Source organism: Haliotis rufescens, unplaced genomic scaffold, assembly GCF_023055435.1.
Source record: "Haliotis rufescens isolate VD_foot unplaced genomic scaffold, xgHalRufe1.0.p SCAF_15, whole genome shotgun sequence".
NCBI lineage: Eukaryota > Metazoa > Mollusca > Gastropoda > Lepetellida > Haliotidae > Haliotis > Haliotis rufescens.
In genome coordinates this window covers 8,144,530-8,213,445 of record NW_025963835.1, presented here as the reverse complement: position 1 = coordinate 8,213,445, position 68,916 = coordinate 8,144,530, and the positions used below count along the sequence as shown (strand labels likewise).

Sequence of the window (68,916 nt, the reverse complement as noted above, 5' to 3'; positions counted from 1 at the left end):
TTTGGACTATTTTTGAAAATATCGATAATTCTAAATGATTATTGCAAGTTATAATTTATGCATTTGAAGAAAATCAAGAATTGACACCACATATTATGAAAGATAAAATACTGAACACCCCAGCTGCTATGCATTGTAAATGAGAAAGAATAGAAAGGTGATGACGTCTGAATTATGACCAATGCTTGGGTGGTGATGGGATTTGAGAGGTTGGACAAGGCTGATTCTAAACCTATAATTACTGTCGGGGCCAATGTCAACCCAATGCTGTGCCGATAATTATTGTCGACGTTGGGCCGATATCAATCCGATGCTTAGCCGATAATAGTTGCCAATGTCGGGCCGATAGTTTTTTCCGACATATAGCTGATGTGGATCCGATGAGCAAAACTTTATCGGCCAGACGATGTTTGCCGCGCTGAGCCGATGCAGGGCCGATGGTAATGTGGGGGTAATGTGAACACAAATTTGCCAATTTATTTTATGGTCTCTGACCTGAACGATACAGCCGATTACAACTTCGACCAAGATGGCGAGTGTCTACCTTTTCAGTTAATATGGGTCCGGTTTTCAGTAATATCACTATTCTGCTTGTGCTGCAGGTGTCACTCTCTACAACACAGTGACCACAACATCAATGTGTACAAACTAGGGCTGTACTGAACTTCTGGCAAAGTCAGCAGACACGACAGGGGCCAATGCTTACCTCATATATCACATTCGTCACCACTCGCCCCTTTCCGTAAAACCCTTGTCACACTAGAGGCGGAATGCCGTCGGAATGAAAATTCTTTGTTTATTCCTGGATATTCGAAGTGCATTCTAAAACTTCTGAGTGCATTCCAAATATTCGGGCCCATTCTCAGCTCATGCTCAAAACTTTCGAGGTGCATTCGAAGTGGAGAAATATCGAACGGCATTCGAAGTGTTATCCAACTTCTCACTGACTGCATTCTAAATATTCTTACGGCATTCCAGCAGCATTCGAAACATTCCGATCGCATACGAGGGAAAATCGAAACGCCAAGCATCTTCAAATCCTGCTCGAATGTCCCGAATGCACATCGAATGATTGGACGTTCGAACCATATTCAGCGGCCATTCCGGGAGCGTTCTGAGTGCATTCAAGGTGAATTCCAAACAGACTTCGGCCGGTATTCGGATAGCAATCGAACCGCACTCGTCTGGCATTCAAAGTGTATTCTAAATATTCTAACTGCGTTCTAACAGCTTTCTTAATATTCCTACTGTGTTCCAACTACATTCGAGCTGCATTCGAGAGCTGATACAAACTGAATGTGCAAGAATCATTCGAGGCGGGTTCGAAGCGCATTCTAAGTATTCGAACGGTATTCTTACAAAGCTTGGTCAATTTGAAATTCCCTCCTGAATGTGGCAGAAATTTTGAAAATTCTTCATTCCGTCTGGTTCTGCTTGATTCCTGCTGATTCCGAATAAGTGTGACGGGGGTATAACCTGCAAGAAGACTAGTCCCGCTGTCGATAAATGTGATGTGCGAAAATACGACAAACCAATCAAAATGTGCGTATGGCTTCAGGTTTTTCGGTCAAAGAATCCCTCAGGAATAATTTTTGACTTTACGTATGCCTTGCATCTAAAAATATACCCAAGATACAGTTATATGTGTTCAATCATACTGTATAATACCGCGTGTCCCGATGGGCTTTAAACTGCATCCGACATTATATAATATATGGGGAAATATACGTGAATCATTACACAACGAGTTGACTATTCATTTAGCTATGCCCCTTAAGGCTTAGGCGGAACCCTGTCGCAAAAATGACCACGAGAGGGACACGAGTCGCTATTCAGTTTGTCCCACAATAACACGAGTTGGTCACGAATGCTCAATATCAATGCCATTCGGCCAGCAAAGGAACCGCAATTATCACATTACTCATGTGAACTCTGACCTCCTACTGGCTTGTAGGCTTGCATGCTACACGGTCAAGTGATAGTGTGTTTTTTACCACGGCCTCTCTTCCATCTCTAGTAATCAGCCGAGTCAAAGCCTGACCACCTGCATGGTCACAGTTTCTTGTGACAGTAATGTTAAGTACCGATCAAGGACTAGCTGCTTTTACATGCAATACTCGTTACTTCCAAAATGTACAGTAGAATGGTATATTGCCGTTATCACATTATTTTTCATGCATCTAGGGACATATACTGAGTCAAATTAAAAACTTCACATTTTAAAAAGTAATCCCATATATGATATACAACGGACAAATGTATCAGAGAAGGTAATTTTTAATCATCAATGTCCAAAGAAGGATTTTAATTAACGGTGGTAACCATAATTTGTTCCAAGCACCTACGGTATTCGGTAATAACATCAACAGTTCAAATCATAAGTCCCAAGCACGAGAATCTGATGGCACACAAGCTCAGTAGCGTGTATGGCCACCATGTGCGTTGACAACTGCCACACAATGCCTCCGCATGGACCTTGTGATGCTTGTGAACACATGATTGGGAAGACGACGCCATTGTTGCTGCAAAATAGTGCCAAGATCTTGCAAATTCTGTGGTTGGTTCTGGAGAGTGCGCAGACTTCTGCCAAGAGCATCCCAGACGTGTCCGATGGGATTGAGGTCGGGAGACCTTGACGGCCAGTCCATGACGTTGACTCCCGCATTCTGAAGGAAATTCCTTGTCAAAATTGCTGTGTGGGGTCTGGCATTGTCGTGTTGGAAGATCAAACCGGGTCCATGTGCATAAAAGGCAGAAGTTCTGGTGCCAGTACCTGCTCGCGGTAAGCTGCAGCGTTGAGGTTGCCACGTATGACAAGAAGCCTGGAACGTGCATTGCCACAGAAAGCACCCAACACCATGACACTTCCGCCTCGAAATCTGTCAACTTCCTGTACACAACACTGGGCGTAACGTTCATGACGGCGCCTCCACGCCCTCGCCCTACCATCAGCATATCGAAGATTCAATCGGGACTCATCACTGAAGACGACTTGATTCCAATTCCTCTGAGTCCATCGTAAGTGTCGCTGTGCCCACAATTGACGTTGATGTCTGTGTAATTGAGTCAATATCGGCCCGCAGTATGGCCGTCGTGCTTGAAGGTGAGCAGTTCTCAGACGGTTTCGAACAGTTTGCGCACTCAGTCTACCCCTAAACAGTTCATTTCAGGTTGATGTAGCCGTCAAAAATCGGTAACGGAGGTGACGTAAGACAATCTGACGATCCTCTGCATGTGACGTCACACGTGGTCGACCTGGCCGAAGGCGATCAGCGGTGGTACCCGTTTGCTGTAGACGCGTCTGTAAATCATAAACAGTCCGTCGACTACAACCCATCGTCCTTGCGACTTCAGCTACGGACGTTCCCGTCTGCAACATGCCGATGGCACGTTCACGTTGCACATTTGAAAGGCGTGGCATGACAAATGGCCGTAAAGACTTTTGTTTTCTTGTGCTTTTCTTTTTTTGTTAATGACTGCTAACAAGTATGGCTGAAAACACGTGCGGTATTATGGCCACGTGACCAGTTGCACGTGAAAAACCACTTTTACCACTATAGTGCTGTGCACATGATTTTGATCGATTCACCTGCACAAAAACGGGTGTTATCTGAAGACAATACGTGGCCATTACTGTTTAAATACACAATAAGGGCCCACAATGATAACTGGTCAAATTGTTAAAATTTTAGGATTGTGAAGTTTTTAATTTGGTTCAGTATATATCTGTTGTATAGCCGGAGCACCAAAATTTAGAATTACTTTAGAAATGATTCATGCATGACTCAATAACACCAGGAACCGTCGACGAACATGGCCTATCATACATTTAATTTGTTTGGTAGCCATGACCAAATAGCTAAACTGAAATTGCAGTACAAACTAAAATACCTGAAAGTCGTATAATATATGAAATAACACTATTTCAGGGACAATGAAGTCAAATGATGCAATAACATAAAGGTACATGCCTTTGTTTCTCTCAAAAGGAGACTTTGGAGAAATAGAGACGATTGGGTTACTTCTGATATTACACAGACAAGTCTTAAATGTTAATTTTATGCAGAATTCTATTCAAATGTATGGTCATTAAACGATTACTGTTTTATATAATACTGTGAATGTCTAACTTTCCAAACGGTTCGACTAAATAACACCTGTTTGTTTAGGATTCTCCATCGAGTAATCGCATTATCACGATGACGTTGCAGCTGCAACAGTTATCCTGTCAGTCACTGGACAGTGCCCAGAAGACTGCGTCGCTACAATACGGACCACTACGAGACGTAACTCTGACACTGGTAGAACTGAAACTAGCAAAGAGTAATGTTTACAGGAGAAACATATTCCAGTTTTTTTCTGAAAACGCGGACGATGAGAACGAACGCCACGTTGTTGCGTTCAAGAAATCGAAACGTTTGTGGCAAGGCGGCATCATTTACCATGTCAAGGCGATCTATGGCCATGTCAAGGTGGCGTCTGTATCCAAGTCATGGCGGCTTCTGTAGCCGTGTCAATACGTCATCTGTAGCCATGTCAAGGTGGCATCTGTAGCCATGTCAATGCGGCATCTGTAGCCATGTCAATGCGGCTTCTGTAGCCATGTCAATACGTCATCTGTAGCCATGTCAAGGCGCTATCTGTAGCCATGTTGGCTACGTCAACATCGCGCTATCTGTAGCCATGTCAAGGTGGCATCTGTAGCCATGTCAATGCGGCATCTGTAGCCATGTCAATGCGGCTTCTGTAGCCATGTCAATACGTCATCTGTAGCCATGTCAAGGCGCTATCTGTAGCCATGTCAAGGTGGCATCTGTAGCCATGTCAATACGTCATCTGTAGCCATGTCAAGGCGCTATCTGTAGCCATGTCAAGGTGGCATCTGTAGCCATGTCAATGCGGCATCTGTAGCCATGTCAAGGCGGCATCTGTAGCCATGTCAAGGCGCTATCTGTAGCCATGTCAATGCGGCATCTGTAGCCATGTCAATGCGGCGTCTGTAGCCATGTCAATGCGGCATCTGTAGCCATGTCAATGCGCTATCTGTAGCCATGTTGGCTACGTCATCTGTAGCCATGTCAATGCGGCATCTGTAGCCATGTCAATGCGGCATCTGTAGCCATGTCAATGCGGCATCTGTAGCCATGTCAATACGTCATCTGTAACCATGTCAAGGAGCTATCTGTAGCCATGTCAAGGCGGCATCTGTAGCCATGTCCAAGCGGCATCTGTGGCCATGTTAAGGCAGCATATGTAGCCAAGTTAAGATAGCTCTGGTGATTTCGGAATCAACAAACAGCGTTACCTCGATCAGTCTCACCTACACTGTTGTACTACCGTTTAGATCCGGGGTAGAATAGGTCTTCAGCAACCCATACTTGCCGTAAATGGCGACTCTGCTTGTCGTAAGAGGCAACTAACGGGATCAGGTGGTCAGACTCGCTGACTTGGTTGATGCGTGGATCGATGCTCATGATGTCAATCACTGGATTGTCTGGTCCAGACTTGATTATTTACAAACCGCCGTCATATTGCTGTAATATTGCGGAGTGCATTATTAAACAACAAACAAACAAACATGCTAGTTACAAAAGTTATTGCGAATGAGAATTCTTATTCCAACTTATATTTAGTTACATTTACTGTATGAAGTGCATGTGTATCTGTCATAGATGCCATCCAGCTATTGTTATGCGCACAACTTTCAGCAAATTAGATCTCTGGTTAGTCTCTTTGTGGGTGGTGTGCTCACAATATCCTTTAGTGCCATGGGATGAATAGTACTGGTACCTTCAGTTGGCTGGTTACATTCAGAAATCACTACAGAACATTTGGTACCACTGACCACGGGGCGGTGTAGACAATTAGAGCAACTTTCCACGCACAACCAACTTGCTCTAACAGAAAAATGTAAATATACAGCCTCTTGTTCCACCTGTTCCCAGGCTAAATGATCTGCTACCCGACATGTGATACTTGTGTGTTTTATTGTATATATTCTTCTTGTTATACTACTGTGAACAGACTGTGTCACTTCTGTATAACTATTACGTTGTTGACCTAGGAATAACTATTGTGACAAACACAGTATGTATCTTGTGTGAACACCCACTCGGGTAATGTATAAGAGTGTTGGGTATATTGCAATCAATCATACGTAAATTGTTGTATGTTGTATAATAATGATACTGCTGTCTATATAATTCAATATTTACCAACACTGAGAAAACAGCTTAGTGATTTCTGGTACATTAATCAGCGCCTAGAAGGTATGTAAACAGTGATTTTACTATTCCGCCTGGTAGATTGCACGCAGCAGCAGTGGAGAGAAGGGGTATCCTATTTCAGTTTCAGGCCAAGACCTTTTAGCATTGCTCACTTCCGCCTTGGCCAGTGTCTTGTTCGCCATGTTGTGACAAAAGGAGATGGTTATGAGTCAGCGTTAGCTTTATATTGGCTCTGTAATGTTGTTAATGTTATTTTTTCATGACTGACACATATGAACTCAATGTTCATTATGTACTCAATGAACAAGGGAGGTTAGTGCTGCCAGTGTGAAACAATATTTCTTCATTGTAATAACCTGTCAAACATGTTTAAAGATTATTAAATCCTAAATATGTTTGAGGTATGGGGATGTAGCTTTTAGGCTATGAGGCGATAGGCAACTACGGACTGCCCAAAGCAATTTGCTACCACTGCTGCCTAGGATGGAGCGTTATTTCAGTCGTAATTAGCCCTGATAATAAAGCCATTTAGTAGTTAGTACTAATTACAATTACTCTTTGTAATTGCAATTACTCTACTGCAGTTAGTAAATTATGAGATCAGTAAATATCACTTATCCCTGACTGAGTGAACTTTACTATTTTTGTTATTGGACCCATGTTAACCCTTCTACATAATATTCATGTACATGTACATCTATAATTGATTGTAAACATTCTATTGTTGACTGCTGACATAAAATGACTGTGGCTAACTGACAACTCACTGTTTATTCACTCAGGTCTTGTGTTGTGTGGGTTGGTCATGTACAGTGGTACATTGATAGCAAGTTGATCCCCCGATCACTTTTTATTAGAAGAATTTGTCTAAATGATGTTTAGAAAGTAATTTATGTTTGTTTACAACAAAAATGTAGATTTCCTAGATGCAATGCATGACATGGAAACATGTCCAAATAGCAGACATCTTTAATAGGGGTGTTAATAGAAAACCCAAACAACATGAGCCATGCATACAATCAATGCCAATTATTTAATGCTCAAACAAGAAATCATGTTCTTTTAATGTTACATGATATCGGATATGATCACCTTCTTAAATGATACATGCAGAATTATAGTTTCCACAAAATACATTACTGTTGGGCATTTTCCTTCCACGGGCATGTTAATGTGTGAACCCTTTTGGGGCATCCATTTGAGTATGTGTGAATGATACTGAATGATGTAAGCACGGTTTCTTCAATATGACACTTCTAACTAACACAAACACACACACAGACCACAATTTGAGATGTTCCTAATTGTCAATGGTGACATGGGTTCGGTGTGTGTATGGTATAGTCTGCGTCCTGATATTGTACAATCACTCTATACGGATGAATGGCACAATATATACAACATGTTATTGGTTTAATGGTTATTGTTACACAAATGTACAATGAACATGAAACTCTTCACCTGTAGATCACTGGCGCGAGTACGATTGGGCATATTTACTAAAGGCCCCTCGCTGATTGATGTGCCAGACAGTAATTATTTATGAGAGTTCCAGTTAAATAAGAAACAGACTATACTATATACTATATGGTATCCAGTGCAAATAGGTCCCCAGTCTTCCAGGCTTGTTGACACCCCTGACTCAAGAGGATAGGGTGGTCAGGTGTCATGGCTAATTGTGTGTCCTTGTGACACCATGACATGGATCTTTATGCTTTCAGTCACTGGTTTCTGACTCAAATAGTTATACGTTGTCAGGAATCTTGCTAACTGCAGCATTAAACAAGTATTTGTCACAAAGTGACGAAATGTCCCCCGCCTGTATATACACCATAGTACCAAATATGAAGACAATCCAGCGATTAGTTCTTGAGATATTGCGGCAACACCGTTTTCCAACTCCAAAAGCAGATTTGCCTGCTGTGACCTTGAGAATGGGGTCAAGGTCACCAAAACCGACTGGTGTCTGCGGAGTCTGTATATACACCATAGTTCCAAATATGAAGACAATCCAGTGTTTAGTTCTTGAGATATTGGGGCAACACCGTTTTCAAACTCCAAAAGCAGATTTGCCTGCTGTGGCCTTGAAAATGGGGTCAAGGTCACCAAAACCGACTGGTGTCTGCAGAGTCGGTATATACACCATAGTTCCAAATATGAAGACAATCCACTGTTTAGTTCTTGAGATATCGCGGCAACAAACAGGTGGGACGTACGGACGTACGGACGGTCGTGAATACTTTATCCCCCGCTTCGCGCTTTCGCGCGGCGGGGGACAATAAAGAGTCAAGTATTGATGCAGGTCTTTAATGGTTACAATTTATGTCAATCCCTCCATTACCAATACGATGCTAAAAAACCGTGGATAACTGTCAGGGTGCATCGGGGTTTCCAACCAAAGATCACAGGATCCTGTCACATCTGTTGTGGTGCCGAAGATACTCAAGCTATTTTACGTAACAGCTCATTTCACTAAAAGATATTATATAACTCTTAGTCTTCAAATAGTTTATGTACAACAATATGAGTCAAATATTTATACAAAAAAAAAATCAATTAGAATTTTCAAACAGAACATATATCAATCTGTACAAGTGGTGTGTGAAGATGGGTAGTCTGACTCAGACTCGTGAAGCAGATATGTCTGTACATCATCATGCAAAGTATTGAAGTATTGCAAACATCTCAAGATAATGTTCAGACAGCCTCAGTTGCTGAACAGGCAATATTGTGAGAAGTGAATTGGACAGGAAACCCGTTGATGTGTACATGGAACCCCTTTATAAGCAGAATGAAAAAACAATGGTAATCCAAACACAAAGATAATTTTCTCATAAGAAATACTTCTCAATAATAAATGCTTATGGTTGCATATAACAATGCCCATTAATCTATTTCAGTTTGTCCTTAATATTTTTTTTACTTTAGTCCATGTATCAGTTCAACATTGATTTCCTCTTCAATAGTACCACATTAAAGTATGCAGCTCCCAACTGTTGATTTGTTTACATAATATGTCCTGACAATACAAGAAGGAGGTGGTTCAGCTGGAGGAAGGAGGGATGATGGATGCACCAGACAGGTCCATACGGCGAATCTCGGCTGTAATCTGGTTCAGATCTTGAAGGAACACTTGGATCTGGGGAGATATGGTGACACATATAAAGGCAGGGAAAAAGAACAATCATCAGAAACAGGTGATCATGATCGCAGTGATCATGATGCTGAACTGTTCGGCATCTTGGTGTGTGGGTCATCTGTCTGCCATCACTGCTCGGGGATCTGGACAGTACATAATGATACAAATCAGGGTCGGTTGAATGTCTTGCTGGACAAGTTTTATCTCTGTGTTCACAACATCAATATTGCTAGAACCTGTGTTTCCACACTAGCAAACACGTTGCACTGAGAGGCTAAAGCCAAGAGTTGTGTGACTCTTGTTATGTGCAGGATATCAAGTCAGTATCGCGTGTACCTGGTACACAAAACTATTAATGAATGTCTGTTGATATTTTGCCAGTAAGGAAACACAGATTACTGAAAATTTGAAACACTGTCAAGTCCCCACAACACATTCATCCAGGTGAAGCACCAAATCATAAGGATAGATATTATAACATGCAGTCAAAAGGGTTACATGTACTTTCTAAGTGCTTTAATCATCATTTTCTCCTGGAAAAAAATGAAATGTTGAAAGACTTGAGAATGTTTGAAATTTCAAGCTCTGCTATATCATTGATGAAGGGCTTGTTCGCCATGTGAGTGGCAGCGGCTAGGGCTTGTCATCGGCTGCATTCAGGTCAAGCAGCTAACTAGATGATGGGGCAAAGATGGAGGTGTTGGTTGTGTCCCCTTTCTTCAGCTCCAGCACAATGTCAGTGAGGTCCTCCAGGAACATCTGGATCTGCAACACATGACACACAGCATCACTCAAACTGCCAGCTGAATGTGTACTATCCATGGATCTCTAGTTTTCATATATTTATCAAGCTAGCATGTGCTGCCTTTGGTGCCCATACATTTAAGACTTCTTTAGACCCAAAATATACATAGGCAGTGATCACACAAATTCAAATTGTATACTGAAGTTTTATCTAGACAGAACAAATTATGCAAATCACACCCATCTTAATGCCGACAGTCAGCATCTATCAGTTGAATGAAGTCACCCAAGGACAAGTGATACAGCACCAATACACAGAACCAGCACAGTGGCTGATGTACAAACTTGAACCTACCTGACGTGAGCATGGACTGGACAGGTTGTCCCCGCCACATTCAGCCAATCTGTGTCTCCCTCCCATCCTAGCTGGGACAACCACTTGCCCCCAAACAGAGTTTAGTACTATGATGCGTATGTGAGGGTTACTGGGCCCTACATGATGCTACACTGGTTTGTCAATGATGTTACTATAATCTACTTGATGTTACAGTGATCTACTTTGTGTCACAGTGATCTACAGTGTGTTGCAGCGATCTACTTCATGTAACAGCAATCTTCTTCATGTAACACGATCTACTTCATGCTACAGAGATCTGCTTCATGCTACAGAGATCTACTTCATGCTACACGAATCTACTTCATGTTACAGCAATTTACTTTGTTACGGCGATGTACTTCATAACGCAGTAATCCACTTTATGTTACAATGACACACTTTGTGTAACAGCAATCTACTTCATGTTACAGTGACATACTTTGTGTTACAGCAATCTACTTCATGTTACAGTGACATACTTTGTGTTACAGCAATCTACTTCATGTTACAGTGACATACTTTGTGTTACAGCAATCTACTTCATGTTACATTGACACACTTTGTGTTACATCAATCTACTTCATGTTACAGTGACATACTTTGTGTTACAGCAATCTACTTCATGTTACAGTCACATACTTTGTGTTACAGCAATCTACTTCATGTTACATTGACATACTTTGTGTTACATCAATCTACTTCATGTTACAGTGACATACTTTGTGTTACAGCAATCTACTTCATGTTACAATGACATACTTCGTGTTACAGCAAATTACTTTGTGTTAAGGCAACGTACTTTGTGACACAGTGATCGACTTCAGGTTACAGTGATCTATTTCATTTTGCAGTGATATACTTCATGTTACAGTTGGTCTGTTATATAACAGCAATCTACGTCTTTAGTCAGCTAGCATGCGACTACATATCATGTTAGGAGTTACCATATACATTCTGTGTGTTGCAGCGATCTACTTCATGTAACAGTGATCTACTTCATGCTACAGAGATCTACTTCATGCTACACGAATCTACTTCATGTTACAGTGACATACTTCGTGTTACAGCAATTTACGGTGATGTACTTCATAACGCAGTGATCCACTTTATGTTACAGTGACATACTTCGTGTTACAGCAAATTACTTTGTGTTAAAGCAACATACTTCGTGACACAATGATCGACTTCAGGTTACAGTTGGTCTGTTATATAACAGCAATCTACTTCTCTAGTTAGCTAGCATGTGACTACATATCATGTTAGGAGTTACCATATACATTTTGTAACACGTCAAGTGTATGACCATAATTCCTGCAGTCAACTTCAAACACAGGGTAACAAAGACTAAACACTTTACTGACACACAACCTAATATGCTGATGTCAGCATGACATGACACACAGGCCAACAACAGGGTGACAGACCTGTGAAGATCTGGGGTAGAATAGGTCTTCAGCAACCCATACTTGCCTTAAATGGCAACTCTGCTTGTCGTAAGAGGCAACTAACGGAATCAGGTGATCAGGCTCGCTGACTTGATTGATACATGTCATCGATCCAAATTGCGTGGATCTATGCTCATGACGTCAATCACTGGATTGTCTGGTCCAGACTCGATTATTTACACACCGCCGTCATATAGCTGGAATGTTGCTGAGTGCAGCGTTAAACAACAAACAAGCAACAGGGTGACAAAGACTAAACACTTTACTGACATACAGCAGAATATGCTGATATTGGCATGACATGACATGACACACAGGCCAACCACAGGGTGACAAAGACTAAACACTTTACTGACACACAGCAGAATATGCTGATATTGGCATGACATGACATGACACACAGGCTAACCACAGGGTGACAGACAACATTTTACCGACACACAGCAGAATATGCTGATGTCAGTATGATATAAGGAGTCACAAATAAGATGACCAGTGGTCACAAGATCAACATAACAGTTGCCATGACTCTCTTGCAGGTCATATGCATGTTGACAATACACAGGTAAAGCTGACCACATGTGGATTGTCCCCAGTGACTCTGTGGCAGTACCCTTGTCCACAGTACCCTTGGTATGTCTTAAAGATCTGGTGGAGACAGTGTGTCACCTGGCTGTGTGTGATCATGCCCCTTGGATGTTGGTTAGAAACCCCACTTTGTCTGACATATTTCTCACTGGTGTGAAACAATAATCAATCAACCAAATGGTCACCCACTAAATTTAAAGAAGCAAGTCTATAGTAAATCTGCAATGCCAACAGTGCCCAGAAAATAAAAAAAAACCTCACTCACATCTTGAATGTTAGATTGGCATTTGAATTTCAAAATGACTGAGCAAGTGTTTCCAATGATATTGCGGTACTATTCTGTGAACAAGTTAGTTCGGTGACTGTTATTTGCTATGAGAGTGCTGTTAGTAGAGTGGACAAAGAGACTGCAGTGTGAGTGATAGGTCTGTGATGGGGGAGGATCTGTGTAAGGGCAAGTGGCTAGGTTCTGCTGGTTTTCTTGGCAAGAGAATTGTGGCCTTATCATTCCTAGCAGAGTAACCTTATATATTAGCACAGTCCACATTAGGATTTTGAACAAGAATTATTCCAGGGCTATGATACATATTTTGATCTTTTGCCAAGAAAACACTGCAGATGGTTACATGTGAAGAAGTTGTGTAGTGATGTTTGAAAACTGAAAATAAACTGAAAGGAAGGTTAGAGAAAAACATAAGTGATTAGTGATCTGAAATAAACTCAAAGTCAGTGAAATAATTAATCAATAACTGAAATAGAAAACAAATGTGAGGGATTAGAGAAATATATAATATCATTATATAAACAATAACAGTTATTTCAAACAGTTGTAGGTTTAATCATACGGAACGACAATGTTTATTTCTATACCTTTCATAAAACATATTAGTTTTTAATCATTAAATTGTTAAAGGCTGAAATATGGTGAAACCTGTTGATTTACCTTGATTTAGAACATGTTCATAAACATGATGTTGATTTCAAAATGAATATTCATGACCCTGAATGATGACTAGCACATGACACCACTCAGAATAGCTAGATTGTATATGATACAACTGACTAGCAGAGTCTACAACCCAGTGTTCAGTAGCACAGACAGCAAGCAAACATTTAATGTTTTGTTCAAATAGTTCCTTAAAGTGATGTCAGCAAGTGTCTGAGATTGATATTTATTGCTCACATTTACATGCTAGTTACAAAAGTTATTGCGAATGAGAATTCTTATTCCAACTTATATTTAGTTACATTTACTGTATGAAGTGCATGTGTATCTGTCATAGATGCCATCCAGCTATTGTTATGTGCACAACTTTCAGCAAATTAGATCTCTGGTTAGTCTCTTTGTGGGTGGTGTGCTCACAATAACCTTTAGTGCCATGGGATGAATAGTACCGGTACCTTCAGTTGGCTGGTTACATTCAGAAATCACTACAGAACATTCGGTACCACTGACCACGGGGCGGTGTAGACAATTAGAGCAACTTTCCACGCACAACCAACTTGCTCTAACAGAAAAATGTAAATATACAGCCACTTTCTTTAACTGGCTGGAAATCTCTTAACCTGTTCTCAGGCTAAATGTCTCTCTGCTACCCTACAGTTTTCATGGAAAAAGACAAAGTTACAAGGCCTGATGGTTAACAGAAAGTCGTGATCAATGAAAGTGAGAGCAGAGACAAGATATGTAGAGAGAGCTTTCCATGGGACTGGCCAGCAATAGTGTGAGACACCAGGTGTCTGTGTGTGCCATACCTGTGATAACTGCTCCGCAGTGTCCTCAACCTGGGCAGACTGTTTCTGGTGTCTCTTCACCAGCTGGTACAGGTTGTGTGTTGCCCTGGCAACAGAGATAGTGTCATAGCAATGAATATATGATACATGAATTCCACCAAATAATCATGACAATACTGTACAATGAAGACAGAGTTTGACTTTGATTTCAACTTGTGTTATATTTCAATGAGTCATCACTTGCTTGATAAAGGTACAAGCATCTCTACTAAAACTTTGCATTGGCCTATAAATGAAGAGGGTGAAATCCATAGGTCAATTTGTCTTCACTGATACTTCAGCTTCCAAAATGCCACTTAAGATACAATATTAGTAAAAATCTAAATATTTTTTACATTTGTATACTTATCCTGCATTACAACGTTAAAGTCCCACCCGTCACTGACTTGCATCCCCACTTTGGCTTCAGTCACCTCAAAACCTCAGGCGACAGGCAGTGATGTGAAGAGGTGACCTGTGACGTCATCAAGGTCACAGGACCGCGGCGGTAGTCACCAAAAGTGGGACTACGAACAACAGTTATATTTCTTTACCCAGGACCATCGCTGTTAAGCTGTCCCATCTTTTGTTGTAAGGTAAGTAGTGAATGCTTAAAGGAGTAATGCAGGACAAGTAAAAAATCTGTACATTTCACTGTTTTTATCTTGTTTATGAATATTAGTATATATTAGTATTATAAAGTAGTACAGTTATAGTGAGTAAGCATAAACATGGATATTATTACTATTGTTATGGGGCAGTTTAGATTGTTGTCAGGTTATTGGTAGTACTTGTGAGTGTTCGGAAATGGCTTAAACACTTGTAAAATGTTGAGTGCTGCGGTGGACAGATTTAGTAGAAAGAGTGATTTTGAGTTGCCTCCCTTGGTTGTTGTCTGTACCTGTATACGAGCGAGGGCAGTTCAAGGCCTTTCATGACCCTACTTGCATCTTATCTACTTGTCAAGTGCAGATTGGATACCTTATATAAAACACTGAATTCCTGCCAGCTTTCAACACTACCAGATTCAAGAACAGAGACAGGCCTGTTACAAGACATTTGGCAGTGACTTAAATCTGGACATTCTTTAGTGCACTAACATACAATTGGGCTTGTTACTTATTGTTGCTTCCAACTATTTGACCCATTGCCTTTTGTGATTGTAAACCTAAAACTATATGTTTTAATATAATTTGTTCAATACTCATTGGTATTGTGTAGTGGCAAGCTGGGTGGGTGGGTGGGAAAGCGATTAGATACAGCGAAACACGTGTGTACTTGAAGAGAGATGCTGCGCGAATGATGGACTATAGGATGTAACAAAGGAGGGATGACGCTTGCGCGGGGTTATTGCACCGGGCACGGTGCAGGGTGCTGACCCGGGGGTGATTCAGTTACAAGGGGTGATTAGGTTACGGGCGTAATTAGCCAATGGTTTGGATACGCGCGAAAAAGTCATTTAGTAGTTAGTACTAAATCTAAATATTGTGTGGTCATTTACTGGTTTTATAATTATGTTCTGTAGGACCCATTGCACTTCAACTTGGATATCACCTTGTAACACTATTCATAAAGCTCTGAATTCAGATCCTTAAGTTGTAAAAGGAAAGATGATGAACAAGACTTATGGTGAAAAATCCCTCCACCCTCAAACAGAATATGAAGTGAACACAGATTCTATCTACACTTACATTTTAATTCTGCCAAGTAGTAGTGTCTTGGTTGCAGCAGTGTTCTTGATGTGTGTCCACTTTGACTCCCATTTGACCGCAGCGCTCTGTGCTTTGTCCAGCCGTGTCTGAAGTCCAGACAGCTGGTTGTTGTAGCCCAGGATCTCGTTGTCCTTCTCCTGCAACAGTCAGTGACAATGTTAATGGCCACACTCAATCTCTGCCGGTACCGCTGGTACCGCCCAGACACCTGTCAGCTGCCTGCAAGCTGGATTCAGATACTATGTGATGACTGCTAAGCACATTTCTCTGACCAGGTGAGTCAAGTGGGAAAATGGATGATTAACCTTCAGGCTCACTTGTTAACATAAACATACATGCTGTTGTTTGAATTGACCTGTGGGGATCGGGGTAGAATAGGTCTTCAGCAACCCATGCTTTCTGTAAAAGGTGACTATGCTTGTCGTATGAGGCGATTAACGGGTTCGTGTGGTCAGGCTCACTGACTTGGTTGATGCATTTTATCGTATCTCAATTGTGTGGATCCATGATCATGATGTCAATCACTGGATTGTCTGTTCCAGACTCAATTATTTACAGACCGCCATCATATAGCTGAAACATTGCTGAGTATGGCATTAAACAACAAACAAACAAATCTTGTTTGAATTTATCATAACTAACTAGGGATTAGATTTTCACTATCAGGGTATGGATTAGATTTTTCACAATCAGGGCTTGAAAGATGAGCTATGCCTAACTTGCTGACCTGACTGACCAACTACATTTATATGTATAAATAAACTTAACAATTGACTCACACAATTATCTGTTTGGAAGTAATCACAATTTATCTGACCAATTTTTGTTTGTTGGAATGTTTCCTCTTACCTTGTTATCTGAGAGTTGTGCAAAATTGTGGTGATTAAATGTCACTTTATTAAGAAAATTTAATAATGGAGTTACACCTGAAAGACAACTTGGCCTAGTGACTGACAGAACAACCTACCTCCATGTACTTGAGCAGTGTCTGACAGAACAACCTACCTCCATGTACTTGAGCAGTGTCTGACAGAACAACCTACCTCCATGTACTTGAGCAGTGTCTGACAGAACAACCTACCTCCATGTACTTGAGCAGTGTCTGACAGAACAACCTACCTCCATGTACTTGAGCAGTGTCTGACAGAACAACCTTCCTCCATGTACTTGAGCAGTGTCTGACAGAACAACCTACCTCCATGTACTTGAGCAGTGTCTGACAGAACAACCTACCTCCATGTACTTGAGCAGTGTCTGACAGAACAACCTACCTCCATGTACTTGAGCAGTGTCTGCCTCTGCTTCTCTATCACCTCCTGGTTCTTCTGTTCCCGTTCCAGCAAGTCCTGCACACAAACATGCATTGCTGTATCTGCATGATGATGTATATTTTCTTCAGCAGGTTAAGTAACAATAACAGGAGTTCACATTGGCTTTCAAGTAATCTCAATGACACAAAGTTATGATTATTCACAAATATAAATCATAAAGTGGTGAAAGTGTTCAGTTACCTCATGTGTGGCAGTGAGTGTGTCATGACGGGCAATGATGTCACGCATCTCATGGAACTCCTCTCCTGCTTCCAGCACCTTCTCCATGAACTTGTGGTAGATGGTGTACCTCTCTAGCTTCCGTTGTAGCTTGTTTTTGTCCTTGGCCACCACTGATGTGTCTTCCTTTAACCTGCACAAACACTTACATTGTACTGCAGTTATAAGTTCTGTAGGAGCTTTATTATAGTGAGTGAGTATATATTCAATAAATCAGAATATTTATTATCGGTATATCAGTACTTATCCTGATACAACCTATTGCAAATTCCCTCGCTTTTGATCCCATAACATTGACCAAAAACCTGTGTCTCCGCTAGAGGGCGCTTCTCCACCAGGTTACTGATCTGAGTTACCGCCCTTTGAACCCTCTCTTTCTTCTCATCTGAATACTGCTAAAATCGTTCAGACTGGGTAATGCAGGGTTGGTTTTCGATTTGTTGTATCAGGAAAAGCATGCTAGTATAATAACTATTCTCATTTACATTGATTTTTTCTTACTACCATGAAGATCCGGGGTAGAATAGGTCTTCAGCAACCCATGCTTGCCGTAAAAGGTGACTATGCTTGTCATAAGAGGCGACTAACGGGATTGTGTGGTCAAGCTTGCTGACTTGGTTGACTCGATTATTTACAGACCGCCGTCATATGGACGGAATATTGCCGAGTGCAGCGTTAAACAACAAACAAACAAACAAAACCTATTGCAAACTTATCCCATAGTTGGCGTTGTCGTCTGTAGTTTGTGATGCTGATTTGTTGGTAATCTGGACTAGATTATGTCATGGACTAGAGTCTGGCTCCTTGAGTGCCTCATCTTTACAAATCCTGTTTCACCTGTCACATCCTTCCTCTAACATTAAAGTGTTGCAAATCACAACATGAGGCCAACAATCCTTCAGAATATTTGTTATGATACCATATGCTAAAGACAAAAGATCTGATAACCTTCAACTTCAAGGTTATTTCAAGTTGTGTGCAGGCTACACGGCCAACTGCTTAGCTAATATGAGTTGTCCCAGGAATGCAGCCAGTCTGAACCAGTGGTTCTCTTGATGCACATACTGAATTTTTAGCAATGAAGTCCCACATCAGACTTAGATGAACAGTCACATGAGGTCTTTGGTCAACCTGCACCTGCTTAATGTTGAACGCATACACATCACCAGCGTGCAGCGTGCAGCTGTGACCAAGGTAGTAAGTTCAGGGCTCAAAACATTTCTTAAACCCAACTTGTCCTGCAGGGTAAGTAGATATTATTTTGTACTCGTCATGCAATATTTTCACTTCATGATGGAGAGAGCTGAAAGTCATTTTATAAACAGTGTCAATAGTGGCATAAATCTGTTTTAATTTGAATATTTCTTTTCTCATTTTTTTAAATAAACTGAATTTCTGTTTCTTGCAATGAATGAAACCCAATCAGCAAACTCTGTTATTTTAGGAGAATAGTTTGTAATTCATAATGTTTTGAACTACAAACATGGTTACTCTTTTCATGTTGATGCCATGATCTGAGTTGCTAGACAAGCTTCAGCTTCTTGTGTCTTATGGTTCAGTTTACTGCCATGAACAAATCGGCCTACCTTTTGAATACAGTACCACAAACTTTTCAAACACGTGACAATACCCTATGACGTAATTTGTAGTATTTTGTTGCCAGTCACACTGGCGAAACAATGCCCTGTGACGTCAGGGGTCATCGAGTGTGCATAAGCTCCTCCCAGTGATCTACCATCTCTACACGAAATGTCATTGAATACGCCAAGCGCTGTGGAGAGTTTTGAATATTTGTTAACTGAATATAGCCTGCGGCGGCGCATTTTATAGCAAGCGCTAGTTTACAAAAGCACTTTTATTTTTTATATATTTTTTATTTCGTTTTTCTCGTAGTTCAAGTGGCGAAAAGGGTTATAAAGGGAACTAATAAACAGTAAACTATGGTTATAACGAACACGCTTATAACGAACTAACGGATATAACGAACTAACTTTTTAGTCCCGACTATATGCTGTAGTTATGCTGTATATATGCTTATAACGAATTACGGTTATAACGAACTAAAATTAGTAGTCCCTTTGAGTTCATTATAACCGTAGTTTACTGTACATACATTATTTTTTCGGTGCATTAATTTTCATTATTATGCACAAGAATGTAGTTTATTAGGGATATTATATTGGCGCTGAACACATTCAAATATCGCTAGTGTTAGGGTAGGTTACCCTGAACTCTATCCTTAGCCCTTGGATCCCCTTTACGATCAATCGCCCCTTTTTGATCATTAGGGTTAGGTACCCGTTTAGTGGCTATTAGATTACCCGAATTCTGTCCTTAGCCCTTGGATCCCCTTTACGATCAATCATCCCTTCACGATCATTAGGGTTTGGTAAATCTACCCGTTTAGTTTCTATTATAGATTCTATAGCGGCTCCTAATATTCTTCACACAAAAACATCGAGTAAAAAGAATGAAATGGTTTTGTGTCAAATACTTTGGCTACTGGAAACTGTCCTGGAACATTCACACAAGCCACTTTCACCGGCTACATTTTTTCAGTATTGATTCAAAAGCGAACTCACCGTTGTGTCGTCACTAGCCATGCACATGCCTCCCTCATTCCTTACTATTATCCACATCATCCTTACAGTGTTCCCTACCACACTTTTCTGTCACAAAATCAACCCGACGAATTATTAAATAACACATCATTCATGCGTACTCGCGAGTTCGACGTCTGACGTCTGACGCCTGGAGCCGTTTTCAGTTCGCGCCATATCGGATCAATCCTCGCCACTCGTTATCTTGTAGATTACGGAATGGGATGAGTGTGCCAAATGGCATCGGGATCATTCGTAAGTGTCGATAGACTAAAGTCACAAGACACAATGCCTACCCGTAACCTTCGTAAGGGTCCGTCACCTATTCGACCCTTTTCGTTCAGTTCCATAACGTCGTAGGCATGACTAGATAAATTTGCACTTTGTTTCACAGTGTGGACATAGCTCAGTTGGTTAGCTGTTGGGCTAACAATCCGAAAGGTCGCAAGTTCGCGTCCGATGGATTCTCATAAAGACTGGTTGCTTGTCTTTGAGACATGTGACCTACGGCAGAGATCGTCCTCACGAGAAGTTGTGGTACTGTATTCTAAAGGTGCTCCAACAAATCAAATAGGAGTCCACTGAGCTTCAACATAGCCTGAAGTTTCAAGTTTGAGCATAATCAGAGACCATATATCGGTATATGATCTCTGGTTGAATATTCTTGAGTTGAGAGCTATGTCTAATAAAAGTTACAAATCACACATTATATGGTCAAACATTCCTGGGAAACTGATTGAAAGACTACATTTATAATTGTGTTACAAATACTTCTCACTTCTTTGTCCCATGAGCATATAACTTGTAAGTACTGTGATCCTGTTGTGAAAATGCCTTCAAAAGTCACATCCCATGATACTGTCACCAGAATCAAGAAGTGAGTCTCACCGCTCTATCTCTTTATCTTTCTGTTTCTTCATGTCCCTTTCATCATTCGCCTTCTTTACAGCTCGAGCTCGTTTGGAATCATTTTCCTGTTTGGACATGAGCATCAAGTTGAGGTTATATTACACCAACACTGTTAGTGTAGACAAATTGAACTAGGTAAACAAGAAAACATCTAAAACATGCACTTCATTGTCACACTCCAATCTGGTTAGTAACATAACTGGTTGGCACTGCATGTAGCACACCTGGATATGTAGTCCACAGTTTATTATGTCAACAAAGACAGACACTTAAAAAGTTGCTGTCAGCACTTAATATTTTCTGCATAAAGTCTGACGACTAAAAACTAAGCATATTAAATGATGACATCATAAGGAGAAACATACATGCCAAAGTTCTTGGACCCATTCCACAAAGCAATCGTTGCGCTAAGGTGATCGTAACTCCAATACTTTCATATAGGATTATGACAGTCTTAGTGCTATGATCGCTTTGTGGAATGGGGCCCAACTCTCTAAGTCTGGCTATTTCTGGGGAGAATTCACAGAGTCAAATAATCATTTTGAGAGAATTTACGGCATGCTCATTGTAAAGTCAAAACTAAAAATATCACCTTCAAAACGGAACATAACTGTTGAACCCCACTACTAACTACACATGTACTGTTGTGACCATATTGAAAATCAGATTTGAGCCATTTGAACAAATTGGGTTTTCATCATGGGAACAAGCATGTGAAGTTGATTGGTCAAGTAGTTTCTGAGGAGAAGTGACAGACACTGGAACAAACACTGGAACCTCACTTGACTCCTCACTCCCTCACACCTATACAGGTCTATCATGATGCACACATATCAACAGGCTGCACCAATAAGCTTGTGAATAGTTGTCAATAGAAATGAAATTAATATTGGTTCTCAGATAATGGCTTCTGGAAAAATAGTGAGGTCGGAAGGTTTTTCTTTTATGTTTAGGTGTTTCCAAACTAGTATGTGAACAAATAAACAGTTGTGTACAATCAACCTGGGACAGGGCCTTCCAACATAAATGTAGTCCTTGATGAGTAAATTTCAGATTTAATAGTCTCTTTTTGTCCAATTTGAAGGAGCGAGAGGTGGTCAGCTTGGTAACTCTTCAAAAAGGAAGACAAAGCTTTTGTACTCTTGTAAATAACAGAAATCAACTGCTTTGAATCTTCATGTTATCCAATGTATACTATCAATATATCATGTATAAAGCACAAAAACTATATTCCACGTTTACCAACCAGTTAACCTGCTGTATGTGGGTCATTTGCTAGCTGATGCATGTGTTCATGGTCACCTTGGCCTCATTGTTGTAATATCATGAAAAGTAGTATTAGTTTTCTTAACACAATTTTATAATATCTCTACAGAGCAATGATTATAAAATTTGTGATCATTAAAACATCTTAAAATAACACAAATACATATACTGCTTTGAACCATTGAAACTGTACCCTTAATTTGAAAAGAATACATGCAGTAGTCTTTTTCAAGTAAAAGGTTGCTCAAATGTAAGAAAAGTAAAATACTTCTAAGTGAATAAAATGAAGCTGTATTTCTTCAGAAAATTCAGATACTGAAATCAAACTTCGGTCTGCAAAAAGTGTGCACCAAGTTTGAAAAGAATCTATGTAGAAGTTTTCAAGTTATAGGTCGCACAAAGGCCAACTGACAGACAGAATTCCTTTGTACATGTATAACAATAATAATAAAAAAAATTAATAAAAAGGTACTGTGCAATATTTGATTACTGTACTTTCTTGAGTATATTGCAAAGACATTGCCGTGAGCATGCATCTCGTTATAAAAGCATCCATTGTGAATCTGGACTTACATTTGTAATATATTATATTAATTCATTCAGGATTTCATTAAAAATATTGTTTACATTAATTTCAGCGAAACGGTGTTTGAAATGATCGGCAGATTACACACTCATCATTATTTACAGCAACCATGATCAGAATGCTACTGACCTCCTTGAAACGAACCTTTGTCATTAGATACAATCTCTTCCTATCATTAAATTAAAAGATCTTTTCAGTCATTATATTAATAGGCATTGATTTAACCATTTGTTAACTGAATCACCCGAAAAAGTGTGCACACATGCAGCTTTTTGCTATACCTGGCTTATATTATGAGACAATTACATATGTTAATTTAATCTCTCTGTTTATAAAACAATGCCTAGAATACAGTTAATAAATGCAATTGAAAGTGTAAATCATGATACCTCATCGTTTCTAGCGATGTTTTATTTTCACATTTTCATTGAGTAAGTTTGAGATCTGCACAACAAGCAACGAAACTCCTACTACTGACATGATTGAACACCAGATGCACAGTCTAGCAGGGCACATGTAAAGGAGTAGTATAGGTAATGGGGGTTCTGGACCACTTCCACTGGAGCCAGATTCATATACCTATATCACCACTACAGGAGGAATTTTTTATGCCAAAATGATTATGCGATTTAACGATAGTCATAAGATTCAGCTAAATTGACTCCAGCTCACCAATACCTGGGGCCAATCATTGCTTTAGATGAGTCTAAATGGTAATAAAAATATTCTTCATTATTTTTATCGATAAAGCGATATTCAACATTTTTATTAAGTTCTTCGTTCATTTTACTAGGAGACCAGACTTTATAACTACAATCTTTTTGTAAATTGATAAGAAACAATTGATAACCGTATTTGGTTGGTTTGACATCACTGATATAATAAAAACCTTGTGGTAATTCTCTCCATTTAATAGCTTTCTCCATTATTATATATATTTATGTAAGCATTTGTCTAAATGTGATCAAACGATAGTAAGCAATCTATTTTTAATCTCCGACCAGTTCTTTGGTTTTGGCACGGAATAATTGACGCGCTTGTTGCCTCCCCTGTTCTATGAACTTTTTTTTCTCGTCTTCGCTAATACCACTGGTCTTACGAGATTTTGATCGAATCTCCTGCTTCATTTCGTTGTATTTGGTGAGTTCCGACAGCACTAGATGAAACTCATCCTCGGATATCTTACAATCAGCCATTGCTGTCGAAATATGATCCTCAATGCTGTTCAACTTTGCTTCGGCGAGTATCCGAATACTATCGTGTTTTAATGCTTTCTTTTGTAACCTACGAGAAATGAATTTTATCGCTATTCCTGCCAGTCCCGAGACTCCAGCGGTTATTTCCATGCCGAGCACGATAGGCGCAGCAATTATAGTTGATAGTAAACTGATACCCGCTACACCGAGTCCCATGCCAGATACTACAAGAGCGGTGTCAACTCCGTCCAGAGCATTCACGGCTCTGCGATACTTTTTATACAATCCAAGTCTCAACTCCCTATCCTTCTCTATTCGATGTTTTATGTCGCTTATTTGATGTAATCAAAATCCATCAACAGTTTCCATCTTTTCAAATGCTTCATTGAGCGCCGGATATAAACTCATAGTGTATATTACGATCATATAATAGTCTTTAATTGGTCTTGCTTAAATGTTTTGAGACTATACATCAACCTTATCAAATGTATATTATACGGCAAGAATATCTTAGAAAGAGAAATGCTGTCACTTTTAATAATTTGGACCCCCTCGAGGGCTGCAATGGGCGATGCTCCGATATGAATAATACTGCAACGTTGACGCTCGTGTTTCTTGAGCCATTTAATCGATAGACCTGGTAATATTTCGAAGGCATCTACCGGTGCATCTCCGAACAAGACTTCAATAATAAGCGTGGAAAGATTAGGTATTGCACTCAAGTTATCTTTAATATCTTCGAATTCAGTAATCAAATTTAAAGTAACATTTTTTAAGGCCGGACGACTATATAACATATGACCTGGGTTTTCTGGCAGGGGAGTGACCAACACACTTTTTCGTTTTGACGGGATATAAGCCGCGAGTACGATGCCACTATTTATTATCTTAGTTAAATTATGTCCCTTACCCATCATCACATAAGGTGGGGTAATGACGATATTCAGTAGCCACTCGATGTTTGCTTCGACCATAGTCCATTTATTATCGTCGTTGCGAGTAATATTGTACGAAGTGTTTTTAAGGAGTCTACTAACATCGACATCGGTTAAATCTCCTAGATTACCCGTGAATGTGACTTCTTTCCGCTTGTATACATTATCGTGTAAGTGTAAAGCGTATAACTTACCATTGTAACCGGGTTTATCAAATCCTTCTGTGTCTCCGAGATCGGAAAGCGCAATTGTATTACATTGTCTTAGTGTTCCAGGGCCTGATGCATCAACCATTATTTTTAATATGGAGTGTTACACTTAAGTATCCTATATGTACAGGTTGGTGTTTTACATCTAATACAGAAATTTTGAGGTCTGAAATCATACCACGCTTTAATTTTTTATATTGTAATGATGAGAAAGATTCCGTTCTACCGCTATTATATTTTTCATTTTTCACTGGAACACTTCTGAGCAGAGTTGAAGGACTTTCTTGTTGAATATTATCCGTCGTGCTTATTTGATCAAGATGGATACACAACTCTTTATAGGGAACTAAATCGGGTAATTTAACCTCCTGATCTGGTAACTTGTTAATTGTGCCAACTAAGCGTGTAAATTCAAGTGTAGGTGATGGGTCCAATAAAATTATATTTGGATCTCCAGTGTCGAATTTCACTGTCCCAACCGCCTCATTTTGTGTGAGACTAATTCCATTAGGCTTAAAAATTTCATCATTGAGTGAGCTTACGCTGTAATACCCATCAGGTATAGTAATGGATTTGACAGTGCCATATGAGGATAATAACATTATCTCATTATTTCTTTTCACAGTATTTATATTGGTCCACCTCAGGTAATACGTTACATCGCATAGAGCGACTTCGAGTTGTCCATCCGAGTTATCGATAGTACGAAGCAGTTGAATAGACTGGCCATTTGTTATTCCCGGGAGTGTAACATACATATCAAATATACAATTATACTATATCATAACTTAAATATGGAATCAACCATTATATAATATGGAGTGTTACACTTAAGTATCCTATATGTACAGGTTGATGTTTTACATCTAATACAGAAATTTTGAGGTCTGAAATAATACCCCACTTTAATTTTTTATATTGTAATGTTGAGAAAGATTCCGTTCTACCGCTATTATATTTTTCATTTTTCACTGGAACAGATCTGAGTAGAGTTGAAGGACTTTCTAGTTGAATATTATCCGTCGTGCTGATTTGATCAAGATGGATGCACAACTCTTTATAGGGAACTAAATCAGGTAATTTAGATCCCTCATTTGATGAATCGATTATTATTATATCATCGATTGCAAATCCAATTGTAATTGTAAAGTAGTTCCCGTAAGGAACTACACCATTTTCTCCAGGGTATAATTTCAGTCTCCCAGTCGCCTCATTTTGTGTGAGACTAGCTCCCATAGGCTTACAAAATTCATCATTGAGTGAGCATACGCTGTAATACCCATCAGGTATAGTAATAATTCTATCTTTGTCATGTATTATTAATATCTTATTATTATCTTTCGCAGCACTTATATTTGTCCACAGTGGGTAATACGTTACATCGCATAGAGCTACTTCGAGTTGTCCATCCAAGTTATCGATAGTATGAAGCAGTTCAATAGACTGACCATTTGTTATTCCAGGGAGTGTAACATACATATTAAATATACAATGATACTATATCATAACTTAAATATGAAATCGACTCACATTACTAATCAATCGATTATAGTAACTGCCTCCGGTGCTGAGTTTACCGTTAAATTCCACGATATCTTTGAAAAATACAGTTTCACGGCAACTAACGATAAAATGGTGGACGATTGGTTTAACCGTCCGATGCAATTTTGGCAGAATCAGTTAAACTTTGCCGTATGGTGTGCCACAACGGGATGTGGTGTATCTGTTAATGCCCCAGGATTTAAACTATATAAGTCTGTTATATTATTTCACGTGTACTATCAGATTAGACGTATACTTAAAGAAATTAGTGCTCCATTACCGCTGGATCAAGCATGGAATCACGCAAATAATCATTATAATAAGAGGGCCTTCGAACGTATTTGTAATGAATTTAATGTTTCTACGAGTAAAGATTGGCGCATTAAAGGACCTAGCCATGGTCTAGGTATTCCGTACAATGGACAAAGAACTATTAAAGATAAAAGCGATTATTTAATTAAAGAGGGTGTGATCCCTTCAGGCTTTGCTCTCTCGAGTAAACAGTTTAGACCAGATCGTATGAACTTTGAGAGTGGCATTCCTTATCTTATAACAAAGTTTGTGCATCCAAACGATACAACAGATGCTTGGAATGAATTTCTTAATGATAAAACGGAAAATAATTTTACTAATCCAGGATTTGAAAGAGTTAATGAATCGATAAGAACTAATGTATGGGCAATTCTCGGTGCACAATCGCAAACACGAACGGGAATTATCGGTACTGGGACGGCGTTTGATGCACAAAAACAGTTTGTCTCAAACATGGAGGACGCCATTAATTCACCAGTTGACATACCATCATCTATAAAGCGTTTTCAAGATGCATTACAGTACGCTCAATCCAAAGTGGACTACGTTTATGCGCCGGGACTATACATGTCTCCGAGTAATATGGAACTTAAGATCGGTCAAGTGATAGGCTATAATAATAAAATTGTTATCGCTACCGATCAACAAAAACCAGGTATAAATTCAGATATTAATGTTGAATTAATAACGCAAACGATCACGGGCGAAAAGGGAATAGTCAAGCCGCAGTTATCTACTAAAACATCTTTTAATGCACAACCGTCTACTAACGCACAAGTGCCACCGCATATTGAGGCTAAAAATCAACAACATATCGATGAAAAAACAGCGCTTGTAGTGGGTGGAGTCTCGGTTGGTTTACTCATGATTTGGTTAGCGAACTGATTTGGTTAAATAGTTCTTAGCGAATACGTACAACAGCCCTGCAATTGCTACGATCACCCCCCACAAGTTTTGACTAAGCCAAGTGGTGGTCTTAGCTAATAAATTCAATAGCCAGGAAACTATACTCCCTATTATACCGGGAAGTGCGGCTGCGGCTTTCTCAGCGAGCTTTCCCAGTGCTTTTAAATGCTTTTTTATCCACTCTTTTATCCCGTTTTTATCGTTAGGCGGTGTACCACCACCTGTACTGCCACCTGTTAACGAGAGAGTCAAAGTCGATATAATAAAACCCAATGCGGTTAAAATACTGGCAATTGTTATTCCCTGTTCTCTGAACAATGTTTTAATTTTATCGGCCAGTGTAGTGTCATCGTTGAGGACTTGATCGATAGTTTCTCGAATACGACTGATTTGCGAACGAAGTGCCTTTCTATTACTGGAAGCTGCTTTGAGGCGGGCCTATCTTTCGTCTTCTAAGTTACGCAATCTTTCCGCTACGCGGCGTCTACTGAACTCATCGTCCGCCTGTTCAAGTTTTGTTTTCTCTTGAGCTATATGCTTGTCGATTTCGGATATCTTGGCTATATTATTGATGAGTTCTCCCCGCATTGTTCGCATTGCCTTGTCAAGACCTCGTAATTCCCTAATACTAAACTCCGAGGATGGAACCTGTAACGTGGAATTATCGTAATAGGTATCTAAGATTTCTCCGAGTCCGTCCGAGGCCACCATCGAGGCTGCTTCCAAATCATCTGTATTACCGAGTTCAGTACGCACGGTCCTAAGAACCTTAGTAGTCTTCGCGGAAAGTCGTCGGTAGTCGACAAAACCTAATTCATCACGAACAGTGCCGATGCCGTGTTTAGCAGCTATCGTAGACAAGGCTAGGGGCTTACGAGTACGAGCATGCATAAGATCAATATCCGGAGCGCCACGCAGTCGCAATATTCCTTTACTATCTATCGTAAACTTTGAATAGTCACGACCTATTGGGGTATCATCTTTTAAGGCATCGTAATAATCATTGACGGTTGATTGTAAAATTTCATCGTTAAGATTCGTGCCACCAAAGTTGGTTTCATCAGTATCTTCGATTGGATTCTGGTTATCAAAGTCATCAAAGGTACTTAGATCAAAGTCATTATGTTCAAAATTAGCCATTTTTATATTAAACATAGGGTACATAATTTCAATATAAACAATGTCTTCGCAATACGGACGCAAGTTAAACCCACAACGTAGACTTCGTGATCCATTAGGGGTCAAAGCAATTCGTCAGTCTGTAACTATAACAAATAACCCTAGTACCATAGATCAGAATCAAACGCTTCTGGTTCGCTTTCCTAATCTCGGCGCACACGATGTGTTAGTTCCGGGAACTGTCCGACTAGCATTTACGATTAGTTTGACTTCTGCCGACGTTAACAGGGAGCCCGTTCAGAACATAGGTCGTGCTATCGTTAAGAAAATCGCGATTAAAATTAGCGGTAATGAGGTTTTGAGTATCGACGATAGCGATGTATACTATTGCTACATGGATCTCTGGAGAACGGATAAAGAGCGGGAAAACTTACAGTACCAAGGTATTTGTAATAAGAACACATTGAGACTGCGCGTGGGTGCTGAAAATGGTGTTGATACCAACGAAAAAGATAAGGCCGTTGCCGACGCATTAGGTAACAGATTCTATATTCCCCTAGACTTTGAATTACTAGATTCCCACATGCCCTTTTATCAAGCATCCCTAGGCGATAGGTTAGAATACGAACTCACTTTTAATGACTACGGCAGAGTAATCAGAGCTGCTGAAGATGCTAGCTATTCCATTTACAATATCTCGCTGGAGTACGATATGATAACGGATCCCGAATTAGCCAGACAAATTTGTAACCAGTATACCGGAAGTTTAGCCATTTTGTACGATCGCGTGCTTCGACACCGAAAGATCACGAGGGACAAAAAAGATACGATGTGGAATATAAATCTAAACGTTCCCACGAGGTCATTGAAGGGTATTTTAATGTTGTTCGAGGACCCCTCCGATGCGTTTAAAAGAAATACCGAGAAGTTTTACAATCCCAAGATTACAAAAGTAGAATTGACTATCGAGGGCGTTCCTAATCAACTATATAGCCAAGGAATGCTAGCGTATCACCAGTGGGATGAGATTAAAAAACTTCCTTCTATAAAACGTTCTCCGGAAGTTAACGCGGTCGTGAAAGATCTGTCTCTCGGGAGTGTATCGATGGGTGAATACCTCACCACGAAGTACGCGCTATGGCTCGACATGCGAACAACGGACGATAACCAATTACACAGCAGTGGAAGGAGAATAGAAAATGCTAGCGAGGGTGCCACCATACAGATAACGAAGCTTCAGGAATCAGCTGGTAAATTAAACATATATTTGTACGTGATTATGGATGCGCAACTTAATATACAGAATGGGAGATTCGTGCAAGCAATCTATTAATAATCTTTTACCTAAAGATCCGCACTGCGCTATCATATGCGGGCAAACGGGCTGCGGAAAAACAGCTTTTATTCTAGATATTTTAGAAAGTCATTATCGGGACGTTTTCGATCATATTATTATTCTGTGCCCGACTATAAGCGTTAATAAAACATACTTATCGAGATATTGGGTAATGAATGACAACGGGGTACACAGAGTCGATCCGGGCGATCGTTTACAAGACTGTCTCCGAGTATGTCACGAAAAATACAAAGGAGAATCGACCCTTTACGTAATAGACGATTGCAGCGCTAGTAAAGAACTCACAAAAAAGAAAGATATGCTTTCCTATTTAGCATTCTCCAGACGGCATACTCAACATAGCGTTTGGGTACTTACTCAAAAATACAACTCTGTCCTGAAAGATCTCAGAGAGCAGACCAAATGGGTAGCGCTGTTTCATTGCAAAGATCGAGATTCATTCGAGGAATGTTTACGCGAAAATGACGTCATTTATACCAAGGGCGAACGAGACAAAGTCAGAAAAGTGTTAGCGGCAACGAAGCACTGTAAACTCGTATTAAAAACCGATCAACCAGCTGCTTATGCAATTGCTTAGCAAATTATAGAAAAAAATGTAGCAAATTGTAGATAAATGTGGCAAAATTATAGCAAAATGTAGCAAAATGTAGCAAATATAGCAAAATCATAGCAAATTGTAGCAAATTGAACATTAGCGGTTAATATTACATAAAATGTGGTTCGAAATCCTCATTCTTTCGCAACAGTTCATTATTACGGGATGTATTGGATATGCCATATTATATTATGTTAGACTTAAATATCTCCTTAGGTATTACATTATGGAATGCGACGAACTCATCGAACAAATGCTCAAAGAATCTGAGCCTGATCTACAGACACATCAACATGTAGATCAACATAGAGAAAGACTCTCGGCTTTGGTAGCCGGTGGAAAATGTTCCCAATATTTGGGGGAAAATTATACCATCGAAAAAATTGATAACATGACCGACGAAAAGATTAAAAAACTGTACGCGCGTTACGAGTCTAGACTGGGAGCTACCATGACTAAAACGATAGGGTCTTCTATATTACAACTATACACAGTCGTAGCTAGTACGTTTCTCCCCATCCCGGCAGAACATGTATTTATGCGAATCTCTCGAGAAAGACCCATTCATCGAACACGCTATAAGCTCAGTGAGCTGTGAGTTTTATCATAGAACTATTCGGAATGTTCTTAGCTCCATTCACCACAGCTTTAATAACGGCTAGGTATTGTCAATTTAAACATACATGCCCACTTAATAATAATGGAGACTCAACAGGTGACACCACAACAGATTGTGAACACACAACAACAAGTGAACGAGGAACAACAGATTGCGGAACCACCACCAGTGAATGAGGATGCACCACATGTGAATGAGAAAATACTAAAAGCTAGAGTTACTAAGAACCCCCAAAAAATAGCTGCAGGAAGAAAGGGTGGGCTGGCGCGCAAAGCGAAATTAATAAATAATTCAAATATTAATCCGATTAAAACATGGGCACTAGTAGGAGTTGCTGGTATAGCGGCTGTATGGTTCTTTTATAAGACCGGAGAAGAGAAAACATCACCCCCGCCGCAACAACAAGTTCAATTAGAGGTTAGTCCTCATATAATGCTATAAGAAGCATGACTACTCCAGTTACAGACGGTAAAATGTTGGTAAACGCGACATATCATTCAGCAGTGGTCACCGGCTTGGCCATTGGCTATGCTCGTATGGCTAAAATGATTACTAAAGCCACACCACCCAAGCTAGATTTTAATGGATTTGATATTGGTATGGCCATTCTTGATATTGGATTAGCAATGGCAACGAAGGATTTGCTCATCAAACAAGGACTTATCCCGGAAGACATAATGAAGTAATTAAACATTTGAATATTTATATTCATATAAAGATTTGAATATGGCAACAATTGCGATGATGGTCGGTGGAGCTGTTGTTAATGCTCTAGCTTTTTCGGGGAGTAATTATTTATTTTCCAGTATGAGGGAATCAAACGCTAAAGAAGTTGAAGAGGAGCGTAAACGACATAACAATGCTTTAGAACAACTCCAAGCAGCTCAGTCACAATATATGCGGCAGAGAATGAATAGATTAGACTTTATTCATGAACAACTGATTAAGGAAGGACATTCAATTCAAACGTTTAAGGATGTCGAATCTGCCATGCACGAATACTTCCTCGTTTTTGGGAAAAAACTAGACCCAATACCGAGACCAACAATGAGTCAGTTTTATACACCGTCAGAGGAACAAAAGAACCGAGAGGTCACATTTGTTATTATTGGGTTATCTGCTCTATTGATTTTCAGCTATACCATGAATACGCAGTGACAGCTGTGGCTATGCATAAACCATGATCTATAAATAGCCTAATCAATATCTCGCCTAGTGTAGATGTGATTTGCATTTAGACAAATGATATGATAGATGTATATACCATGAATAACTGCAAGTTTACACTCATGGGTAAGACTACTCTATGTCTAGGCGCGGACACATAAACTATAAGTGTTCTGAATGCGGGATAGGGGTCAAAGGTCATATAGGTTTGGATATATAGTTGTAAGGTATGATGGGAAAACAAACCCGCCCGTGATTTACAGAGGACCAAATGCGGCGGGAAAGTTCCTAGAATATCTACAAAATGAAGAGAGAATAATCAGGGAAAAATTATCGTGTAAGAAACCCATGCGTATGACGAGGGATGATTGGGGGGCCCATAAGAAGTCAACGATTTGTCACGTTTGTAATAAACCCCTGGATGGGGATTCCGTAAGAGATCATTGCCACGTCACGGGTAATTATCGGGGAGCCGCTCATAACGAGTGTAACTTGAAACTAAAAATGAACTCTCAAACAATACCCATCCCCGTTGTGTTTCACAACCTTAGGGGATACGATTCACATCTCATTATGCAAGCTATCTCAAAGACCGACGGCAGTTTAACTTGCATTCCTAACAATATGGAAAAATACATATCGTTCTCGTTGACTAAACCTATACATTATAGGTTATGACTTCGCGATAACAAATCAATATACCGATAAGATAACTCGTCATTTGTTGCTGAGAAAAGGTGTATATCCTTACCAATATATGGATGATTGGTCTAGATTCGAAGAAACTGAATTACCACCCCTCGAATCATTCTATAGTAACTTAACAGAATCTAGAATAACAGATGCCGATTATGAACACGCTCTGACGGTCTGGGATAAATTAGGTTGTAAGAATTTAGGCGATTATCACGATCTGTACTTAAAAACCGATGTACTGTTACTCGCCGATATATTCGAGATATTTAGAAAGACGTGTTTAAAACAATACGGCTTGGACCCGGCATGGTACTATTCCAGTCCCGGACTATCGTGGGATGCATTGTTGAAGAAGACCGGCGTAGAACTAAAACTACTCACAGATTACGATATGCACTTGTTTATTGAGAAAGGATTAAGAGGTGGTATATCGATGGCAGCTAAAAGGTATTCTAAGGCTAATAATAAATTAGTGGAAGGATACGATCCCAGTAAACCCGACACGCACATATTATATCTCGACGCTAACAATTTGTACGGATGGGCTATGAGTCAACCTTTACCCACGGGTGGTTTTGAATGGGTCAATGTGAATAATATCCATAATAATGATGTGAATAAAGGGTACATACTAGAAGTTGACTTGGAATATCCAAGTTCGTTACATAAAGATCATAACAGTTATCCGCTAGCTCCCGAAAGATTAATGGTTAATAAAGATAGGATGTCGGAATATCAACACTCCTTGATGGGTAATAGTAGGTTAGCTAACATAGAAAAACTCGTACCAAATTTGATGGATAAGACAAAATATATAGTTCACTACAGAAATCTCCAGTTGTATCTATCGTTAGGTATGAAACTTAAGAAAATACACAGAGTTCTAAAGTTCGATCAAAGCCCTTGGATGGAGCCCTATATAAGGTTGAACACAGATTTAAGAAAGATAGCTACCAGCTATTTCGAAAAGAATCTGTATAAGCTCATGAATAACTCAGTATTTGGTAAAACTATGGAGAATCTAAGGAAGCGTGTTGATGTTAAATTAGTCAGATCTAATGAGGAAGAAAGACTTAGGAAACTTATAGCCAGTCCGGCTTTTAACAGAAGCAAGATATTCGATAACGACTTAGCCGCGTTGCATATGTAGAAAAGTAATATAAAATTCAACAGACCGGTGTACGTCGGTATGAGTATTCTCGACTTGTCAAAACACTTAATGTATGACTTTTATTACAACGAACTTAAGAAACAATATGGCGATAGATGCGAGGTGTTATATACCGACACAGATTCTTTGTTGATGGAAATACAAACCGAGGATGTGTATAAAGATATGGCAGAAAAAATAGATATGTACGACACGAGGGATTATCCTAAAGATAATCCACTGCACAGCGTTGTAAATAAAAAGGTGTTAGGTAAGATGAAGGATGAATGTGCTGGGACCCCTATAGCTGAGTATGCAGGATTAAGACCTAAGATGTATTCTATAAAGAAGTCCGATAATGGAGAGATAAGAAAAGCTAAGGGCGTTAAGAAGTATGTTGTAAAAAAGCATATCAAACACGAACAGTATAAAGAATCATTATTCAACGGTAGAACGTTCATACACGAGATGAACTCTTTAAGAAGTTACAATCATAGGATATATGGATTAAGAATGAACAAGACATCATTATCCCCTTAGATACAAAGAGATGGATTGATAATGATGGTGTAACTACCTATGCTTATGGTTATGGTGGTAATACCGTACCATCGGGAACTATGAACAACTCTTCTCGTACAAATGCCCTACCCGGTCCATCTTGAAGATAATAAAGAATAGGCTCTCCTTCTTTCGTAACCAATCGACTAATGTTATACGTCTTAAGGGACCATATGGGATCGGTTGCGCGACGTAGGCCTCCTTCGAGTTCACCGGCCTGGTATAAATATCTTACCCTTACTCTATCCGGAAGTTTTCGTTCTTTGCCTCTCCTCGGTGCTGAAGATTCGGAAGTCACGGATTTCATTTTAATAGCATCGGATGGTTTCTTCCCTATTAATCTCGTTACTTCATTATTCAGCGCTGATACAACGGCTGATAATCGTGTCACCCATTCGGTTGATCTCAATCGCTCGGATTTCATTTCCATCCCATTCTGATAGCCAAACAAACGTTCCGCTAATGTCCGGTTAAATCTTTCGACGATAGCTTGACTGCGGTGGGCCTCTCTTTCACCACGGACGATTTCAACATCGTTCTTTGTTAACAGTTTAGTTACCGATCCCATAAACTCGCGACCGGGATCTACTTGAAATAGCTTAGGCCATTTTAGTGGTCCGCGTTTATATATGCGACTCAGTGCATTAGCTACTTCTGTTGATTCTTTCGATGTTAATGGCTCAGCCTCTTTGTATCGACTAGCCACATCCACTACTGTTAAAGTGTATTTATACGTTTTGCGTTTTACCTTATCGTTGGGAAGAAACAAGAGGTCAGCCTGATGAACTTCATTCGTCGTAAAAATATCAAACTTCTTCCTCGGTATATAACGCGGTGCCGGTAAGTATATTTGCCACATCGCTTGTTTCTTTAACCAATCCTTGGCCACATCTTTAGATACCTTAGCCGTGGTGGCTAATTTTATTATTGCTCCTACACCTTTCCAATATCCTCGTGGGCTATAGTAAATTTTATCCATTATTAATTAATATTGATGTTTCGTTTAATATAACTCATGGCTATCGTTAAATCGCATCATCATTTACGCATAAAAAATCCCCCCTGTAGTAGCAGTATAGGTAATAAATCTGGCTCCAGTGGAAGTGGTCCAGAACCCCCATTACCTATACTACTAAAGGGAAGTAACTGTTTGGTATATTGGATTGCAATATTTTTTATATTGCAGCATTTCACAGCTGAGGTCATGTGTTCAAGGAGTGGAATATTTACAGATATGTTTTAAAAGTGGAAATAAAAAGCAAACATGCTGCAGACTTTATGATGACGCAGAGGTGCCTGAGGACCAAGATTAATTTTTTTGAGACTTTGATATGCAAATGTCTACCTTTCTAACCACACTTACTCGCTCCAAACTACAAAACCCTATAAAGCATTCACAGTCAGTTGAATCTCCTCCCGTTACACAGCAAGGCAACAACGGGGGCTGAGTGTGTTGCTAACCAATGTACTGTCTATACTGACCTTAAGAAATTTGTCAAATTTTAACAAAGACTCTTTCAATTGGTACTCCTTTTTCTCTAACTCCTCTCGTCTCTGTTGTAAACTCTCCATCTTCATTTGAAACTCCTGAAAGAAATTTGTGTACATGGTATAATGTGATAATGCTGCTCTGTTAACAAGAAACGTTTATTTCAACAATTAAAAAGATGAAAATAAATGATTAATTACGAGAAGTCCTAGACAATGGAATGAACTTTTTCCCCAACTGACCTCCTTTTGAACTAGAAGTCCCAGATAATAGAATAAACTCTTTTCCCCAACTGACCTCCTTTTGAGCTGCAAGAGCCTGCTCCACCTCTGCCATTTCCCTGCGTTTCTCCAGCAGCCGTGTGGCAGGAGTCAGGTGGTCATCCTCCCTCTCCGGCATCTTTCTGTATACACACACATCAACCAATAAGGACAACTGGACACATTAAGCATGCAAAACAGGTACCGTATTCGACGTAATAAGCGCCCCGCTCTAATAAGCGCCCACGGCGATAATTGCTCATATATTGGCTAGTGAACAATCCCAATTAGCACCCTTTCCGATTGATCAATGTACACAAGACTTATTTATTCGCGCATAATACGCACTCGTGTGTTATATGCACCCTTAATTATGGGCAATTAAATGCTGAAAAAGTATATCTGTCGTATATAAACATTTCAGTCTGTCAGCATAAACCACGAAATTTATCTTTCAAATCTGTTTTTTCCACCAAAATAATATTCTTATAAGAGCCCCCTGTTTCTAATTTTGAGAGCGCCCTGGGCGCTTATTACGTCGAATACGGTATATTACATAATTCATAGGGGTAGCAACTTTCATCAGTATGCCTATTATAATGCATCAATATTTATGTAACAAATGTTATATTTAGGATAACACTTTCTTTGTAAGGTACAGATTATCATACTTTTTGGGGTTGAGTCCCATCCGGGATTCGAACCCACATTGCACCTAATCGCCAGCACACAAAGTCGGCGATCTAACACACTCAGCCACCGAGGCTTCCACAAAATGAAAGTCTGACAACATATAGTCTAGATCACAACCTTTGTGTACCCCTCTGACAAGTGTAAATTGGCACGGCTCCCATGGCCGAAAGCTATGAACACACGAATGCGATTTAGAAAGTGGTCAAATTTAACAATGGGCAGGTGGTTAGGAATATTGCTGAATGTACAGTTTCATCACCTGTTTTCATGAAACTTTGATATCACGCTGAGGCTCTATCTCTCAAATATTTTTTACAGCACCACCTGCTAGATTTGACTGAAACTTATACTTCAGAATATATAATCTAGTTACCGGTTCAAGTATAATAAACATGATATAAACCTTCAAAGAAATTATCAAGAGAGCTAAAATCTGACTGATAAGTGTTAATGTTATTGCCATCTGTGAACTGGGGTATCCGGGGGTCGATTAAACTGTTGCCCATTGGCCTATGGCCAGATAAAATTACAAAGGGCTTGCTGAAGTGTAGGTAGAATGGCCCATTTGGCAGTCAAAATTTGACCCTTTCCTGTGTATGTTTAATTTTTTAGTTGGACACTGCTCAATGAGAAAATATTTAGGCGGGATGATGTCATGTGAATGGTTACCTCAAAGAAAGATATATGTTGATCATCTTGGTAGAATGACAACCGGCCACCATTTTGTAATATTGTGTACAACATCTTTATTGGCTCATAAATCACCACAAAATGAGGCAAATGGAAGCCAAGATGTAACCTCAGAGTGCAGAAAAAGGTGTTTTAGGGGTGTGGAGTCATAAGGTGGGCACTAGGTTGCTACATGGCCTCAGGTTTGGCCACTTTGTGGCTTCCACCATTTAGTTGTCGGCCAGTTAGTTTGGAGAAGGGCCAGTAACTTTTAAAAGGAGCAAGCCCTGCTAGCTCAGGGTCAGAAATTAACACTAGCCCGCTAGCCCAGAGCTAGTACAAATTCCTGCCGGCTTGTACAAATTTTCCAATTTCAAAATTGTTTTAACATTACAAGGGCATTTTAACTTTACCCGTGTTAGTAGAGCTTTTCAGTTTATTTCTAACACTGTTAAGCTACATACAAATTTGTTGTAAAAATCTACCACTGGTATCCTACTGTAAACTCAACATTCTCGTATGTCCCTTGAATGTTGCCTGTGGATTTAAGAAAACATGGAATTGTGAGGGAGGGAGTTTGGTTCAATGCCCCTTTGAACAGTATTTCAGTTTATCATGGTGTGTCAGCTTCATATGGAACTTGAAGGAAAGCTTGAAGTAATGCAGGTCTTAGACATTTACCACTTTGGTGTAACCCACAAGCATGGGTAATGTGCTGACACACCTTGAAACATAATCGGGGCTAATCTGGGATTCTAACCAGTGAGTTAGGGATGTGAGTTAGGGATGCAACTCTGCACAGACTGGTATTCCGAACAATGAGTTAGGGATGCATCTCTGCACAGACTGGTATTCCGAACGAGTTAGGGATGCAACTCTGCACAGACTGGTATTCCGAACAACAAGTTAGGGATGCAACTCTGCACAGACTGGTATTCCGAACATCGAGTTAGGGATGCAACTCTGCACAGACTGGTATTCCGAACAACGAGTTAGGGATGCAACTCTGCACAGACTGGTATTCCGAACAACAAGTTAGGGATGCAACTCTGCACAGACTGGTATTCCGGACAACGAGTTAAGGATGCAACTCTGCACAGACTGGTATTCCGAACAACGAGTTAGGGATGCAACTCTGCACAGACTTGTATTCCGAACAACGATTATGGGGCTGTACGACCGATTCAATCAGAATCATCATCTATGATCTATCTCACATTTCAGTGGGATAAACATTTAAAACGGAAGAGACTTTACACAGCCTGTTGAGTACTTCCATACAAGATTGTCCATCTGTTAGACATTCCAGAATGTTCTTTTGTTCATTATTTAAATTTTGAATGGAAACTTAAAAATATTTTTAAAAACGTAGTCTGGAATCGAAGTCACCAGTTTAAAACTAGTGCCTTCAAGCTCAAGAGGGCTGCTTTCTAATTGGTTTATGCTGACTTATTGTTTGTCATTTCATTAGTCAGGTGCAAGGGGGTTATTCTGATGTGATCTGTAATGGGATGTTCTCATATATCTTTATATAGTGGTAGTAAGCACTAAGAATTGATTTTGATTGGGCTTCATTGTATTTATTATGACATGACACTTTTGAAGAGCTAGATCTAGGGCCTACAATGCTGGTCAATTAATCAGGGTCATCTGCTTCTACAGACTCGGGTATTTACATCGTCGCCATCCTTATCATAATGTCTTCTGAAAACTTACACGAGGAGCTTGTCCTCAAATGTTGTCCGAAAGTATTCTTCTAAGCTGACAGTCATCTTGGAGTGTCGCGGTTATCCTTATTTCAACGCTAAAACTAACTAATGTCCAGCCCAAGTCAGCAGCAACACTCAACTTAGAGCACAGCAGCCATTAGTCAACAATGGCGAAGTTGCTAAGTGATAGCCTCGAAGCAAGATTATAATAAGAATGCCATGCCATGAATTATCATAGAAAGTATTGACACATACAGACTAATGGATTAAAGAAATAAAAATGATAATAAAATTATTTCAATGTTTGAATGAGCATATGTGCTTTCATCCGAAAAAACACCGTAGTACCGGAAATTGCCGAGTGAAAGGTGAAAACAAGCAAGATGGCGGGTGTTTGCAGGCTGGCAAGGGTGACCATGTCACCCTTGATTAGACAAGCGGTTTCGAATTTTAGGTTAGATTGGACATTGTTGCATAATATATAGTTCCAAGCGTCTTTTTGTATCAGGCTTAAAATATTGCACACTGACAAAGAACTTTAGTGTGTATCCTTATCTAAGTCATGAAGGTTATTTTTTCTTGACTTGATCTGTAGGCCTATATTTTAGGCTTACGTGCAGATTGTGTGCTCTTGTGTTGTTTCATTACCAGCGTTTAGTCATCAGTATGGATTATGGGAGGAGTGAACTTCATCATGCACCGTCTTTGTTCTGGATTCCTAGTAATCTTAACTCCAAAATCTTCATCGTATAAGTGACAAAGGGCTGATATACGAGTTATTTACAGACAGTATAGTTTACAGTAAAGTTACTAAAATAAAAAAACAAACCACTTTTTCTCGGGAGTGTTTACATCAGTGATGGGTATTGGCCTAACTTTATTATGGCAATAATGATTTATGTTTTGTGATACATACCACACTATATCACAATATTTTTTTATCTGTAATTGTTATGACCTGCACAATTTTGAAAACTTTCAGTGTTCCTGTTTACCGGTAATTACCAGTTTTTTACCGGTTAAATTAGGCTTGGACCGGTAATTAATATGACTGCCAGTCCCTGTGGACCGGCAAAAAAAGTATTTTATTAATCTTTGTTATTTAACAGAACATCAGCGATATTCATATAAGTTTAGTTTTTGAACGAAGTAAGCTTGTCTGTTGCCATTTTGGTTATCCCCTTGTCTATTTTCTGTGCAGGGAAATAACGTTTCGAATTGCTTCAAGATTAAATATATATTTGTAGCGATTAAGCCTAGAAATTATTTTTTTTAAAATGTGAATGACATGTAGATCTAACTAAATTACTTCAGAGATGATCCGCCCGGAGAGCGGAAGGTCCGGGGTTCGATCCCCGGCCGCGTCATACCAAAAGACGTTAAAAGATGGTACTTGTTGTTACCCTGTCTGGCGCTCGGCATTAAGGGGCTAAAACAAGGACTGGTCGGCTCGGAGTCAGTATACTGTGTCTGAGTGGGTTATTCATGTTAAACTGCGGCATGGTATCTCAGTGAGCTAGCACTATAAATCGGCATCAGTCCGGACTAGTACAAGCAGCCACACACACACACACACGTGCATGCACGTCGCTATATAAGTGCAATAATCTTGGACGCGACGTTAAAACCAATTTCACCTCACCTCACTTCAGAGATGACTCTTATTTGTTGATGGTTGGGACTGACAAAAATTAAAGGGGACTGGTAATTTTTAGAGTTGCCAGTCCACCCGGACTGACAGTTTCAAAAGCCAGCGGGAACACTGACTTTATTATCGTATGCACCTTCGTCACATAAGGAAGAGAATTTATGTCAACTTCTATATTATGAGGAACACAACATTTCGGAGTATATACTTACTCCATCATCAGTGTTCCCGTTTACCGGTAATTACCAGTTCTTCACGGTAAAATTAGGCTTAATTCATGTGACTGCCGGTTCCTGTGGACCATCTTTTTTGTGTGTAAGGAAATAACATTTAGCTTTGCTTCAAGGTGATGGGTAAAAGGCAATAAACAATGGGCAAACAGGAAGCTGGGGATAATTAGCATTGATAGGTAATGGAATGACAATGGTCAAATGGAATTCAGCCAGATATCACCCCAGTGCTTGGGCATGACTGATGCTCAATCACCACACTGAGTCTACAGCTGTATGCAGGTGCTCCCTCACATACCGTCATATCACCCCAATGCTTTGGGGGGGACTGATGCTCAATCACCACACTGAGTCTACAGCTGTATGCAGGTGCTCCTTCACATACCGTCATATCACCCCAATGCTTGGGGGGACTGATGCTCAATCACCACACTGAGTCTACAGCTGTATGCAGGTGCTCCTTCACATACCGTCATATCACCCCAATGCTTGGGGGGGACTGATGCTCAATCACCATACTGAGTCTACAGCTGTATGCAAGTGCTCCTTCACATATCGTCATATCACCCCAATGCTTGGGGGGGGACTGATGCTCAATCACCACACTGAGTCTTACAGCTGTATACAGGTGCTCCTTCACATACCGTCATATCACCCCAATGCTTGGGGGGGGGGACTGATGCTCAATCACCACACTGAGTTTACAGCTGTATGCAGGTGCTCCCTCACATACCGTCATATCACCCCAATGCTTTGGGGGGACTGATGCTCAATCACCACACTGAGTCTACAGCTGTATGCAGGTGCTCCCTCACATACCGTCATATCACCCCAGTGCTTGGGGGGCGGGGGGGGACTGATGCTCAATCACCACACTGAGTCTACAGCTGTATGCAGGTGCTCCCTCACATACCACCCTCGTCATATCACCCCAATGCTTGGGCATGACTGATGCTCAGTGGTGGAGGTAACATGAGAATCCCCATAACGCCAAATTGATGTTCATGTTCATGTATGTGCTGTATGTATAGCTTTAGTTGTTACCCAATGTCTTCACAATAAATAGTCTGTTGCATTCTGTGTTTTGTTGGCATTATAAACTGGTAAAATTGTGTTAAGAAACTAAAACATATTTTGCACCTTTTCTGGTGAGACGTTAGAAATAGGAAACAGACATCTATACATTTAAGATTGTATTTCACTTTCACTAAAATGCAGACAACGAAATGCAGTTTATATTTCTTCTGTGCATGTCACTTCAAGTTCTTATGAATGAGCTATTTTCTTGACTTGCCTACATTCATTTTTCTTATGATCAATTGACATTAATTGACTTCTTCAACAGTGTCATTGTGTTGCTTGTTGAAAACATCTTTTAAGGGAACAGATTGTGTACTGTTAGCTTTTGCAATTTTGTAAGCAATTGAAACAAGCAGAATGTAGATTTGTTGTCATTAAATAAGGTAAACGTCATATTTATGAGCAAAGAATGGGTACTGGAGTCTTGCGTCGGGTAATGACACACAGGTTCATGTCTAACTGTCACAGCTCTAATTATCATGACTAACTTAATAACTACTTACCCTAAAACCCTCTTTCCTTCATAGAGGGCATGGGTGGCCCAGTCATCTAAGATGCAGTAATTCCTTGTGCAGAGTTGTGTCCCTTGGGCATGCTAGACACCTATGATTGTGGGTTTGAATCTTGATCTGCCACAATTATGTTTCTAGTTTGTCAGCACCATAACCTGTGCCAATGGTTTTCACTAAAATGGCAATATGGCCACTGCAGCAGCTTTTTGAAAAACATATTTATGGCCTTCACCCTGTGCACAGCAATTTGTTTTAACATGTTTAAATTGAATTAAAGTTTTTTTTAGTTTCGTGGACATACGTTTGAACTAGGTTTGTATGCTACTGCTTGATAACTGAAAACAAATTTAACTTGTGAATGGTTTTAGTGGTGTTCTTAAGTGCTCTCTTCCCTCTGTGTTTCAAAATATTTTAATATTTAACATTGTTTTGACCTACCTTTGTGTTTGACCATGCTCAAATGTGCTTTAAATGCATTTTGAACTCTGTCCACTTCTACCCTACACTTACCAGACTGAGGAAGCTGAACATGTTTGTTGCTTCTGATGACCTGCTGTGATGGTTGTGTTCCAGGTGTGTCAGCACGACAGGAGTGACACACAAGCAGTTTGCTGAGTCTGCTGACTTTCAGGATGATGAAAGGAGGAGTTGGCTGAAGAACCTGCTTCGTGTCCGAACACTTCCCACTAGCTCCGAGTCTCACTCCAGTCAACTCTCAAGTAAAGAAACAGTCTATGAGATTCAGTGTATGTATTCATACATGTATTTGTGTTCAGCTTTGGATTATTTCTCATGTTGTTAACACAGTTAAGAATCAGTATTGCTGTATACTATGTTCAGAATATATCTGCCCTCATGTTTATTTATTATTATAGTCTGCAGCAAATGTGTATATAAATTCCCAAATAGGAATTATACATTTCCCAATTCATGTTAATATAGTTATAACTAATGTTATGGCTTTGTAGAGGTAACTTGTATAGTGCTGATAACAGGACCAATAGAGAGGAAGAGGCTTTAATGCCTAGGTTTACATTATTGCAGTGTTAAATACAGTGTTAGTAGAGTGTTAAATATCTCAGAATTTATGAAATTAAGAATGTTTTTAAATTTTGAACATTATTATCACCCAGTTTTCCTGCTAAAGGCACTCCCTGTAAGCAATTCTGTTCATCTTTCCTGGAGCAGTGCTGATGGCTTTCCAAATGATAACCTTGCACATATTATTTGGTAAGATAATTGTCAGTTAACCATGCTATCATGGTTAACAAATAGATTGTATTTGCCTTTGTTTTCAGTTCATGCAGTGAAACCAGAATCTATGGAAGATTATTTAAATCAGTTGTAAGTAAATAAGGGCCATCTACTAACAATGAGTGTGATCTTGTGTAACATTTGATGTGAAATGGTACATGTAGTAAAGTTTCTCTTTACTCTAGGCTCTATTAGAAACAACTATGGATAATTAGACAGAGTTGTCTGCCCGAACTACATTCGAAACAAAACATAACAGATCATGAATATGTGACACCTTTTTATGGTTTACAACCACTATTTTCTTTGTATTGATGTTTCAGGGTCCCTTTGTTAGATTACCGCATTGAGTTAATATATATACATGCTGAAATGTTTACATACAATGGATTAATGTACAAAAATAACAGTATTATGACCTCCTGACCTCCTGACCTTGATATTTCCTGCCAAAATTCTCCATACCAACATCAATCACTGAAAAACAGGGAAACCTCAAAAACTTTTCAAATACAATGAAAGAAGCCAGACATTTACACTGACCATTAGAAACTAAATATTACAAAATATCATTTCTGTGTCATTTGAAATAATATGAAGAAAATCCTTATCGTCAGGATCATGAGAGGTAAACATATACCACTAAGTATTGTAAATAATTATAATTATTGTGATTGGCGGTGGGGTAGCCAAGTGGTTAAAGCGTTGGCTTGTCACCCAAAGTCCTGGGTATAATGTGTGAAGCCCATTTCCGGGGTCCCCCGTCATGATTTTCCTGGAATATTGCTAAAAGCGGCGTAAAACCCATACTCACTCACTAGTTATTGTGATAAAGAATGTCAATAATTGTGTGAGATCAGAGACCATAAAATAAATTTGATGGCCCTCCCTAACAGTTTATCATTAACCATCAGCGTGTAACTGATAAACCCCCGACACCCTGCTGTTAACCTTCCGTGTCCCGTTGTGTGTTTGTGCGTTTGTGAATCCCCTTCTACTACGGCTATCTCTGATACGCCAGTTACTGCCATTGAGTCGCAGTCTACCACCACTTCGTTTTCGTCTTCATCTTCGGCCGCCTCCACGACAACTCAGACGACGTCACCACAGATGATGGTCAGGTCTTCCATGACAGTAACGACCCATATGCCGAATGTAGCTCTCCCACTGTTGATGACTGCTCCTCCTGTGTCGACTATGACCCCCCTGATGTCTACGTTGACTAAGCCTTTGATCTTCAACCCTTACACGGTGACCGCGGTGCTGGCGACTGCACAGTTGCACAGTGACCTCACCGAGTATTGGTGCTTGCGATACCAAAGGCAACAGTTTATGCAGAGAGGAAACTCACATATTAATTGGCTGTTACATGTGGTCAAAAACAGGTTTATTTGCATTTAGAAGTTGGAACAGTAATGTGTTTATGTATATCTATTATCTAATAAAAAGAAAACATGGTTAAGAGTTTAAGATAAGAAAAATACATTAAAAAGTTAAGTGGAAAGGGATTAACTGTCTACTGGACCATGGTGTTTTAAGCTATAGTTTTGGCAGACAGGCAGTATATTTACATCTTTGGTACAGCAATATTATAAATAGGTTAACATATCCAAATGTATCCAGCTCGATTACATGAAAGTAAAGATATCTGTTTATCTGCACGTATAAAATTCATCAAATCTATAAGGCACTAGATATACCTTTCCATCAATAATTCATTAATGCCCAATGCGAGATAGCATATGATAAAGCATTTTGTCAATGTTGAAATTCATGTTTGAAGTGACATTAGAATGCCATATTTCTGTACATTAGTTAAAAGACTTTTAAATTGTAAAACAAGCTATGTATAGAAGATGGCATATACTTGTAGAAAGTTTGGTAAACGATAACAATGCTTGAATGAAGTAACCTCCTATCTCCCCACATTGACAATGGGCCTTTAGTGTAAAGGCATGTACTCAAATCAAGGGCAGATAAGTATGTTTCTAATAGAGCCTGTGAACATGATATAAAAACTGACACTGTTTTGTTATGAGCAAAGAATACAAAGTTTGTGTTCAACCTGTAGGTCTAGTAGTAAGGAAATAATTTTCAATTAGATTGCTTTATGTTGACTGACTTGATTGACAGGGTGTGATTGTGTGACTTTCTTGCAGCCAAGAGTTTGAGGAGTTGTTGAAGAAGAAAGATGCGGGTCAAAGTCTTGTAGGTAGCTTCACTGTGGAAATTGGTGACCAGGATGAAGCAAGTAAGTTATTGTCCTGCTTATACAGTGAACTACTCTTCCATGGTTGTCAGATATCATGATTAGGTCTGGCCTCAGCAGACCGCAGCATGACAGAAAACATTGTGGCAGGATTTCAGCTGCTTCATTGACAATCAGCTGTACAAAACAGAATATTATTTTGACTACTAAGCTAAGTCTCCTATACTTTTGTTAAACTCAATACACTTATGATGGTTTGATTGTGTGGCTGATCATGATGACCCTTTCAACAGTTCACATATGGGCATTCAAGGGAGGCTACCCTGTACTCAATAGAGCAAATCAGATCTACAGAACAGACCAAGTAAGTTTATACCTGGATACAGATACTAACATCACATCCATTGTACTGCCAATCTTTAATCTTATGCTTGTATTGATTGTCAGTAAACCTTATTAAATGTGCAAGCCTATTTTTCATTTTGGAGTGCTGTAAACGTGAAGGTTACAGGATAACATAATGACATGATAACATAAAATGTTGCTAGTTTCATGTTTTTGTTTTAGACCATTGGTATTAAATGTATCAACATGGTGTGTTGACAGGATTTCATAAAATTTCGCAAGAATCGCAACAAGATGCTGCGATCGAGGAGGAACCAGATCCTGCTTGCTTTTAGTTTCTGGCCTGAGCTCAAACCCAGAGAAGGCAAAAGCATTTACGAACTCAGGAGTTATGTCCTTAAGGTAAGCCACACAGCTGTTTCCTTCACAGTAGTGACAGTACATTTTGAGAAGGTACCTGTAGTATATTTAGTATGCTGAGGGAACCCCTTGCTGCTGTGTGTGGACACCCATCACTGTAAGACTGTAAGCTATGCCACTGGAATTACAGCTAACCATCACATGAAATACTCAACACCCAAGTCCATGTCTTCCACTGATGTTGCTACAATCATGTTAAAACAGTGTAAACTCTTTCCATGTAAAACTCACTCTCCTAGTTTTGACAATATGTTTTCTTTCCCGCAGCCGGGAACTATGATTGAGTGGGGCAATAACTGGTGAGTATTGCTTGTGCTGTTGCCTTATTTTCTTGTTCTAAAACCATTTAGGTAAACTGGATACAGAAAGTACCATTTTCTCATTTCAAGAAATAAACTACTTGACCTACTTGAGTTTAAGACTAAAAGGAAAATCGAAAACTTCATTAACGTTATTCCTATTTGAAAGTGAGTACTTGTGAATACTTCTTGTGTCATGTCTTATTTAACATGTTTAAACTTGCTGATGGGGCAGGAGCAGATTTCCAAGTTTGAAGTTTCATTGTGCTCTGTTTTTGTGAAGAAATATCCACAAATCTGGTAATTTATTTACACTTTGCTTTGTGAAGATATCAGGCATTAATAATTGGGAAATCTCAACATGACCCAGAGGTAGAAATACAATGAAATACAAGAATCTATGTGTACATACAATACTGGTTGATCAAGAGGGTATTTCAGACAACTTATCGTGTTCGACCCAATAAGTGCCCAGGGAACTTAAAATAAAGACAGAAGGGGTGGGCGCTTATTGGGACCAATTCAGAGTCAAATTGGCGTAAATTCATCAGTAAGCCTATCGATATTCTTCTGTTGCTGGGGGGCTAGAGATAAACTGTTACTTACGTTTTACTGGTGAACATCTCCTCATTAACCGACTACAAAAGATCCTTGACCGTATGTAAAAAACAGGTGAGTAAATCTTACTTGGGCATCCGGGAAAAGGGGAGGGGGGGTGCTTATTGGGACATGGGCGCTTATTGGGTCGAATACGGTAAGTGTTAACCTGTCACTTCCTGATTTGGGTATAGTGTTTGCCCATTTCCTAAATCCTGGATTGGCCTCTGTATAACATGTATTATAAAAGTGATGCAAGGCATATACTGCCAAACTTCCATTCTCCAAAGGCTCACATGGTGCTTGTGCAAGTATGTCACTATTTAGGAGGAAAAAGAATGCAGTTGTACATTACAATCAGTTGTGCACATCTGTCAATCATGATGGGCTTGTTGAGGATTAAAGTAATGATTAAAATGATTAATGATAATAAATAATGGGAAAAAGGGAATTTGTAGATAAATTATTTCTTTTTGAAATTCACAAAGAACAAGAAACATGCAAATCTGACCTTGCACCTGTGGTATTTTTGTCTTCAATGCCTTGTTTTTAGTGGAGGCTGCAGTGTGACGTGTTGGATATCCTAAGGTGAACATGACTTGTTACGTATTGTCCACGCTGTCGACATCATACATTCCTGGGATCATAGTCCACACTGCATCGTCTTATCTTATCATTAAACCTATTTATTTTTCAGTTTTCCACCATTTTTGGCAGGTACCGGCACATGCAGGTGCACTGTCCCAATTTTTGAGTGCTTATTGTCTCAAATAAATTTTTCAACATAAGTAGTCATGTCATTACACAAAACTTGGAATCTTCATATTAGAAAAAAGCAACAGTGAAATAGCTCAAAATGATAATTTTATCAGTTCATGCCAGAAAGTGCTGGGAAAACAAGCTGTCAAAATGTGTCGGAGTTCAATATGCAACATAAGTGAGATTGAAAGGTGGACCTACAAACACTAATATTGTTTACCTGCATTTAGGGCCCGAGGAATCCAAGCCCGTCAAACTAACAATGAACCAGTAGCAGGGTTCTTTTCACAGATGGGAGAACTGTATAACGCTCACCATATCTGGGGTAAGTGTGTGAGCTTTGCTGTGCTCACTCAGAGTGTTTTGGTCACAGACAGGCAGCAAGGTAGTGTGAGACACAGATTTCAGTGATTTGTTTTTTCATTCCTATTCATTTAGACTTACTACCAGTATGTTCTAACACAGTGTTTTTGCACAGTTGACTGACATCATGCCCTTTGCTTAATCATTTGCATGCTGCAATACTTTTTACCCTCATCCTTTTTTTTAGGAATTAGGAAATTTCACGATTTTGGAGGGTCTGTTTCCATGACTTTGCTATTTCAACTTTTTCATAAAACTGAAAAATGTTGTTGATAGTCATTTCAATTTTGCTAAAAGATAGTAAGATCCGATTGGAAATATATTAAAATATTATGTATGGATATGATTGAAACTAAACTGTAGGCAGACTTGATGTGTAAGCAGTGTTAGTCATGTTTTGAGTGAACAGTTGCTGTTATTATCATGCTGTCTCAGCATTTCTGTGTTTTGCATATTCTACCTGAAAAAATGAAAGAAAGCCAGCAAACTGTATACTGAACATGCTGCTGTCAAAGTATGAATGTTATTCTTGTCCTTCTTGTACCTGTCTGTCCTTTTACTGAGTTGTTATCCTTCTTGGGGTGTTTATTTGGAATGTCAGTTACAATGGCTGATTCTGGCTGTGTTTGAACATTGCATGTTAACCTGTCTCCTTGAATGCTGTCACACAACAGACTGACAGTAAAGTGACTTGTTCTGACCAGGCCATAAGTCTGCCATGGGAATGCTGATCGGTCAATCTTTTTGGGATGGATTGATCTGGGCAACAATTGATGTGGGGGTAAATAGTTGATGGAGAAGTTAGGACTATGCTCCTAGCAACATTTTAAGTTCGCTTTTGTTGTAGATCAAGTAGGAGTTAATGTGAACAGGCCCAATACGAGTAGGCAAAGTCATAAGCACATCCCATTGCACAAGACTTAAGGTGCAGAATGACACTGAAAACTTTACTTTCACCTGTTATATCATGTATCATTTCTTAATTCATATTTTGTTTCATCTGCTTTCTGTACAATGGTGACAGTAGGTGACCTGAGCTATAGCAACGAGGTCAATTAACTAATCTAAAAAGTTGTACAAGAAAAGTGGAAGAAAAATTCCTGTGCCCATGACTTGGACTGGCTGCAGCACTGAGTAGCTGTAGCTGGTCACCTGGTGTCACCCAACAGGTTACTTTGAGTCATCATGGAGCTTCTAGTCTTAGGTTAACCCTGGTCACAGCTGTCTGCAGGTGTCGTACTAACCATCCTGCAAATAGATGATGTAACTAGTCACCTACAGGGTGTCATCAGTCTCTGAAGGATGGGACTATTGCAACTATATTTCTGAATTTGAAATAAGGCACTGGCATCCATTTACCGCAGATGTAAAATGTTAAAGTAAGTTGAAGTGTGCTTGGATTACTTGGTAAAGAACCAATTTTAATGAAAATTTTCCAGAATTTATTGCACAGTCTATTTGCAGGATTATCCTCCTAATGCTTGATGGCCTTGTTTTGATACTTTCAGTGCTGCCTGCACCACTGAGTGTTCTGTGTGTTTCAGTAGTGGGTTACCTAGATGTTGTCTAACACTGGCCACATGTAGGTGCAAGGCTAATCAAGTACCAACCAGTGCTGGACTATCACTGGACAATTGGGAAAACATGCAATAACCTAACATTTCATTTGGGCATTCACACAGGTTAAAGTAAAGTAACAGGTTTGGACTACCATGAATATCCCTAAATGCTAAATTCCTGTGATAAGTATGTATAAATCCTGTGCTTGTGATCTCCAGTGAAGTTTAGTATTTGTATTGTTTTTCTGAGTGAGCTTCCATGGTTTAGTTATTGTGACAGTCATGCCATGATGAATACACAGTAGTCCTCTGTAGTTTTGGGGTGTTGGTCTGAGTTTCAGCTGAGTGAGAGGCAGCTGAGACCCCACATATAGCCACAAACATAGAATTCTCTGAGGACCGTCTAGATGTTGTAACTGTCTTGTTGATTTGAAGGGCGAGAGGGATAAAGTACCGACAAGCTAGTAACTCCCCTGTTGCCGGCTTCTTCTCCCATCTTGGAGAGCAGTATAATGTACATCACTTGTGGGGTACGTAGTCCCACCTGCCCATCAGGATCTTGGTCTGTATATGCTGTAACAATGTAACATGCTTGCACACTGCAAGTGTGGAACAGTACCCTCATGGTAGCCTTCTCAATGCCTTGGTGATTTGTCAGGTAACCACAGGTCTTGTCCTTGTTGGGACTCTCAGAGGCATAGTGTTGGAACACACCCTTTTCCATTTACTGTGGGAATGTTCTGTATTGTCATACCATGGGGAATTACAAATAAAAACTTTTTACGTGTATTCAAAGACTATTCACAGACAAGAGTAGTCTGCCATCTATTTACGCAGGCTGTGCACAGACAAGAGTAGGTTGACTAATGAGTCTACCACCCATATGAAGACAAGAGTAGGTTGACAAGGGTGTCTGCAACCCAAACAGACGAGAGTAGGTTGACAAGGGTGTCTGCCACCCATACAGAGATGAGAGTAGGTTGACTAGGGTGTCTGCCACCCATACACAGACAAGAGTAGGTTGACAAGGGTGTCTGCCACCCATACAGAGACAAGAGTAGGTTGACAAGGGTGTGTGCCCCACATATACAGACAAGAGTAGGTTGACAAGGGTGTCTGCCACCCATACACAGACAGGAGTAGGTTGACAAGGGTGTCTGCCCCCCATACACAGACAAGAGTAGGTTGACAAGGGTGTCTGCCACCCATACACAGACAAGAGTAGGTTGACAAGGGTGTCTGCCCCCCATACACAGACAAGAGTAGGTTGACTAGGGTGTGTGCCACCTATACACAGACAAGAGTAGGTTGACAAGGGTGTCTGCCCCCCATATTCAGACAAAAGTAGGTTGACAAGGGTGTCTGCCCCCCATACACAGACAAGAGTAGGTTGACCCACCCATATACAGACAGGAGTAGGTTGACAAGGGTGTCTGCCCCCTATATTCAGACAAGAGTAAGTTGACAAGGGTGTCTGTCACCCATACACAGACAAGAGTAGGTTGACTAGGGTGTCTGCCACCCATACACAGACAAGAGTAGGTTGACTAGGGTGTCTGCCACCCATATACAGACAGGAGAAGGTTGACAAGGGTGTCTGCCCCCCATACACAGACAAGAGTAGGTTGACTAGGGTGTCTGCGACCCATACACAGACAAGAGTAGGTTGACTAGGGTGTGTGCGACCCATACACAGACAAGAGTAGGTTGACTAGGGTGTCTGCCACCCATATACAGACAAGAGTAGGTTGACCCACCCATATACAGACAGGAGTAGGTTGACAAGGGTGTCTGCCCCCTATATTCAGACAAGAGTAAGTTGACAAGGGTGTCTGTCACCCATACACAGACAAGAGTAGGTTGACTAGGGTGTCTGCCACCCATACACAGACAAGAGTAGGTTGACTAGGGTGTCTGCCACCCATATACAGACAGGAGAAGGTTGACAAGGGTGTCTGCCCCCCATACACAGACAAGAGTAGGTTGACTAGGGTGTCTGCGACCCATACACAGACAAGAGTAGGTTGACTAGGGTGTGTGCGACCCATACACAGACAAGAGTAGGTTGACTAGGGTGTCTGCCACCCATATACAGACAAGAGTAGGTTGACAAGGGTGTCTGCCACCCATACATTGACGAGAGTAGGTTGACTAGGGTGTCTGCCACCCATACAGAGACGAGAGTAGGTTGACTAGGGTGTGTGCCCCCCATATACAGACAAGAGTAGGTTGACAAGGGTGTCTGCCACCCATACATTGATGAGAGTAGGTTGACTAGGGTGTCTGCCACCCATACAGAGACGAGAGTAGGTTGACTAGGGTGTCTGCCACCCATACACAGACAAGAGTAGGTTAACTAGGGTGTCTGCCACCCATACAGAGACGAGAGTAGGTTGACTAGGGTGTCTGCCCCCCATACATTGACGAGAGTAGGTTGACTAGGGTGTCTGCCACCCATACAGAGACAAGAGTAGGTTGACAAGGGTGTCTGCCCCCCATATACAGACAAGAGTAGGTTGACTAGGGTGTCTGCCACCCATACACAGACAAGAGTAGGTTGACAAGGGTGTCTGCCACCCATACAGAGACGAGAGTAGGTTGAATAGGGTGTGTGCCCCCCATATACAGACAAGAGTAGGTTGACAAGGGTGTCTGCCACCCATACACAGACAGGAGTAGGTTGACAAGGGTGTCTGCCACCCATACACAGACAGGAGTAGGTTGACAAGGGTGTCTGCCACCCATATACAGACGAGAGTAGGTTGACTAGGGTGTGTGCCACCCATATACTGACAAGAGTAGGTTGACAAGGGTGTCTGCCACCCATACACAGACAGGAGTAGGTTGACAAGGGTGTCTGCCACCCATATACAGACAGGAGTAGGTTGACTAGGGTGTCTGCCCCCCATACACAGACAAGAGTAGGTTGACAAGGGTGTCTGCCAACCATACACAGACAAGAGTAGGTTGATAAGGGTGTCTGCCCCCCATATTCAGACAAGAGTAGGTTGACAAGGGTGTCTGCCCCCCATACAGAGACAAGAGTAGGTTGACAAGGGTGTCTGCCACCCATACACAGACGAGTAGGTTGACTAGGGTGTCTGCCACCCATACACAGAGTGCTTTGTTTCTTTGCTTACTTACAAGGTTAAGGTGATCTGGCTGAATGACTGTCAGCAAATCAAAGACTTAGGACTCTGTTGAATTTTTCACAGTCACAGTAAAGTTCAAGATTCTGAAATCATTAGTATAAGAAGTTCATATTCAATCTTTAATTTGCTAGCTTACTTACATTTATGTAATATTTAAAGGCTGTCATGCAAGATGTAAATGCAAGCTTTAGATATGTTTGTTAATCCTCATTTGATTTTGTAGTATGTTCACCTCGATACTAATCCTACTTTCACAATTACATTAATGACTGATTAGACTACTATTTGAATTCATATCGAATGGCAAGTACAGTAAAAATAAAAAGTAAGACAGTCTTAAATGATTATTCAAAATTGATTTTAACATGATTCCCAATGTACATCAATAAAATAGATGAAGTGATTGTATTTAATGGAAGGTTTTTGGCAACATTTGGTGATATACTAAATTTAAAAAAGAATTAAAGAAAACGAAGTCTTCTTGCATTACAAAAACTGCTTTTAGTTTGGATTTTGTGTAATATAGAGAATCTCACCCTTGTGTCCTTTGATATCAAATATATCAACAAGTGTTGAGACAAAAGACATGAGGGTGAGATTTTATTTATCATCCAACATCATTCTTCCAACTTTTTCATTAATAAGTCAGTAATAAGCAGTGTCTTAAGTGTAAAAAATGCTGCTAGCAGCTTCAGTAGCAGAGCCATTAGTGATGTCATTTGATTGTGATGTCATGGTAACCAATGACGTCACAATGGTCTGCAAAGCATTGTGATGCAATTTCATATCTACAGTGTAGATATCGCTTGATCTCACCCAAGCGATATCTCCTGTGGGAGCCAGTTTTGAAAGATAAAATGGGCTATGCAATATGAAAGACATATTTACCTACATGGATTCATTAAAATGTTTAAAACCCAAATCAGAGATTAACTTCAGGTAACATTTATTGTACATGTAATAAAAGTTGCATGCTTAGAGACCCCAATCTCAGCATTCTTGAAAAACATCTGGGTTCAGTCATCAAACAAGAAACCGGTATATATATATATATGCACATATTACATATGAAGTCAATACCTCAGAATTAAAAATATGTTGCATTTGATAAAACATTATGTTAACATTGACAGATTCCTATTCATCATTAGTTTAGGAATATATAACATGTAACAAAGTGATATCTTCTGAAGTTTACAAGATAACTATTGTACTACTCTACCCTTCCTCCTGCCATGGTCTTTCAATTACAGTAAAGGTAATATTATGATATGAACCAATTACCCCTAGCTATGTGGTATGACAAAAAGCATGACATGACAAGTATAATTTTGAGCTAAAGCTAAGCTTTAGCTAAGCTAAATTTTGTTTCATGTCAGAGAGAAGGAAAGCTAACATACAGGGAGTCACCTTATACGTGGGGTTGCTTTATAGACGGTGATATACGGTACTATGCCAGCACTAGGAGAGGTTTCTATGTATTGCAGGCTATAAGGACCTGCAGACCCGCAAGGAGACGAGGGAGGCAGCATGGAGTCGGCCCGGCTGGGATGAATGTGTGTCCTATACAGGTATACACAGACACTACTGATTAAACAACTAATACCAGTATTGAGATGAGTGTGTGTCCTATACAGGTATACACAGACACTACTGATTAAACAACTAATACCAGTATTGAGATGAGTGTGAGTCCTATACAGGTATACACAGACACTACTGATTAAACAACTAATACCAGTATTGAGATGAGTGTGTGTCCTATACAGGTATACACAGACACTACTGATTAAACAACTAATACCAGTATTGAGATGAGTGTGTGTCCTATACAGGTATACACAGACACTACTGATTAAACAACTAATACCAGTATTGAGATGAGTGTGTGTCCTACACAGCTGTACACAGACACTACAGATTAAACAACTAATACCAGTATTGAGATAAGTGTGTGTCCTACACAGCTGTACACAGACACTACTGATTAAAGAACTACTACCAGTATTGAGATGAGTATGTGTCCTACACAGCTGTACACAGACACTACAGATTAAACAGCTACTACCAGTATTGAGATGAGTGTGTGTCCTACACAGCTGTACACAGACACTACAGATTAAACAGCTACTACCAGTATTGAGATGAGTGTGTGTCCTACACAGCTGTACACAGACACTACAGATTAAACAGCTACTACCAGTATTGAGATGAGTGTGTGTCCTACACAGCTGTACACAGACACTACAGATTAAACAGCTACTACCAGTATTGAGATGAGTGTGTGTATTACACAGCTGTACACAGACACTACTGATTAAACAGCTACTACCAGTATTGAGATGAGTGTGTGTCCTACACAGCTGTACACAGACACTACAGATTAAACAGCTACTACCAGTATTGAGATGAGTGTGTGTATTACACAGCTGTACACAGACACTACAGATTAAACAGCTACTACCAGTATTGAGATGAGTGTGTATTACACAGCTGTACACAGACACTACAGATTAAACAGCTACTACCAGTATTGAGATGAGTGTGTGTCCTACACAGCTGTACACAGACACTACTGATTAAAGAACTACTAACAGTATTGAGATGAGTGTGTGTCCTACACAGCTGTACAGGTCAGACACTACTGATCAGATGGCTAATACCAGTGTCATGAGAATTGGCTTACTTGTACAATTAGTGTGGTTGGAGCAGTAATTTTGATCCATGACTTAAAGAATATAGTGATGCCCTTTTCTTCTAAATTATTTAAAGTGATTTTTTTTCTAGCGACCAAATGTTAATGGGGATGCTTTAAGATTTTGCCTGAATTTGAATGCAACCACATTTGGTTATTTGAACCACGAACTGCTTGGATATCTTTGGGATAAGATATCATGCATATCTCCTTTATAGCCCTTGGAAAATTTTGTGACACATTGATATGTCATGTCAAAGGTCAAGGTCATCCTCAACATGTTAAAGGTCATAGCCCATTTGTTTGCTGCCTAATCGAGAAGGATTTATTGTAGGTCAATGAAATTTGCTAAATGTCTTGAGGTCCTTAGGCCAGGACCGACATCAGAAAAGGTTGTATGGTACCAGTCTATAAGGTAAAGGTTTTACTGAAGGTCATTCGTAGAGTATGTTGGCCATTGTTACTGACATGCCTTTTTCTACAGATATTAATGATGTCTTAATGTGCATGTTTATGTAGATATGTTATTTGATTATGGATATATGACAAGTGATGACAGATCAGAGTGTCCCACTTTTAATGAGTAGAATATGATATATTTTCTTTGTTACAAAGCAATATAAATTAACAGTTTTAGTCCACTAGTCCTTATAATGATAACATAAAGCAGAACCCTTGAAAAATGTAAATTTCTACTAGTCCTCAGGATACCTTAACTATTGGGCAGTTTGGCAAGGACTATAGGACGAGTGCCAATTTCTAATGCTGTTACACTAAATCTCACCTAGGGACATCATATTTGGTTTATGTGTTGGATAGCATATGTAGCCCTTTGGAAATACTTGCAGAGGTCATTGAAGGTCAATTCACTCTCAAGGTCAAATGCTCTAAAATGAATTAAGTTCATAATGACAAGAAGTAGTAGCATGAAGTTTGGTACGTATCCTTTGGTTGAGGCAATAAAGTGGTACAGTTCGGAGCAACCTTCAAAGAAAGTAAAGGTTACTGGAATGGTCATGTACATTAGTGTCTCCATTTGTTTGTGTGTGTACACTTCTCAGTAACACTGGTAGGGACAGTACCTAAATTGAGGTCAGTTGGGTGGGGGTTGTGGGGTTGGTATCAGCAGAAATTAAGTTTCGACTGTCATTCATCTTCAGTGACTATCAATGACATTCACTCGCAGCCTCCTTACCATGTAGGCAGCAGCCTCTGTGTGGATCACAGTTTTATACAGTTATGTTGTAACAGTCAGTGATTAGCCGTCATATAGCTGGAATATTGCTCATTACAGCGTTAAACAACAAACCAACAAACAAAGATTCACCTCAATTCTCAAATTTGTATTGTGTTAAGTTTGTGATAAAGTTTGCTCTGTATTTCTCTGATACCACATTATACCATATACTTATGTGGACAGAGTAACAGTGGGGCCGACTGGTTGTGTTTCAGTTCCACTGATCCGCCACATGCAGTCTCGTATCCTGATCCCGACCCCGTTCTCTCCACTGCAGTAGTGGCCCTGGCTCCTCACCTGTGTGGACTGTAGTGCTTAGTGTCCGTGTGCTGCAGATCACAGACAGGCACCAACTGGTGGTTGCAAGTCTCTACAATTGTAATATATACACAATACAAGTAATCTGACCAACAAACCTCTGTTATTATTTGTCAAGATTCCCAATTTTCGGGAATAGGAGATATGTTACTGTAATGTAAACTAAATGTTTCAGTGAATCATTGATGCAGTCTGTATGTACCCATTTGCAAAGTGCAGAGTCAGGGCAAAGGAAAGAGTTATTGACAAGTGTATGCATCAAGTCAGAATGTGGCATTGTATATTTCATAGTATAAGGTTCTGTGTCCTTTACAATGATTTGGCTATTATGTCCAATGTTGTGAGTTGATATGACTGGAAGCAATAGGAGCTTTGTTGTCTTCCATATCAACAATTACTTGATCAATACAAGGGAAATAAACACATACAGTAAACAGTAACACTTTTTTTCTTTCTCTTCTATGCCAGGACTTATTGAGAACACATAAGCTGGAATACATGAAAACAGCAGGAAGTAGAAATTTCCATCAACTTTCTCAACTGAATATTGGAACCTACTTGATTAAATGCTGTTGTATATACTAATATGACAGTAAATCATTGCAAATGTTAACTGCTGCAGTTTATTAACTTTTCAATTTCTAGATGGTTTTGAGAAGGATCTTCCAAGTTGAAGGTGCTAATGTTGAACAGGGGAAGGGTAGGTCGGCTTGGGATGGAGTTTGCTGTGCCAGTAGAAGTAATCAAGCATAGTATCTATTTATTGATGATGAGACCAGCAGCAATATTCCTCCTCTGTTGAGCAAGTGGAGGTGTTCATGCCAGATCACATGACCAGGGTGAGGGTCCTATGTTTGAGTCACATGCATCCGTCCAAACATAACAGTTCTTGTTGGATTGTGGGGAAATGTGGCCAGCCATTCAGGGCAAGCAGTCATGCCATGTTCTGTGTAACAGTATTATTGTTGATCGCGTTAGGGTGTTTATGTCAAAGTAAGTGTTCTAATGAACGCCATCTCAGTTCAACTCTTAAGATATGTTCACATCAGGCCATTAGGCTTAACTGATTGGTTCTCCTGTTTTGTGAAGGAAAGCCTTTTGTTTGTTTCCTCAGTTGGTAATATATAACTTCTATGTATAACACTTGCACACTAGTTGTGTCGGATGTCAAAACACTGTGTTGTGCTGAGATCCTGTGGTCATAGGTCCTAGATTCATCCTGATGTGATCCTTGGTTTGTCACTTACATCATCACATATGTCACATTTCACACGTCAGTCACATATGCCATACACTGGTACTGTCACTGTCACATGTACCTATAGTTACTACAGAACTGTTGAAAGTGTCACATGTAGACAGTTACTACAGTGTCAAGTGTCACCCATACTGATAGTTACTACAGAACTGTTGAAAGTGTCACATGTAGATAGTTACTACAGTGTCAAGTGTCACCCATACTGATAGTTACTACAGAACTGTTGAAAGTGTCACATGTAGATAGTTACTACAGTGTCAAGTGTCACCCATACTGATAGTTACTACAGAACTGTTGAAAGTGTCACATGTAGATAGTTACTACAGTGTCAAGTGTCACCCATACTGATAGTTACTACAGAACTGTTGAAAGTGAAATGTGTCACTATAACGTCAAGAATCTGATTTTCGGATAGTCATTGCAGTAATTCCAGTTGTTTTTGTCACAATATTCACTGCTACATAACATTTGTGGTGTCTACAGCCGCTGAAGTTAATTTTGGCCGACATCATATATATATATATGTGTCATGATTATATGTAATATTGACCAATGTTAGGTGCTGACTTTGAATCTTGACTTCTGTTATGTATAATTCCTAGCATGACTTGGTGTCCACGATTTGAACAGAATTATATTGAATGAATCGCTCCTAAAATACTTGAACGTCTGGTTTAGCCAGTGGACAACTCATATTTTGAAGCATGTTAATTTGAGTGCATACAACGTCATTTTCCGCGTTAAATCCAACTCTAACCTCATTTACGCAGTTTTATTAAAAAAATATGGTTGAAGCTTCTTACATGTAAGTACAGACAAAACGTACGTATATGTTTCTTGCTGGGACGGCCAATTGCCCGAACGTGGTCTCCCTGGTCGACGTTACGTATCCGCAGGTTGTATTTGCAGCGTAGACTGTATCAGGAGTAGGCAACCCAAGTCTTAAAGGTTGGAAATGAGTCCATCTATTAGAAAAAACCCACACTGGCCTCAACTTGTATGTTTTGCTAAGAACCGCCATGCAATTGTGATGTAATTTCCGCTCATGATCATGATCTGTACAGTATTATCTATGTGCCAGTCAGCTGGGAAGGGGCAGCTATCGGTTCTCTGTATGATAATTATTGTAAATAGGGTGCGAGTTACATGCATGTCCTCGGACTTGAGGCCAGAATATTTGTACCATTCGTAGATGAAATGCTGTCATCCATGTCTAATTTCAAGAGTGTATCCTTTGAAATAAACTTTTTGGATTGGAGAAGATGTCTTTTTTTATATTCACACATCGGTTGATGCTCGTTTGATGACTGACATCATCTGTGAAGGAGTACAAACACAGGAACCTGCATTAGTTTCAAATCAGAGCGAGACATTAGCCCCGATGGTTAAGTGGAGATGAGACCTTATTGAAGCACACGAGGCCTGGTCAAAACGTTTCAACTATGGGCCATAACAAAGATAACTAGTCATTGTAGTTCATTGTTTGAGTAGTTCATTGCAAGTATATTTGGTCTGTTGAGGCCATTTGTATATTAGTGACACCCAGTTGAATGTGATAGGGGTCCAAATGGACACAGAAATGAAAAAGAACGATTACCGATCAGTCATAAGGTTTTGAACTTTGAGAAAAGTACTCCCCAAGAAATTCATGAGTGTATGGGGATTGTTAAACGTTGGGCAGCTATGTTTTTGGCTGGAAGAACAAGCATTCACATTGGCCCTAGGTCTGGACATCCCATACACACTTTCTTGAACTTGAACTTGAGGAAGACACAGCTCTCTCTGCTCGTTGGGTGCCAAAGTTTCTAAATTCTGATCTTAAGGGGAAAAAAGAACTTACATAGCCAGAGACAATTTAGAGCTAATTATAGATATCGTCAAATTCAATAAGAGATTAGTAACGGGTGATGAACCATGGGTCTACCAGTATGATCCCGAGTCAAACCGTCAATCCATGGAATGGCACCATTCCACTTCTGCGGCACCAAAGGAATTCAAGTCTTCAAAATCAGTGAAGGAAGTTATGGCCACTATTTTGGGATGCAAAGGGTGTGATCCTTGTTGATTGCTAAGAAAATCAAAAGAAGATTACCGATGCCTACTATGTTGATTTGCTTCATCCTGAAAGATTCTATCAAAGAAAAGCGGCAAGGAATGCTGATTGCTGGAGTTCTACTCTTTCATGACAATCTGTCTTCTAACACCTCTCGACTTGCAAAGGCTGCTGTGCGACACAGTGGGTTCAAAGAGCTTCCCCACCCTCCATTCTCGGGAGACCTGGCACCAAGTGATTTCCACTTGGTTCCCAAACTGAAAGAGCACATTTGTGGAATGCGCTATGGTGACAACGATGACCTCAAAGCTGCAAAGAATGGGTGTGTTAGATTTAGAAATTTGACCAGCCCTCCTATATGTCTTCTGTTACAAACCGAGCTAACGGCCATGGCCATCGTGCCAGCGTTAAGGACGTCCTTACGTATTCTTGTAAATTTCCCTTCCATCTAAAGAATAAAAATATTTTCTTAATCCTGAATTATACTCCGTGCATCTGAACCTGTACGTGGCTTTTTGTAAAAGGTATTAAGTTTTACAATTGTACCGTGTATTGAAAACAACGGTCGAATTTATAAGTAACAGTTGGCGTACATAAAGTGAACTGTTGGCTACTACAATTTCTGTATTGCGATATAGTTTTCGCTTCCACTACAGTTAACATATAAAGCGGTGAGCTGTGTTGATGTTTGAGAAAAGACATTAAAACCCGCAACAATGTCAATCACACAGGCGGGCCTCTGTAATTTGTGTTTTTGTCTGTCTGTTTTATAACGCCGCAATCCGCAATATCCCAGCTATATGACGGCGGTCGGGAAATAAACGAGTCTGGACCAGACAATCCAGGGATTGACTTTATGAGCATCGAACTGTTATTTGTGAAATGCGGGGTTGGCGCAACCTTGGTCGTTGAAACAGACGTAACTATAACTTTTGAAAACAACCTGACTACGACCTTCGGTGAGTCTGTCAGCGATATTGAGAGAGATAAAGTGACTTTGTGCCACGAAAAGCTCGACTCCAGCCTGTTCAAGCTACCCTTCATCAGCCTCTGGTTCAATTGCACTGAGCCAATTTGGTAACATTGTATTTATTAGTACGTGTATTTGTTTCAGAAACCTCAGTTTAATCATTGCTTAGAGTATTAAATAGTTCCGGAATTTGCGTGGCATCTGTGAGATGTAAATAATGTTACAAAATTTACTAGTTTCTATTTTAGTTCAACTGTGAAAATATCAAAAAATTGATATGAATATTTATGTACATATTGTAGGAATTTATTGCATTTATTCTATTTTGCATTTTTTTGGTTGTAAAATGTAAACTTGACTGAATCAGGGAGCTCAGTTCCATCTGTCATTCTGTCTTTTGATAAATACAAACTTTGTTGAATAAATTTATATCTGTGTTGAATGTTTTTCCCTTGTTCGAAAATTTACAATACAGTATCCGGTTCCATGCTGCAGGAGACTGGGTGTCAGAGGAGACATATTTGTTCAAAAGTGAATTTTTAAAAAGTGATTTTAGCAGTGAGTCAGAGTTGTGTTTTATGACCTGAAATAGGTCAATGGTAAGAATTTTTTTTAATACAACATAACTTTATAATGATAGTTGCTTCTTTTTTTTTTATCTAAGTGTGCTTTCCATTTAGATCCTTTTCCACAATGCGTTTATGTTTCGTTTTACCGATTCAACCTGCTCTTAATGGTCGACCTGACATGTTTTAATTGTCAAATACTTTTGTCTAGATCGTACAAGCATTGAGGCTGTAATTAGCCTTATGGTTTCACATTGTAAGTTTTGACCCTCTTGAATAGGTATTCTGCATTTAGGAAGCTTTTTTTATCTTTTGTTTTCTTTTTCCGACCGACCGCCCCCCTTGGACACGAGACACACAAGAAACAGTAAGGGCGCCCTTGCCGGATGTCAGTCGAGCCAACTGCCTCAATATGTACCCCAAGTACAACAAACACGCCAGATATTACTAAGAATCCTGGTGTGCTGTTACGAATCTGTTTTCAGAAGAACATTTTGGTCTACTTTGAATGAATCGCACCTGGAAACCAAACCAGATCTTATTCTGAATCAGTCTTCTCCCCCAAACACCACCAACTCTGATTACATCACCGGATGGGAGGGCCTGACCCGCAAACATTGCACGTTCTCCGACTCAAACATTCAGTATCTCATGTGTTGTGATTTGACTCAAATTTTCGCACATTCTGTACCCAAGAAGTTGCTGGGCTGCGTTGTATGCTCGACAGCCATGGTTGAATGTGGCCAGCAGGCATCCTGCATCAGTGGCTGTTCTGCACGTGCCCGGCCGTTGCATGTGTATGTTAGTCAATCTGTCATTTGGTGAGATGACTAAACTGTTGACTCATTTGGTAACATTACTATAATGTGCCCCTTTTACCCAAATGACTAACTACGTGTAAGTAAAGCTATGTCAGTAGCTTGATACATTGGCACTTTAAACTTGGCACCATATTTGGCTCTCATTCACTTATTACAACAGTGTAGGCTACTATGGCACTTGTCGTTATACAGAACATTGTTATTGTGAGAGGTGCCTCTCCTAGTTGCACAGTTACTTGCATAACGCCGATGTTCTTGACCGCTCGACGAAGACTCAGTCCTCACTGAAAAGCGTCCTCCCATCAGTCAGCTTACAACAACAAACCACATGGCTGATTGCACAGGTAATCCCCTCAGAATGTGATTTGGCACATTTAATATCATAAACATTAAGAAAACTCAATATGTCATTAATACATTAAACAAAATGTACATGTCATAGGTTAGAAGTACTGAAAAAGTCTGAAATAAGCCACACCCAAACTGCACTTCCCTTAATTGTTACAGGTGCTACACAAGTAGGTATAATTCCAAAGATGTTTTTTCATAAATGTCTAATTTATGCCTTTGTACCTCCTTCAAAAGTGCATTACGTCTTTCAAGGCCTTTCACAGATAGATAAGTAAGTATTTTAAAACTTGCCATTGGCCGAGAATCACTTCAGTAGTTTCTGATTTTTACATTAAAGTATCTTTTACTGTATTTCTTTTTTTACTTTTTAAATACAACCACTTTTGATATTTACTCTAATACTCCATTTGGCATAACACTCTGCTAGCTTATAAAGTTATGCTTGTAATCCAATTGCAGACTCACTAAATATAACCATATCATCTTCAAATGATTACATTAATAATAACTCTTTTATAAATATTCACTTACACGCATTATTGTGTAAATATGATTCAAGGTCCTCATATAAAAAAAATAACATAAAGCAAAAAAGTCGATAAAATGTCCAATTGTATTAATCTAGTATTAGAACAAACTTGATCGCTGTTGGAATGACACTATTTTATACAAGCCTTGATGTTGTCATACATAGATCTACAAATAAACCAACACTTATACCCAACTTAAGTAATTTAATATGTCCAGTCCAGTTTGGGATATTGTCATTTAGATGCCGGACATCAGGTGCTTTGTCTGGTCAATATATTAGTAATCAAGAGACAAGATTATATTGCCTTCAGTACACCCGAAGACATCCAGTTCTTTTCTGTTTAGTGTCTCCCACATCCAACATTACTCCTAGGATGTTTCTGGGACTACACGGTCCCTACAGCTGTGGACACATACATTATCGTCCTTGCTACCTGGTTTCATGATGGTTCCCCTTGTTTTAACCAGTTTCCCAGCCTGCTGGAACTGGTGATCTGCTGCCTGTTTCCGCTTGAACTCTGTCCTGTCCCGTGAACAGTAACCAAGATGTTCCATGGTTCTTAAAGTTCATTTACGTCACATACCACATTCCCAGAACGTAACATACAACATTTCCACAGCGTAACATACAACATTCCCACTACGTAACATACAACATTCCCACAACGTAACATACATTTCCACAACGTAACATACAACATTCCCACAACGTAACATATAACATTCCCACAACGTCACATACAACATTCCCACAACGTAACATACAACATTTCCATAACGTAACATACATTTCCACAGCGTAACATACAACGTTCCCACTACGTAACATACAACATTCCCACAACGTAACATATACCATTCCGACAACGTAACATACAACATTCCCACAACGTAACATATAACATTCCCACAACGTCACATACAACATTCCCACAACGTCACATACAACATTCCCACAACGTAACATATAACATTCCCACAACGTCACATACAACATTCCCACAACGTCACATACAACATTCCCACAACGTAACATACAACATTCCCACAACGTAACATATAACATTCCCACAACGTAACATATAACATTCCCACAACGTAACATATAACATTCCCACAACGTAACATACAACATTCCCACAACGTAACATATAACATTCCCACAACGTCACATACAACATTCCCACAACGTCACATACAACATTCCCACAACGTCACATACAACATTCCCACAACGTAACATACAACATTTCCATAACGTAACATACATTTCCACAGCGTAACATACAACGTTCCCACTACGTAACATACAACATTCCCACAACGTAACATATACCATTCCGACAACGTAACATACAACATTCCCACAACGTCACATACAACATTCCCACAACGTCACATACAACATTCCCACAACGTAACATACAACATTTCCATAACGTAACATACATTTCCACAGCGTAACATACAACATTCCCACAACGTCACATACAACATTCCCACAACGTAACATACAACATTTCCATAACGTCACATACAACATGTTACGTTGTAGGATTATGTTTGTTACGTTGTGGGAATGTTGTATCTTACGTTGTAGGAATGTTGTATGTTACGTTGTAGGAATGTTGTATGTTACGTTGTGGAAATGTTGTATGTTACGTTGTGGAAATGTTGTATGTTACGTTGTGGAAATGTTGTATGTTACGTAGTGGGAATGTTGTATGTGACGTTGTAGGAATGTTATATGTTACGTTGTAGGAATGTATGTTACGTTATGGAAATGTTGTATGTAGTTTCTGGGAATGTTGTATGTGACGTTGTGGGAATGTTGTATGTTACGCTGTGGAAATGTTGTATGGTACGCTGTGGGAATGTTGTATGTGACGTTGTGGGAATGTTGTATGTGACGTTGTGGGAATGTTATATGTTACGTTGTGGGAATGTTGTATGTTACGTTGTGGGAATGTTATATGTTACGTTGTGGGAATGTTGTATGTTATATTGTGGAAATGTTGTATGTTACGTTGTGGAAATGTTGTATGTTATGTTGTGGAAATGTTGTATGTTACGTTGTGGGAATGTTGTATGTTACGTTGTGGAAATGTTGTATGGTACGCTGTGGGAATGTTGTATGTGACGTTGTGGGAATGTTGTATGTTACGTTGTGGAAATGTTGTATGGTACGCTGTGGGAATGTTGTATGTGACGTTGTGGGAATGTTGTATGTGACGTTGTGGGAATGTTATATGTTACGTTGTGGGAATGTTGTATGTTACGTTGTGGGAATGTTATATGTTACGTTGTGGGAATGTTGTATGTTATATTGTGGAAATGTTGTATGTTACGTTGTGGAAATGTTGTATGTTACGTTGTGGAAATGTTGTATGTTACGTTGTGGGAATGTTGTATGTTACGTTGTGGAAATGTTGTATGGTACGCTGTGGGAATGTTGTATGTGACGTTGTGGGAATGTTGTATGTTATATTGTGGAAATGTTGTATGTTACGTTGTGGAAATGTTGTATGTTACGTTGTGGAAATGTTGTATGTTGCGTAGTGGGAATGTTGTATGTGACGTTGTAGGAATGTTATATGTTACGTTGTAGGAATGTATGTTACGTTATGGAAATGTTTTATGTTACGTTGTGGGAATGTTGTATGTGACATTGTGGGAATGTTGTATGTTACGCTGTGGAAATGTATGTTACGTTATGGAAATGTTGTTTGTTACGTTGTGGGAATGTTGAATGTGACGTTGTGGAAATGTTGTATGGTACGCTGTGGGAATGTTGTATGTGACCTTGTTTCCACAACGTAACATACAACATTCCCACAACGTAACATACAACATTCCTACAACGTAACATACAACATTCCCACAACGTAACAAACAACATTCCTACAACGTAACATACAACATTCCCACAACGTAACAAACAACATTCCTACAACGTACCATACAACATTCCCACAACGTAACATACAACATTTCCACAACGTAACATACAACATTTCCACAACGTAACATACAACATTTCCACAACGTAACATACAACATTTCCACAACGTAACATACAACATTCCCACAACGTAACAAACAACATTCCTACAACGTAACATACAACATTCCCACTACGTAACATACAACATTTCCACAACGTAACATACAACATTTCCACAACGTAACATACAACATTCCCACAAACTACATACAACATTTCCATAACGTAACATACATTCCTACAACGTAACATACAACATTCCTACAACGTCACATACAACATTCCCACTACGTAACATACAACATTTCCACAACGTAACATACAACATTTCCACAACGTAACATACAACATTTCCACAACGTAACATACAACATTTCCACAACGTAACATACAACATTCCTACAACGTAAGATACAGCATTCCTACAACGTAACATACAACATTCCCACAACGTAACATACAACATTCCTACAACGTAACATACAACATTCCTACAACGTAAGATACAACATTCCCACAACGTAACAAACAACATTCCTACAACGTAACATACAACATTCCCACAACGTAACAAACAACATTCCTA

At 39.7% G+C, this 68,916-nt stretch overlaps 2 protein-coding genes across 5 annotated transcripts; one reads left to right on the top strand and one right to left on the bottom strand.

Moving 5' to 3' along the window:
* Positions 1 to 8,518: 8,518 nt before the first annotated feature.
* Positions 8,519 to 40,269, bottom strand: LOC124125450 (coiled-coil domain-containing protein 42 homolog). Of its 2 annotated transcripts, none has more exons than XM_048396105.1 (9): positions 40,107 to 40,269; positions 37,066 to 37,171; positions 36,762 to 36,866; positions 21,043 to 21,128; positions 17,516 to 17,687; positions 17,276 to 17,350; positions 15,984 to 16,141; positions 14,275 to 14,359; positions 8,519 to 10,131 (listed from the first exon to the last, which is right to left on the bottom strand). In XM_048396105.1, the coding sequence occupies exons 1-9, from the start codon at positions 40,160 to 40,162 to the stop codon at positions 10,036 to 10,038; spliced, it is 939 nt and encodes a 312-aa protein (XP_048252062.1). In that variant the 5' UTR covers positions 40,163 to 40,269; the 3' UTR covers positions 8,519 to 10,035. The 2 variants fall into 2 exon arrangements, with proteins under 2 accessions (XP_048252062.1, XP_048252061.1); XM_048396104.1 differs by having other exon boundaries at positions 8,519 to 9,366.
* A 177-nt stretch (positions 40,270 to 40,446) lies between these two features.
* LOC124125451 (protein NipSnap-like) lies at positions 40,447 to 61,292 on the top strand. Of its 3 annotated transcripts, none has more exons than XM_046488768.2 (10): positions 40,447 to 40,553; positions 44,143 to 44,315; positions 44,868 to 44,913; positions 46,983 to 47,074; positions 47,326 to 47,396; positions 47,639 to 47,779; positions 48,065 to 48,096; positions 49,683 to 49,777; positions 56,014 to 56,097; positions 58,674 to 61,292. In XM_046488768.2, exons 1-10 carry the CDS (start codon positions 40,483 to 40,485, stop codon positions 58,736 to 58,738), a joined length of 870 nt encoding a protein of 289 aa, XP_046344724.1. In that variant the 5' UTR covers positions 40,447 to 40,482; the 3' UTR covers positions 58,739 to 61,292. The 3 variants fall into 3 exon arrangements, 2 of the variants coding, with proteins under 2 accessions (XP_046344724.1, XP_046344723.1); XR_006859642.2 differs by lacking the exon at positions 58,674 to 61,292 and adding an exon at positions 51,810 to 51,904 and having other exon boundaries at positions 40,453 to 40,553; XM_046488767.2 differs by lacking the exon at positions 49,683 to 49,777 and adding an exon at positions 51,810 to 51,904 and having other exon boundaries at positions 40,453 to 40,553.
* The last annotated feature ends 7,624 nt before the right edge of the window (positions 61,293 to 68,916 follow it).

Bases quoted from the DNA above. Each gene is read 5' to 3' on its own strand.
- LOC124125450 (XM_048396105.1), bottom strand. From the start codon at position 40,162: ATGACTGTCAGCTTAGAAGAATACTTTCGGACAACATTTGAGGACAAG. The intron at 37,172-40,106 runs GTAAGTTTTCAG...GTGTGTATACAG, and splicing joins TTTGAGGACAAGCTCCTCGT to AAAGATGCCGGAGAGGGAGG. The intron at 21,129-36,761 runs GTCAGTATAGAC...ATGTCCAAACAG, and splicing joins AATTTGACAAATTTCTTAAG to GAAAATGATTCCAAACGAGC.
- LOC124125451 (XM_046488768.2), top strand. From the start codon at position 40,483: ATGGCGGGTGTTTGCAGGCTGGCAAGGGTGACCATGTCACCCTTGATT. The intron at 47,397-47,638 runs GTAAGTTTATAC...GTGTGTTGACAG, and splicing joins AGATCTACAGAACAGACCAA to GATTTCATAAAATTTCGCAA. The intron at 48,097-49,682 runs GTGAGTATTGCT...ACCTGCATTTAG, and splicing joins ATTGAGTGGGGCAATAACTG to GGCCCGAGGAATCCAAGCCC.